Source organism: Leuresthes tenuis, unplaced genomic scaffold (assembly GCF_036924035.1).
Source record: "Leuresthes tenuis unplaced genomic scaffold, fLeuTen1.0.hap1 SCAF_3, whole genome shotgun sequence".
NCBI classification, from domain to species: domain Eukaryota; kingdom Metazoa; phylum Chordata; class Actinopteri; order Atheriniformes; family Atherinopsidae; genus Leuresthes; species Leuresthes tenuis.
Window position 1 is genome coordinate 8,723,161 of NW_027325357.1, and position 68,492 is coordinate 8,791,652.

At 38.7% G+C, this 68,492-nt stretch overlaps 4 protein-coding genes across 6 annotated transcripts; 2 read left to right on the forward strand and 2 right to left on the reverse strand.

Annotated features, from left to right (window-relative positions):
• The first annotated feature begins 2,110 nt into the window (after positions 1–2,110).
• On the forward strand, positions 2,111–6,521 carry spdef (SAM pointed domain containing ets transcription factor). Its single transcript, XM_072381668.1, has 5 exons — positions 2,111–2,589; positions 3,261–3,458; positions 3,648–3,695; positions 3,946–4,080; positions 5,635–6,521. The coding sequence occupies exons 1-5, from the start codon at positions 2,145–2,147 to the stop codon at positions 5,811–5,813; spliced, it is 1,005 nt and encodes a 334-aa protein (XP_072237769.1). The 5' UTR covers positions 2,111–2,144; the 3' UTR covers positions 5,814–6,521.
• A 7,291-nt stretch (positions 6,522–13,812) lies between these two features.
• Positions 13,813–43,462, reverse strand: pacsin1b (protein kinase C and casein kinase substrate in neurons 1b). Of its 3 annotated transcripts, XM_072381670.1 has the most exons (11): positions 34,970–35,073; positions 34,735–34,802; positions 24,597–24,722; positions 21,803–21,959; positions 20,997–21,232; positions 19,983–20,138; positions 19,232–19,407; positions 19,024–19,144; positions 18,746–18,870; positions 18,223–18,419; positions 13,813–16,510 (listed from the first exon to the last, which is right to left on the reverse strand). In XM_072381670.1, the coding sequence occupies exons 3-11, from the start codon at positions 24,654–24,656 to the stop codon at positions 16,401–16,403; spliced, it is 1,338 nt and encodes a 445-aa protein (XP_072237771.1). In that variant the 5' UTR covers positions 24,657–24,722; positions 34,735–34,802; positions 34,970–35,073; the 3' UTR covers positions 13,813–16,400. The 3 variants fall into 3 exon arrangements, with proteins under 3 accessions (XP_072237771.1, XP_072237770.1, XP_072237772.1); XM_072381669.1 differs by lacking the exons at positions 34,735–34,802; positions 34,970–35,073 and adding an exon at positions 43,323–43,462; XM_072381671.1 differs by lacking the exon at positions 34,735–34,802 and having other exon boundaries at positions 34,970–35,042.
• Positions 43,463–45,469: 2,007 nt separating this feature from the next.
• rps10 (ribosomal protein S10) lies at positions 45,470–49,163 on the forward strand. Its single transcript, XM_072381672.1, has 6 exons — positions 45,470–45,553; positions 46,008–46,157; positions 47,467–47,641; positions 48,321–48,398; positions 48,809–48,864; positions 49,079–49,163. Exons 2-6 carry the CDS (start codon positions 46,008–46,010, stop codon positions 49,118–49,120), a joined length of 501 nt encoding a protein of 166 aa, XP_072237773.1. The 5' UTR covers positions 45,470–45,553; the 3' UTR covers positions 49,121–49,163.
• A 1,289-nt stretch (positions 49,164–50,452) lies between these two features.
• On the reverse strand, positions 50,453–59,236 carry nudt3b (nudix (nucleoside diphosphate linked moiety X)-type motif 3b). Its single transcript, XM_072381673.1, has 5 exons — positions 58,947–59,236; positions 57,543–57,653; positions 54,796–54,840; positions 54,620–54,704; positions 50,453–54,305 (listed from the first exon to the last, which is right to left on the reverse strand). The coding sequence occupies exons 1-5, from the start codon at positions 59,043–59,045 to the stop codon at positions 54,109–54,111; spliced, it is 537 nt and encodes a 178-aa protein (XP_072237774.1). The 5' UTR covers positions 59,046–59,236; the 3' UTR covers positions 50,453–54,108.
• Positions 59,237–68,492: the final 9,256 nt, after the last annotated feature.

Below are 68,492 nucleotides of genomic sequence, written 5' to 3' on the forward strand. Positions count from 1 at the left end.
ATCTCATCCATGTCCTTTTCTGTTTCTACCTCAGATCGCAGCATCCAAGTTAAACAAAAACAGACTTTTTAGTTGGTTTTATCACTACTCATTAACTATAATTCAAACACTAAGTTGACATTTTGTCAGATAACTGTTCAGCAACAATGATGAATTAGATCTAAGGTTAATGGTAAGCTAGACTGATTTTTACCACTTTTACCACTTTTTTCAGGACAAGATTCAGATGTGAGGAATCTGTCTTTTATTTTATTTTATTTCTATTTTTTTTAAGGAATTACAAGCTCTTTAAGACAGTTTTTGCTGTTTTAGTCCATTGATAATATAACACTCAAGTCACTCTTTGGTCAATTTCTTTCATGTTTTTGTAGTATTGGCAAATAAGATGACAAATAATCACCTATTGCATGTTAAAAGACCTAGAATGTCGAGAAAAAATTAGCTTCCCAGGGTAGACGCCTGCATAGTGGTGTCAGTAAATGGAGCAAGCTTTAATGCTCCTGAAATGAATATAAGCATCTTGACCAAACTCATTTAGAGATCAGTCAGGGTCTTAATCCCTCTCCCCCTGGGGGTCTGAGTTTGTGTCTTTTTTCCTATGTCCCCTCTTCCTTTTGGAAGAAGGTAATATGGCTAAATTTGCTTTGCTAATGGGTTTAGCGCAAGCTGTTACAGAGCAGAGTTGACACACAGCAGCAGGCTGGGATACCAATGGCTTTTAATCTGACTCCTGATGGAGTGAAAGGGAGGATGGGTTATAGTTTACGAGAAGTTTGGAGATAAAAGGAAGAGTGGGTTGAGGTTTTACAGTGGGGGGTTGAGGCAAAAGACTAGATGGAGAATGTTTTTGGGATGCATGGACGATAACTTAATTTAACTCTGGAGAAGTTTGGTAGCAGGGAAAAATGTAGTTTCTCAGCACTTTTCACCTATTGCGCTAGTCCTCTGGAGCCAAAGTCAAAATATTCATCTCAGACAATATGATAATCTTTTTACATTTGATTCATATAATAGATATGAATCACAGTGCCCCTACATAATTATAAGAAATTTTTTTCGTTATAGGACCAGAATCAGTCCAACATGAGTTAAACATTTAGATTAGTTCTACATCTGTCGAGTCTTCTTTGTGTCTTCATTTTATTTCCAAATGTCCCTTTCAGTTTGTCCTGATAGATGTGATCTATCATTTTGCTAATTTTATGAGACTTTAATTGTTTGTCCTTCTGACAAATCAAGCCATGAATCTCCTTGAACATGTGTTGTGTGAAAGCACACTTCCTTCACCACTGATAACAAGGTGTGTGGCAGCAGTGTGTCTTCCCATATGCCAGCTGTGGCAAGTACACATTATTGGTGCCATATGCAAGATTACACTTGCTGCCTACGTCCATAAATGCTCTTTTTTGATGGCAATCTCTTTTAAAAAAGAAGCCATCTCACTCATAAGTCAAGGCTTCATAAAGCATTATGGTTGTTTTCAAACATGTGGTTTGGGGTAGATTTTGTACATGTTCCTCTGTATTATCTAAATTCTATTTGATTAAAATCTCCAGCTGACAGTGGAGACAGAGGGCTGCAGAGACGGCACCTTGAAAGCCGAGGCAGGCGGCAGAGTGGCCTCAGGTCTCAATACAAGTCACCCACCCCCAAGAAATGGACCATTCTGGGCCACTGACCCACAAATAAGAGACTCAGTCAAATCCATTTTGCCCCATGCCAGTCAACGCTGTGTGTGTTTTAACGCTCTTGAGGGTCATTTCTCCGGTGTCTCCATTAGACTTTAGGGTCCTTATAAAGAGTCAACCAGCAAAGGCTCACCTCAGTGCCTCATATAATGCATGCTTAACCCTGATGGAGTTTCTTACAAAACAGTTGCTGGTTTCGCAGCTAGAGAATTGCAAAAAAGGAACTTGAAGTCAAGGTAATAATGAACTCTTGTCAGCTGCAGATTTAAAATTTAGATTTACATGTTACTAAGAGCTTATGTGACAGGCAGATCTTACTAATGCCATCTTATTCCGAATAAAATAATGCTTTTAGAAGGACATTTTGCAAACTTTTACATGCTTGCAAGGCTCTCAGTTCATGTTCTTGTCACATATTATCAATATTATGTGTCTTCTCTTTATCCTCAGGTAGTTATGTCAAACCCAGTGAGTAGTTTATCAGAGGGTGCAGTGTACGGGTCCCGGATTGGGATGACAGAGGACTCCCTTGCCCTTCTGGAGCGAAGCAGAAGCTCGGGAGAACCCTGGGACATGGGGGACTCTAAACTAAGCATAGAAGCTCTGGAGCGTAGCGTGCCAGGACTTTATCTCTCCTGCTTCGACATGCTCCTCACTGAAGATGCCACGTGGCTGGTGAAAGTTGCAGAGGCGTCCCCTACACTAGCTGGACCCATGAATCGCATGGAGATCCAGGAGGAACCGGAGCAGTGCCCCGTCATTGATAGCCAGGAGCAGGGACTTTCTCCTGGGCTGGAAGGGCAGGAGGAGGAGCGATCTCTGGAACAGGTGCAGAGCATGGTTGTGGGAGAAGTACTTAAGGACATTGAAACAGCCTGCAAACTGCTCAACATCACTCCAGGTAGGCTGCTTTGCATCACATCTGCTACCGCAGTTTGTCATTTTCAGGAGGTGTCTTAGTGTATTTATGCATATAACTGACGAAGGCAAAAAAAAGTGTTGCTCACTGTTTGCAGATAAAGAAATATTGATTCAGAGACTCTTACGCTACTGGAGCTTATTCCTAAAATCAACACAATATTGTGTGAATAGCCCAGGCAAAATGACAGCTCTCCTAAATCATATTGTTTGACGCAAAGCAGTGTTTGCCTGCTCCAGGATCTGTTTAATCCTGACCTTTTGAATGAGATTTCCTGGATTGTACAGTGATAGTTCTCTCCAGCCAGCAGACGTGTACATAGACTAAAGGGCGAGGCATTTCTGCCTCATAAAGCAAACAGAGGAAGTGTTTTTTTATGTATTGTACAGCTTCTAGCTGTTGTAAACCTGTGCGATCCCCAGTCATCTGTTCTCCTGATTAGAACTCCAGCGGCATAAAAGTATGATTGCCTTGTGATTTAGAGACTTTATGATGTGTAACTGGGATACCAATATAAAGACAGTATAAAGCCGAAAAAAAGGACTTAACATCACTAAATATGACTTCAATCTCAATGAAAAAAAAAGGCTTCAAACACAGTAGTTTGTAAGGTGGAAGCTGGAAGTTTTCTCATATTTCACATCTACCAACAGATCCTATAGAGTGGAACACAGGGAATGTCCAGAAGTGGCTGCTGTGGACTGAACACCTGTACAGGTTGCCCCATGCAGGAAAGGCCTTCCAGGATCTAACAGGGAAGGATATGTGTGCTATGAGTGAAGAAGAGTTTCGCCAGCGCTCCCCACAGTGCGGAGACACTCTGCATGCACACCTGGACATATGGAAATCAGGTAAGTGAGTAATATTTATTTAAAAAGCTCATCATGACCAACTCCACCTCCTATGATGACTTTATTACCCAATGTTTGGCAGCTGACAGCTTGTTTATACAAGTTTGGTTAAATTAAAAGGGACCATTTATTTGTTTAAAGAAAAAGCAATTTCCTGTAATTGAATGTCTGCCACTCTTTAATCTCCAGCTGCCTGGATGAAAGAGAGGTGTTCAGTTGGAGACACCAAAACTACAGGTAAGATTGATTTGCTCACGTGTTTGCAGTCTAAAAACATTAACCAGCTTTAATGAAAGCCACTCACACAGTTAGGCAAAATAGGTCCAATCCACAGGTTTTTAATGGCCTTTTTCCATAAACCATTTATTTTACTTTTAAAAAAGAAATCAATTAACTCTACAGACCCATGGTCCCCAAGGTTATTTAATATAAATAAATTACGACACACTTACCTCAAAAAGCTTGCATTTCATGTTTTGCTGTGTAGGCAGCGAGGAGCTGTGGTCCGAGGCCGATTCTTCGTGTTCAGGTCAACCTATTCACCTGTGGCAGTTCCTCAGAGAGCTCCTCCTCAAACCTCACAACTATGGACGATGCATCCGCTGGCTTAATAAAGATAAAGGTACGATATCACCAGGCATCCAACAGAGCAATTAGTTTTTAATAAGGGGATTTCATTGCTCTCTTTTTAGAATGCACGGATTTGAATTAAAGAAGTGACAAACAAGTGGTGCATGTTTGTGTGACAATGTGCAGGTCTTTGATGGACCTGGATTAGTTAAAGGGTCAGTTTTAATTTAAACCCTCAACCTTTTATCCCTATATGTTTGTGCCTAAACAAAGCCAACAGCTCAGTCTCTTAAGAAAACGTCTAACGATAATGTCCACATGTATAAAATGTAGTAGTATCACAATAGAGGAGCAAAACATTGTGAGATGGTTACGTACTTTGCCTGTTTAGGGAATGTGAAGCTAACCTCTAATCAATAGTTTATTCTTATATCCAAATCAACCATGTGTTTTTAAAGGGAAACTCCGGTATTTTTAAACCTAAACCTTATTTCTGGCATGAAATACGTTTATCTACTCACAGAGAACAGTTTGGCGAAAGTTGGCATCCTTCGGAAGATATTTAGATAACTCGCGATCCATACAAACAATGGAGATGAAGACTAGGATCTGAGAAAGGACAAATGAAAACCTTGGACTATAAATACATCGAGGGAGTTAAAGAGTAACAAAGAGCAGATGTGGTAATTAGCAACTGAATCCAGGTGTTTGGGAAGCAGACAGCAAACCCGATAAAGAAATTTGGGCACGGAAATGAAAAACTCAAAGCCACAGAACTCACGATTATGGAAATCAGAACAAGATAACACAGGACCAGAACCAGAACTGAACACATAGACCATGACATACAAAAACTTTCATTTCATAATTGTGGCATTATCACATTTGAGATAGTTTCATGTAGTGAAAGACGTAAGAATGTCACAATTTGCAAAGGGAAACATAGAAATATTTTGTGACATTTTTGGAACCTTGAAAATCTGTAATGTGTGATTTTACAATTTTTGAGAGATATGTGACAACATTTTAACTTGAAATAATCCCACATCTCAGAAAGACTCATGAGTCAAATCAGACAGTAGATATGTGACCAAAGTGATTGCTGAGATTTAAAAATGTGTTGCTTGTTTCTTTAAGTTACAGTCAAACTAACATAAGTTAAGGGTTCATTTGTAATCTTGTAATCATGTAATCTTTACAAGTTCTTCAAACTATCAAACTATCAAAACACATCCGTTGTCTTTTATCACTTTCATGAATTGAAATTCCCATCAAAGATATTTTCATCTCTAAATCTCTCAGTATAGCTTCAGGTGTTGATCAGCTGATTGTTGTTGCTGAAACAGTGCTAATAATAAGCTGATAAACTGATAAAAGAATATTATTCTTCAGCTCTTCATGTGATGCAGAAGTATGTTCTAAATTATTAAAATAAATTTCATGCACCTATGTTTTTCTTTTGTTAATTTTTCATAAAATGTTCCATTCTATTTAGAAATCAATGAGAGTAAATGATGGAATAATCTCCATATTTCTCTTAATTTGACACACATAACATACTTTTTGTCATGTGTTGTTATTAAAACATTGTTGTGATTCCTACCAGGTATTTTTAAAATCGAAGACTCTGCTCATGTGGCGAGACTGTGGGGACTCAGAAAGAATCGACCTGCTATGAACTATGACAAGCTGAGCCGCTCCATTCGTCAGTACTACAAGAAAGGCATCATCCGCAAGCCTGATGTGTCTCAGAGACTGGTGTACCAGTTTGTTCACCCAGTATGAGGCTTCAGCAAAGTGGGAGGAGGAGGTGGAAACTTGCAACGTTAGAATGAGACTTCGTCTCACCATGTCCTCGAACACCAAAGCCTGATTTGAAAAGTGACATGGAGCACGTGCTGACACTTTAACTTCTAGTACTGAAATGACTGGCAGCTGCTGCATGGAGATTTTTCTGTGCAGGGGTGTGAGGAAGAGACAAAACTGTGCGGCTATGGAGGCATTTTTACTGCTAAAGATTAGAACAAACACGGATGAAAAACAACAAACTGCCTTGCTGTTTGCAGAAATCTGCCTTGTTTTGCATAATATGACTGTGAAACTCAAAAAGGTACTTTGATTGATTTTCCAGACAAGCCCCAGCCCGTCTCCGATCACCTACAGCTACTCCCGTTTTGCCTTTTTGTTTCACTGATATTAACTCCACCGCTGTGTTGCTGAACCCGTTCAGCCACAGGACCCAGCCTTCTTTGTGCTGTCTCTCGTCTATGAGATACAGAGGACATTTGATTAATTTTGGATCCAAAGGTGAGATCCGCAAACCCCTCTGTGGCTGTGCTGATAATGCCTTTTTTGTCTTCTAATGTGTAGCTTGGTAAAGAGGGATACGTTCCCTCATAGCGCTATATTTAATCCTGCCAGCTCTTGTGTAAATGGCTGTATACTACATTTTAAGTTGTTGGTGTCTGAGATACAAAGTGCTGGGGAAAAAAATGTATAGAAAGTACTGTAAATGAATAATCAGTAAATGCACACCCAATATGTGATTGAATAAAATTTTAACATAACATGCTCTCCGGAGGATTAATTCAAATTACTTACTGTCATATTTTGTGTAGCGCCACTCTGAAGTTGTAATGTTTTTTGAGTGAAATGCCTCAACAGTTGCTGGGTTGCTTGCCTGTTACACTCAAGATAGTTTCACTGATGATCCAAGTTGCAATTGCTCAGTTCAATAAATAATAAGATTTAGTTTAAGATCAAATCTGGGATGTTCAACCTCGGCTACGCTTCGTATCGATGCCAGCATGCAAGCATGCTAATCTAGCTGTTTTCTGTAGCCTCAAAGAGCTCCATTAGCATCAAGAGAAACAGGATTTAAAAGCAGAATCTTTTTGAAGTATGCAGTTACATGGTTGTGTATTCTAATGAGTATTTTCTTTCTTTGGGTTTCTCCATTTTTTGTTTCTCATCTCATTGGCTTCTTGTGTGGAAATATCTAAATAATTGCCCAAGTGAGAACACACCATCCAAGCTTCAATCAAGACTCAATAAACCATCTTTGAACAGTGTGTCTGTGCTGTCACTGAGAGTTTGAAAAGCAGGTAGAATTAACGTCATTTAAGAAAATGGTTGCCACTATGCAATTGAATTTCAAAGCGTGTTCTTTTCTGGTTCATGTCTTTACATGTATTTTTATTGTTTCCCACCACAGCTTTCTATCAAACCTTCTAAAAGGGTGTAACACGTTTCTTATTTTTTCGTTTTATAGCTGTATTCACAGAATAAAGGCAGGGGCTTTTTACCTGAGATCAGGTAAAAAGCCTCTGCCTTTAGGATTTGGGAATTTCATTCAGTGACTAAGAGGAGAACTTAGAACTTAGACCTGATCAATAGTTCAAGTGGTTTACATTTCCCAATTTCTGATTTTGCTCTTTCGTGTTTATCTTTCATACAGTTCAGTCTCTGCATTCAGGTCATGATATTCAAAAAGCCACGTCTCATTTTACCATTTTCAGAAACTGACAAAAAAAGTTGCTGTTCAGTAAAAAGTCCCACTTTTTACGGCCTCCTCTCTCCATCTTGAGTTTGTTCAGTACAACTTGTATTCCACAGCTAACCTGCTTTGGACAGACCAGATGTTAGTGGACTAAGTTTTGTTCTGAATATAAAACATATAATAAATGGACCAGTGCGATACAACAAACCAGTTTGTCTGACTTACTCCTTTCAAATGATAATTTGGAAAAATATAAATGTGTAGAGATGCAGAACACTGTCTCCATAATTTGAAATGACCTTACTAGCCTGTTGGCTGGGAACATATTTGCTTTTGGTGGTTAGCACTGATGGCTCACAGTAAGAGGGTTTAAATCCCGTCTGGGACTTATCCCTGTGTGTGCGTGGATACTCCGGCTTCTGACTACCTTCCATGTTAGGTTAACTGGTGATTCTAAATTGGCCTTTGGAGTGAGTGTGCATGGTTGTTTGTCTCTGTGTGACCCTGTGATGGACTGGTGACCCATCCAAGGTGTATCATGCCTCTTACCCAATGGCAGCTGGGACAGGCCCCAGTCCCTCTGTGACACTAAGCAGGTGATTAAGCAGGTATAGAAAATATATGGATGAATATATTTGCTTTTTAATGACACGTTCAAGTGAGTATTTTGCTTCATCATGGGTGTAACTGTTCACATACAGTATCTATGACTGTAGCTGTTACCAGAGGATTCCACTCAGAGTCACACCAGATGACTCAGGCCGAAAATAAAACACGCCATCGGCACCGTCCTGACTTTGTTTTTCCAGTATTTTCCTTAGTACACAAATTTCTCTAAAATGGTACTGAATGGTACCCTTGTTTGCTATTTTGACCAGCGTATTTGAAATTGTGCTGTGGCAAACATACCTTGTAAAACTGCAGATAATTGTGGATTTTCTCTATAAGCTTCTCTTCAAAACCACCATTTTTAAAAGTTTTTTATGCTACGATCATATATTCAGTCAAATTTGGCCCTACACTGCCCCTACTGGTCACATATTACAGTTTGCAAACACATAGCTTTAATTAATTAATTTCTTTAGGTCTTTTGGCACAAGTAGCCTTTTTCTAAAGTTGTGGGGGCAGTGATAAAGGGGATGGCATGCAGCAAAGGGCCCAAGAAGGGACACAAACCCAGTCTGACTGTGTCAAGGAGCTCCAAACCCCCACAAAAATGTCAAGCACCCTGAGGAGGTTCAGGCCCAGGAATATGCAAAACAAAAAGTAAGTCAGTGTACTTCAAAACAAATCAAAAGCCCAGACTTCTCTAGTGTTGGTTTAAAGTGTTATACAAGCAGTGTTGGTCATCTTACTTTAGAAAAGTCATTAGTTACAATTACAAATTACTTCTCCCAAAAAGTAATTGAGTTAGTAACTCAGTTACTTCATTGTAAGAGTAATTAGTTACTCAGCAAAGTAACTGTGACTTTTTTTTGACGTTCTATAACATCTTTAACGTCAAACATGTTTATATTAACTGACTGAAGAATAAAAACACTATATTCAGTATTTTAGAACGTTTGGTATTTATTTGAACTCCATAGCAGCAGCAGCAACAAGTGTCATGTTAGCATGTGTTGATGTGAGGTGCTTTATAAGATTTGAGTTGCTTGAGGCAGACATGGATAAAGTCTTTTTGTCCTGGGAATAGCGTGCACGTTACATGAACATCATTGCCTTTAATTAAAATGAGGAGAAGTAGTGCTTCCAGTTTGAGGACGCTACTTTTGAATTTCTCTGGCTCGTCGCCATTGTCTGTTGTCTTGTTGTGTTTGGCAGTCAGATCGTGCAGTGAGACACATTCTCAGTAACGGCAACGGCGTTGCAACGATGGGAAAAAAAATAACTGAAAAAAAATTATGCCGTTAGCTGTTATACTCTAACTCCGTTATTACCAACACTGTATACCAGACCTGCCATCACAAGACACAACTTTGCACATCACCAACATCAGGTCTATATCAACTGTATATTTAGATCAATAAAATTTTGTTTATTTTCCTCAGAATCCACTGTCTTTGACAGTGTTTTTTCACTTCACTTCACTTCACTTCACTTCAAGACAGTATAAACAATAGAAAGTACAATGCAGAGGACATAGGCTTGGCACCAGGACATGAGCCAAACTACTCCCTGTGCAAAGGCAGTTTGGTGCTGTTATCTGCTGTCAACATCTATGTTTAAATGCTGATATCTTTGGCTGTGGGTTGTATTATCACCACACATTGAAGTCATCTCTGCTCACAAACATATTTTCTTTGACCGTCCATAAGTACAACACAACAGCAGCAGGGTCCAGCGAGCCAGGTGAGATGCAGATATTAGTGTTAGTGTTTCAGTACTGAAGTGGACTAACTAAAATGGTGCTTTGATGTGTCACAGTAGACATATGAGCTGAACATAGATAAACTCACGTCTCACGTCTTTTCGTATCTACTTGGGGACAGTCTGATAAATATGTGAACTAATCAGAGCTACGGGGCGTTCCTTTAGGTTTGCACTACTTTTGAAAAGACAGTGTTGCAACTGTTGTGTGAGCTTTTCACCAAAATGTAGTGATCAATTTGATTTTAAAGCTCGTGGTATGCTAGACTGTTCTTTGTTATCAGACTGCTTAGCACACGTGTGGCCACTCTCCAAAATCCGCGATAAAGGTTAAAATATTTCAATGTACTAAAGATATATACCAGAGGGGAGAAAAGAAAACACAATTCGAGTTTCACACATCAATCAGAAATTACAGTGACTACCATAAGAATAAATGGACTTTCAGCTGACTCGCATACAAACACACAAAAAAGTGGAAACAAGGTGTAAAGGGTATTTAACACATGATGTAGTGGGATCTGTGCTCTGCTTCTGAACCAATTCAGTCACAAGGTGGAGGATAGGGACCAAAATAGGGGAGCAGCAACCCAGCATCAATAGTTGTATATCTAATTATTTTATTGAAAGAAAAGAAAAGAACCAGCTGAACTGGAAAACCAAGAACTTCCCAAAAACAAAAGACTAAATTATAGAACAACCTGACAGGGCGCAAAGACTGGAGCGGAGAAGAACTAGAAACAATGGTAAGGTTCTGGCAAAGACAAAGGAAATTATATATGTGGGGAGAATGATTAGTGAATGAGTGCAGCTGAGGATAATGAACACAGGTGAAGGCAGTGGCATTATAAAACTGGACAGGAGGGAAACTTAAGAAGCTATGGGTGAAAATGTGAAATAAGAACAAAACTGAACTGAGGCAATGCTGGATTAACTGATCAAAGTAAAAATTAACAAAGACAAAACAGGAGTATAATCAAAGGATATCGAAGAAAACTGACAACAAATCAATAACCAATAACAAGACCAGAGAACCACCATGACACATTTCTGTTGATGAGCAATGCTTTGATGACATTCTAGTGAAAGACAGCTGCTAATTGTTCACTGGAATTGAAAGATAATTGTTTTTGTGCTGCCAGCACAGTCATTTAATGACATAACATGAGTGTTAACATTTAGATTTAGAATTTCATTGTTATGGTTATTTAGTTCATGTATACTAATTGTGTTTGTTTGAACTTAAGGATGGTCTAGTAGCTGGCTGCCCAAAACCACATTCAGTTACATAATGTTTTACAAGTGAAAAAAAGAAACAAACATTTTTCTTATAATTTCCTGATTATCAGATTATATATCAAGTCAAAGTTAAAGCAAACTTTATTGTCAATCAAGCTTACAACAGTACATTGCAAGCAGACTGAAATTTAATTTATCTAACTCCAAATGTGCACGAGTTAAAATTTGACATACAATGACATATATATATATGACATATATGTCATATGACATTATGTAATATTTGTGACATATATGTCATATATATATATTATCTGATTATTCTGATAACATGCTCAATCGTACTAACCAGGACTCATGTAGGTGGGTGATTCTTACACTGGTTAAGAGGTCAGGTGGTGTAAAATCACAGCAACAGGTTTTTTTTATTGCATTTTTTGGTAGCTTCCCCAATTTGCTCCCCATTTTAAACTATAATCAGGTGACCAATTCTGCTGGAAATGTCGTGGCAATTAGTACTTTGGATTGTCAGCAAATATAATATTTACCCTGTGTCTCTGAACAACTGTCAGGGAAAAAGCTGAATAAACAAGAGCCAACCACAGAATTTACTTAGAGAAGTTAATAACAGGTTTGCTTTTCCTTGTGCTTTTTATTGCAGGATTTCCCTAGTCATGTGAGGTCCGTATCAGAAACAAAAGCAAAAAGAGTTGTATTAAACAAGTTTCACTCTCAGCTATTTTGTATGAGCATATAAATAAATGTTTATTCAATCTGTGAATCTGTGTTTGGAGATGAGGCTCTCTTACTGACAGCAGTTCTGTTCATTGAACTAAAAAGCATCAGTTTGAGAAAAACTCTGGCTAACTCCAAGAATGAAGATGATGGTGAAACCTCTACAAAAATGTCTGATCACTGATGACCTCTATTGGCAGCATCTGTTACTGACTTTACAGTGGAGATTCAGCACTGACCTGGAAATGTCTCTTCATGAAGCTCAGATAGCAAATCATTGTTAAATACTATAATAAGAAGTTATTTTAGTTGTTCTCTGGAAAAAATGCTAAGATTTGTCAATATGAACACCAAAATCTGAAATCTAGGAAAATTGATGATACCTTATTTTATTTTTTTTAGTTTAAAACATGTAATATTTAACTGTAGAACTCCCATTTTGAAATGAGAGCTACTCCACCAGTTCACACTAGCCATGCGGGTATCCACCTCCTGTCAGCTTTTGTTGAACTGTATTAGTTTATATTGAGTTGGCAAGGTGTGGATTTAACCCCACAGTCACTTTATGTAATATTTGTGATTTCTCAACAGTGTATTTTGATGTTCTGCAGTCTCTGTCAGTGTTTCAACAGTTACACTTACCAGAAACAGCTAATCCTTGTTTTGGTATGTCATTGTCAACACATGTCATTAGACACAAGTCGTTAAAGACGTTATACAAATTACCAGTTGGGGTTTATTTTGCTCTCTTTTTCTCATGAAGCTCCAGCAATCCATACACCAATAATTTACCATCTTTGGAAGTGATTTTAAGATATACTGATGTTAAAATACTGATCTTCACCTGCTAAACCACTACAGTGCTAATTATGCCTCAAAGTAGCTAAATTTGTAAAAAATGTTCCTGGCAGGTAAATCTATCGATTGTACTACATAGTAAATCATGTGCTCAGTACCTGGTTCAGTATAACTTCACATGAGTGAATGCGGGATGAGTCAAGAATTCCTTCGATTTGTCATGTTTCTATGACTTTGCATGATTAGTCCACACCGTCTGTGCAATCAAGTAATTCTAATTCATGCTCAGGTCAAACAGACACTAATGTAATCCCTTTAAATGTATTTGCTTTTATAATGTATTTTTACACCGTTTAGATAAAAACATATATATTGTATATATCTGTGAGAAAAAGCAATGGTCAATGGCATTTTCTAATCCTACTGAAAACTCAAAAGGGGGTTCACAACACATTCAACTGTTCTCACAGTGACTGTTCGTACCTGCAACACTTCTCTCTGTCACTTTCACTCTCACACGCTGATGAAACACCAGGGGAAACATTTTTAACACATTGACTGTCTGGGAATCAAACCCCATAGCTTTTTGTTGATGGGTATCAACTCCGCTTCCTGAGCCATATCTTCAGCCATAAGTTCATATCTGGACCCTTATTTGATGACTAAGTATGTGAACACTAATCACATAAAGTGTTACATCACTTGTTAATAGTGGACACAATAAATATCCAGCATTAACCTCTAAAGTCCTTAAGAGTTAAGCATTTGGTAATTAATATTTGTTAATTACGAAACACTTTATGTACTTATATTCATAATTATGGACGCTAATATTTCTTCCTCTGCCAACCCTGACTGGTTGTGTGGTGAATGACCAAGGAGGGGAAGACTAAATGAAAAATAATGGCAACCAAGTGCTTCTGGTATTTCGTTATCAATCTCTCAGAATTTTCTTTTAAAGGTATTTCATGCAAACTGGTTGAATGGAGTGAATTTAGTTGAGGAGAGCATGGGTATAATTTTGAGGTACTTTATCCTGGATCTTTTAGCTCACAGCTAAAACTCTATATGCAGTTTTTCAGTTTATAGAACAAAATAAAAATAAAATATACTCAACAATAATCAAATATTTAATATTCTGTCACTTCCTGAAGCAATTATTTCAACACAACTGGTATTTTTCTTATACTTTTACTGCACAGGGCTTCTCATTTCTGAATCACACCACATGATACATTTAAAATGTGCAGCAGGCGTCTCTTTGTGTGGGCACTGATGACTGTTTTTGAATTTTACCCCACATTTTCATTTTTGTGTCTTCAGTTTTTTGATGACATCTTTTATTTGTTGTCTATGTAGATGAACAGGCACTACAGTTTGGAAATTACAGCACTATGCTAAAAAAAAAAGGATAGAGGACGCCTTTGCAGCATGGGCAACAGACAGAAGAAATAGGAGCGTTTCAGCATTCTTAAATATAATTTCCTGGCCTTGAGGAGCTTCACAGTTGATGTAAACAGCCTTGTTCTGTTTAAAAACCAAAGTCTTTACATCTAATGATCTTCAATCAGTCAAATAAGGTTTGCGTCACGTTGGTGTAAACTGATCTGGATGAGCCAGAGTCAGGTTCTGTGGAGGCGAACTCCTTCATTGAGTTGAAGGTGATGGTCAAGAGTCTCTCCAGTGGCAAGTTAGCAATGTTGTTAAGGCCATATATACATATCTTACCACTCTGAATCAAGTCTTAACAGAAGCCACACACGAATGCAAAGACACATACAGAGGCATCAACGCAACAGGAGACATTTCCCTTGTGTGTAAAAAATAATTTTGCTCTTGCAGCAGAAAATTCGATCATCTCATCAATATTTCAAAGACATATCCTCTTTCTGCTTTTCTAATTTGAGCTTTCTCTGTCTGCATCAGTAAGAGAACACCAGCGTGCCTGCCTGACAAAAGTGGAATTTTCACCAGCACGTGCAGTCAAACCAATCCCCGCCTGCACTGCAACATGCACGCTGTTTGTAAAGCTTCAATTAAAGTTTCTTACTGAAGGAAAAATAGTTAAACAGAAAGACACTAAATTTAATAAAGCCTATATTCATCCTGATAATGTAGGAGCTCTATTCAAATTAATATTCAGCCAATAATTGGTGGGAACAAATCAAGGCCATGCGCTGGATCAGTTCAGTAAAGTGTGTGGGAGCGTCAGCATGCATATAATCACAGAGATTAGAGCTGAGAGTCACAGACATTCACCCAGAGTAAACAAGTCTCATTAACTGCAGAGATAAATAAATTAAAACTCGGGTTGTGAAATGAAGCTAATCTCCATACGAAAGAGCTGCGAGGTAATATTTCCCGGCAGGTTTAGCTTTTGGCCTCTGCATCATCAACACATGAACAGAAGAGGCAAATAAACAGAGGCTGATAGATATAACAGGCACGTTGTTGTAGACGGCTGGGCCAGCGGAGGTTAATGTAAACAATCCTTGCACTGTTTGGTAGAGTATACATTTCCATTTCAAAGATGAGCTCTGCTGAGGGCGACTGTGTGTTTTTTTGAGGGTGAGCTGTCTTTTATCTTGTGTCAAAATGCTAATACAGTAACATGTGGTGGAGCAGAGCAGGCAAAAACAAACAGTGCATTACAGGAACAGTTCAGCACTCTGGTAAAAGTATGCTTTTCTTGTTCTTTCATACAGTTTGATGGGAAGATTGATGCAAACACCACAAAGAGGTTTTAGAGAGGATTTCGTGCTCAAACGCACTTTGATTCAAGCTACCAAACTGAATGTCATGAAACCCGGTGGAGAGTTTTGCTGGATTCTAGAAAGATTTGCAAGATCATTATAATGCGAGGATTGTGCTATGTCCAAACTATCTGTTTGTGGTTTAAACACAAACAGGAGTTAAGGTGTAAAGATAATATCTGTTCTGAGTGGTTGTGCTTGGTTCAACTGGCTTTGATAGCTTCTTCATCCAATCGCCTGGTAACTGTCTAAAGCCACTCCCTCATCCCCAGAAGGCTCTGTGGAATAATCATCTGTTGGGTCAGCCAGGGAGAGCTAGTGAAGAAGGAACCCACCAAATTTAGGTTCTGCAGATGTTAATTATGATTAATTTGCTGACAGCATCTTTGTCAAGTGTCTGCAGATGTTTTAAGAATGAATAAGACCACCTCTTGATGTTGAGCTAAACTAACCATCTGCAGGCAGTACCTTTGCGTATTCGTGCAGACATGAAAGTGGTTCAAACCTTCCCATCCAACTCTATTGATGAAAGCAAATATATTTCCAAAAATGTCTAACTATTCCTTTCAGGCTAAACATGTGGAGTAAATACTATGGAAGAAAACACTGTAGTCAATGAGGAAACAAACTGTACAAGCATCCAGGCTGTAAAAAAACTGACTAAAATATGTACATGAAATGCAGAATGCATGGCTCATTCTCGCTGTCCAGGCACAGCTGATGATACCATAACATTCAGATGAGAGAGCACACTGTGTGGCAGGTTAGCATCAAAACAGATATCAAACACAGCAACACACAGAGAAGACAGAGTCTGGTGGATCTTGAACAGTGCTCTCCATGATGAAGATGAAGACAGCTCACTGTAACTGACATGAAGAGGAAGCCTTGCTTTGAAGTCTCTGGCAATGCGCAGTTATGACCGGATGGTTCAGTCTGGGTTTCCACCTCCGACGAGGCAAGCATCCTCTGCTGGAACACTTAGATCAGCTCCACGTAATTGGCTGGGTAAAGACCCAGCCGACCGCTGTCTAGACGACCTTTACACCAGCCCTGTTCGTCCTCCTCTTCCAGCATCGTAAGCTCATCACCTTTAATGATAAACAGACAGAAATATCCAGCAGGAGGATATACTGTGAAACACACCTAACACTGATAATACAGCTGTTTAAGTAAAACTCTGGTTTATTTTGTGTATTTGCCCTTCAAGTGTGTATTATTGCTATACTAAATTCACATTCTGCACCTCTGCCGTAGGAATTCAGGGAAATGTAGAGCTGCAGATAACAGACTTCTCCTCATATTTTCACATCTGTCCAACTTTTTGTTAAACTTTCTTCAAGCCCTGTCCTCTCTGGTTATGCTGATTGAGAGACTTCTGCTTTGTTTCTTTTTTTTCTGCACCATTTTGGTAATACTTCCATTCAGTGGTGTTGCTGTTGCATCGGTGACCAGAATATAAACAATCCTGACAGAAATCAGATGATCAGTTCCAGACAACAGAGTCTGATGGAAGGAGATACAAGCCGCATCTGTCCGCTGTCTTCATTGACATTGCTGGATGAGCTAATGGTGAAGGATTCAAGAGGACATCAGTGACTGTGCTGTTATATCTCTTAAGACAAGGAATTACTCTGAATCTTATTAGTTTCAGATGGTCCAGGCAAATGGGGATAAATCCAATGAATGTGGCATCTGTCACCAGAATATGCCATCATTCATTACTGTGAAGGAACTTTTACATCCACACTGTATACAGGGATTTTCACATGCCATCCTGGCTGTCTTTGACTCCTTCCTCCTTCCTCCTTTCGCCCATGTAAACACAGCAGCACATGAGTGTGTGGAAATTAGGCCCAAACAGAGTTAACAAAAAGGCAGCTTCAGGAGACTAATTTCTGTCTTTAACTCAGAATAAAAAATTTAAAAAAAAAGTTTAAAATAGATTATGTAAAAATTATGTTATTTAGAAAGTTGCAGCACATCCTCTTTTTGCTTTATGCAGTTTGCATTCTTTTATCGTACTTTTTCAACCAAATCTACACACTGTTAATGTGACTCATAGGTCACATGATGCAAAACTCACACTTGCTTACCCTTTTCATACTAACATGCAAGAGAGTTGAGTTATGTTGTTCATAATAAATATAAACTATGACTTTGTTACATGACAAAACCAAGTATATCTTACAATAGAAATTAATTTTCCAAATCTTTATTGTCAGACATGCTTTGGCAAATGAACTTCAGCAATCCTTCATTTACATACATGTTTATTTCCAGCCATATAACAGTTAGTTTTAGCAAACTAATTCAGTTGTTATTGAAATTGTTGAAATCAGTGAATTAAATCAGTTTCAGCTTCTCTGCTAGCCTGCTGAGTTAGCTTCCACACAGTCTTAATGCATGTTGTTGGAGCTGAGTGAACACAAGACTTAAAATATTATGAAATTAAATGAAATCAAAAGTCAATAAATATATTTAAAAAAAATTATATTGTTATAGAAAAATAACAACTTCAGTTATTTGATACCCACTACTTTGTAGAGTTTTTTCATAATTCAAAGCAACAATGGAAGCAGAATATGTCTACAAAAGAAACCCAGATGGTTTAATATCATCAAAAATTTGTATTTGGTGTTTTTTATTTTTGTGTGTGATTTGGATGCTCAATATTTGTGATTACACAAGCACAAGCACGTCTTTCATTCTCTTTACCTTGGCGCTCACGCATAAAACAAAAGCTTGTGGAGTACTACATTGATATCATGCCGCATATCAACAGTCCGCTGTTACATGTCACCTGCTCTGAAGCTCAGCTCGTCCTGCTCTTGGCCTTCGTAGTCGTACAACGCTTTGACTCTCACACCTTTGACCATATCTTCATCAAAGGGGTTCGGCCCCCCGTTGGTGTCACTGGCTGAGTTCGGGGCCGACTGGTCCTCGTCCGACCACTCCGTGGAGCCTGTGTGCGCCTGTGTCTTCTCATAGCTGCCCACACTGAACACACAATGAAGCACATTAGCCATCCATCTTTCTATGAATTGATACTTTCTCTGCTGGCACTTTAACAGCAACCGTGCAGGGAAAGTATCACATGGGACTACGACACTAATGTGTACTACTGTACTATACATAGTACATGCGACTACTATATATTTACAATCATTTGCACTGATGTTAGTGGTACATGTCTAGCAGTAGTTGTGATTAAAGTTTGTGGTATGAGAGAAAAATCTGGACACAGCAGAAATGTAAAGCAGCACAGGAAGGTAAAACTCTATAGGTTACAAAGGTTGTAAAGACATTACATTGATCATATTTACCTTCCGCTGTCTCCAGCTTGAGCATGGTCTGCAGCTGAGGTGATGTTAGTCAGCATGACTCCATCGTTAAGTCTCTTTGACTTTTCTCTCTTGGAGATGCTGTGACTAAGGTCTGGGTTGTACTCCTGCAAAAACAACAAGACAAAACATGTTTAAACTTGGATTCATAATTTCCTCAAATGTGAGGATATTCCTTTAATCGTGGGAAAATGTATGGTAAAATTTGTCCAGTCTCCCGTGAAAATCTATATCTTTACTGAGTTTTACTAATTCATTACCTCAAACTGTGGCCAGTTCATGTACATGCCAGGACCTTGGATGTTTCGGAACAACTTCAGATCCTCTTGTGGGCTGGCTGATGTGATGATGTTTTCAAGTTCTCTGTATACCATAGCATATCTGTGGACAGACAGGAATAATTGACTGTATGTGTAATGATTGGTTGAACGCTGCCTCATCATGTTAACAGCTTCAAACATGCCAAACCTTTGGTTCTCTGTGAGGTTGATGTGGTGTTTGACACCCAACAGCACATCCCTGAGGAAGCTCAGCCTCTTCTCTTCAAACTGCTGGCATTGCTCAAACACTTGCTCCATGTTTTCCATGTACTGAGGAGTGCACTTTTTCAGCTCATCCAGAGCCTTCTCATACTTCTCTCTTGCCTGTGTTAGCACACACAAACAAAACACTGAGCAAAATACTGTCGTATTTTCCAGAATCTCAAGAGGACCAAAACTGACAGTCAAGCATCAAAAAGCTGTTTTCTGGTTAGAATATTATTTTTCTGTGCATATAAGTGCACTGTGAGGCTATGTTCCTTCACTACCAATCAAAACAAGAACTATAATTTATTTTCAGTCAATCCAACATGTACTATCCTGCAGCCAGAAATGATTCACAAAAACTTGACTTCAGTTTGAGTTGAATTTCTAATAATGTAAGTTTAAGAAAATGAATGAGCCTTTTTAAAAGAAGAAGATTTTTGCTGAATTCTTTAATGAGAAGTTTTCCTTTCTGTGGTCAAATCTGAATCATATTGACCTAACATGTATGTGACAAATGGGCTCTCTGATAGCAGAAGAATTGGAGTTCAAGAGTGTGATGCTTCATGCTGTAAAAGAGTCCAATGAAAGGAAAATTTCCCCCTACATTTTCCATTGGCTTGACTGTAGGAAATAACATTTGCATATTAATGATCTCACAGAGCCAATAGAGCTGCAGTGGTTGATGTTCTTACCTTCTGTGAGTCCTGTTTGCACTTTTCCACTTTCTCCTGGTGTTTCTTCTGCTGGTCAGCTGTCACAGAGGGATCTGCCTTACTGTTAGCCTCTCTGCTGGTGGCCATCTTCTCTTCTTTACAGGCCATGTGGTACAACTTCTTGGCAGCCTCGAGCTGAGCAGGACGAATGACATAAAGCACTTGATCAGGGGGTCTTTAAAACGAAGCTGGATTTGTGCCTTTGTGAGGCAATTTCAGGTTTAATTCTTAGTGTCATATAGGTAGTTGATCTTTTATAGGACAAAGAATGGCTTTGAGTTTGTATTACAGCTTCGGATTTGGCTGATACTGTGAGTGACATTTGGAGCCGGTGAACTCTTAATCTGAAGTGAAAGTTGTCTGTGAAAACGACTAGTATTCTTTGTCTTTTAATAAGAATACCAATATAGTGAAAATATGGGCACCATTAGACATATTAGGGAGCTTTGAAATTGAAATACAACATCAGATGGGGTAGATATTGTGGTGGTGTCCAAACAACCCCAAAGTGAAAGCTGCCTGTGGATCCAAGTAGTTTCCTTTTAATATGAAAATGACTGTCCAGGAAAATACACTCTACATTTGCCTTAAATTTGAATTGCAACACTAGATTTGGTCAATATGATATACTGTATGTGATGTGACGTGCTCTTGGAACTCTGGAAACAAAGACTTTCGATTCAACGTCAGTCTGAGAGTACAGCCAGGATAGCGTCGATATGAGATTTCAAAGGGCTTTCACTTTGTGAAAAATATATTATGCTGTTGTTTATAAAAATAAGTAATTTGAAATGATGATGAAAGATTCAACAAGTCAGTTTTGCCAGACATATCACCTCAGTGACTTAAATATCGACTGTCTCCTCAACTAAACATGGAACAGTAACATGTTTTCTCAGAAACAATACCATGATTATCATTCAAAACTTTTTAGACATATTTTAGGTAAATAGACGCTTTTAAAATTAGCGTTCAACAGTATTGGGTTCTCACCTCTTTCAGCTTCTTGGCCCAGGGTTTCTGAGCCTTCTTAAAGCCATCTTCTGCCTCTTTGGTCTCCTTGAATCCTCCCATCATCTGCTTGTGGTACGAGTCTTTCTGCCAGCTCTTCACCTTCTCAAAGTCCACATTGATCAGGTTGTTCTTCATATCCAGGTGAAGGTCGCTGACCTTTTCTGCCTCTGTCATCACCGCCATCCAAGCACGCTCCACTGTGCCATACTGGGGCCCTGGTGGCAGTGAAGTCAGAATGAGGTACTAAAGCTTTGTTTCAAGACATAAAACATACATACTGATATGTGGGGATGTTTTAAGCACTTTAAACTGTTGACTTCTTATACATCATGAAATAAATTCTGCAGCTTTACATCAAGCTCACACCTAAAACTGTCAATACATTGAAACGGTCTGGGTTTATATAAGGGCAGAAAATACAACAACAGACTGAATCCAACAAAGAACTCTGCAACACGGTCAAAATACCTGCTTGTACATTGAAAATCAAGACTACATTTCGCACCAGGCTTCTGTTTAAGCAGTAGCCAGCTGAGTCAGTGATCAGCTGGCAGCAATGCAGCAGCTCTACTTTGATGATGTGACTGACTGATGAAGTGGCTGTATGCTGGAAGCAAACACCACTGCGGCCCGGCTCATTCCTGAACACACTGCCAGACCGAAGAAATACGATGACGACAACACACAACAGATGAAAACGCATGTATTCTTAAGCTTCTTCATTTCCCTACAGTGCCAGACACTTTGACACAGCACTGTGCGTTCTTAAAAATAAAACTGCTTACCTTTGTCTATCAGCTGCCTCCATCTCTTGGACCAGTCAGTCAGTTGCTGTGAGTAGGCTCTCTCGATTTTGGCACGCTCCTGGATGCAGTTCATCATGTCATTACAGAGCCGATGACCGTCGTCAATCCGTTTCACTGTTCGTTTGTAGTACCCAACCTCAAAACAAACATAGCACCATTGCATTACATTCACTGCAATGTGTCAGGTAGACACATTACTACCTGATAAGTACACATAATCAATTTTACTGTTACTTTCTATTAGCTACGGCACAAGGTATGGTGGCAATAATAAGCCTTAATTTGCAGATATGTTTGACGGTCTAACCAAAACATCGCTTGTTTTGGTTAGACCGTCAAATTTGTGTTCATTTTCATGCTGGTTTTTAAAGATCCATGTAAAGAATAACATTACGTATTGGATACTTGTGCCTGCTCAAGTCAAACTAGCTGCATTTAAAGAGACAATGTTTGAGACGTTTATGGGATCTTTTCAATTATAATGTGCTGTAAGGGTCCCGCGTGTATGATTTAGTGATATCTAGTGAACGGAGCTGTATTTGGATATAAATGGCTCATTGTAAAATGAAGAAAATGCGATGACTGATACTTATTTTAAGGCAGCTGTACACATATAAAAACATAGTTGTGATAAGTATATGGCATGCCCCCCTAAATGTTAGAGAATGGTACTTGTGTAACCTTTTCTAAAGCTAAAACAAAAGGATTTTCCTCACATCGACCAGAAGCATTATTAAGAGCTTCATCAGTAAATATGTTAAACGTGTATCTCTGTCATTCAGATGCCTCCTTTGTGTCCTGTTTCTGCAGGAAACATATCTGCAAATTAAGGCTTATTGTTGCCACCATACCTTGTGCCGTAACTACAAATGTCATCGTCCCTTTCTCCTTTTATTCACTGTCACATCTCTCACTATTGAGTATAATGAAAAATTAATTGTAAAAATTTACAAACTATCATAACAAAAAAAATATGCTTTTGGCTATAGTCAGCAGTGCACCTTTTATTAATTTGCTGAAACTGTCACATTGCTTTGTACTTATACTCTTACAAAGATCACAGTGTGAGATGTTAATTCTGTATCCTTGCAGCCTGCAGGTGATGCACTGAAAAGGCAGGAGGGAACAGCAGGGAAGAGACGGCTGCTGCTGTGTGAGGAGTTATGTAATGAAATAGGGGGTGGGTTAATGTCATATAATTTACAACTCTCCATGGACGCAGGAGCAGCAACCTCCCAGAGAGCTTATAGTTTTGCCCAGAGACAGCAGTACAGTGTACAGGAAGAGGCTAAAACCCCATGTTACTGCAGTCATTACACACCTTTTACAATGAATGCAAAGGAATGCGTCTTGGTTGAGAGCGTAACAGATATTTACCCATAACTCACCCTGAAAATGACATTTAACAAACCTCAAATTTGGACTAAATGAAAGCAGGCGAAGGAGAAATTGTATTCAACACCAAGCCTCCGCTTCCGCAACAGTCAGCCGAGTCAGCGATCGGCTGGCAGCAATGCAGCAGCTCTACTGTAATGCAGTGACTGAGTGATGAGGTGACTGTGTGCTGGAAACAAGCTGCTCCTGCTGCTTTTTGAACATGCTGCCAGACTGAAGAAACGCGATGAGGAAAAAAGAAAGTAACTGTCACCTTCACAATACTGAGCCTTATGCTAGATACTGAGACTTCACTGTATTTTGGTCACTATGTGACAGATATTCATTTTCAGTCTGGTGTCATACCTCTTTCTGTTTAAGGTATTTTTATGTCAGACTCTGGTGTCATACCAGATCCTGACCTGCATAAGCCCATCCCACCTTTCCCAGATTCACAAAAGTTGACCCTCCGGTGTGTCAACTCATTACTGTTCTACAGCCAGACAATCAGCAATGTCAATCAGCCATGACATTAAGACCTCTAGTCTAATATCGAGTCGGTCCTCCCATTCTGCCAGAAGAACTCTGACCAGTCAGAGCGTGAGTAAAGAACACCTGAGGGTGTCTTGGAGTGTTTGGTACCAGGATCTTAGCAATAAATCCTTTGGGCCCTGAGGGTTGGGGTCTTTGTAGATTAGGCTTGCCTCCCACAAATGCCATTAGATCTCATCAGATTGGTATTTGGAGGCTTTGTCAGGTTTTTTGAGTCCTTCTTAAGCTATTTTTAGGCATCCACTACAAGGGAAGTCTCTTTTGAATGGGAGTGCTTTTGTCATGTTGGGGTGGGATAGGGGCGTGACTAGTCTGCTAAACTTTTTAAGCAAGTGCCAATGCAACATCAGTGTGAATTACAGGATGCAGTTTTTCCCAGCAGAACATCCTTTTTTAATGAATGCAAAGACTGCTAGGACACAACAGTTACACAAAATGAGTCAAGAGTGTTACTGCAGCGTCATTAGTTTTCAAATCTTGTACTTATTTTACATACAAATTTCTTAACAGTCACAAAAGAGAAGATATGGCTTGCTTACTCAACTCATTCCTAAATAATGGCAACAAGGCGGAGTAGTTTGTCAGTATATAGAAAAATTGTGTAGGTGTCATTATCTGATGTGTGGCTATGGAGCATCCAGAGATCAGTAAGCCAGCCCTCTTGATAAATCTCTTGCTATGCATGCTGTCAAGTACATGCCTGATTTGTGTGTATATGTGCCCACATGCATCTGATAAATGAGGCCACACGTATTTCTTCTTCCCAGGTTCACTGCGAGTTTATCCCAAGGCAATGTCACTTCCCAGTTAAGTTTAATCTGTCTGAAGCTGTTTGCTGCTGTCTCACCTCCCAGAAGCTGTCTGTGGTCTCCTCCTGGCTGGCAGACTCATCGTAGGCACCAGACATGGTCCCAGATTTGGCAGGGTGGCTTCAGGCTGTGGGGGGCTGCAGCAAAGTGACACTCCTCATGCACTGTCAGAGAGGACATGAACAGAGGAATATAAACACTGAGACTGTCAATTGTGTTGAGAGCAGGAAACTCTCAAGTTGCATAAAAACACATCAAAATTCCCACTAATCTTATAAATCTTATTAGAAGCTGCCAGTAAGGTTGCTAAATAAACAGTGTCTACAGTTACATTCAGTAACAGTTTCTACATAAACACAATGCTGTAATAACACTGTAAACTAAAAAATAAGTTAAAGCATGCTTTAGTTCCAGCCTGTCACTGCAGCTGATGTGATCACAATATTACAACCTTAGTCTAAGTGTTGGTTCGAGCTCTTAAGTCACTAATCTACAAGTTAATGCTAAATTCTGTCACCAGTAAAAACATAGTCAACATGAACTATAGAAGATACATCACAGAAACACTTAATAACACTGAGACTGGTTCTCTGTGGCCAATAAAATGACTGCTTGGTCTTTATAATATCTTGAATAAATATGAATATTATTCAAGCTCTTATGATTATCATGACCTCGATGACTGAGAATCTGTTTGGTCTATAAATTATGCCTATTTATCCCAAAATCCAAGACAGTTCAATGAACTATCATTGAAAATCACAGAGAAGCTGAAAACTCAAAGCTGATGACCTGGAAACAACAAATGAAGACTTTTTAAAAAAGAAATAAGATTAAGAAATTGGAACATGCTGCTCTAAACTAATATTCAATTCTCAACTATTTCATTACTAAATGTCAACCCAAAGGGAAAATTGCTCGTCACAATATCCCAAGTTGAAAAAGCTATAGAAAATTAAACAAATGACAGACATTTGATTCATTTTCAGAATATTAAAGAACTGCATTAACATGTAGAGCTTTCCAGAGAATATCCGTAATGATGAGTATTAGCACAGTTCAAACCAAAGCAAACACAACCAGTGGCTGTTTGTTTTGTGAAATCAAAATCTGGCTTCCAGAATGTCTTACTTTACACAATACTTCCCAAAAACTGATATCAGGTGAGCAGAAGTACTTTGAAGCCCAGAATCCCTTCGTAACCAGAGTGTTTCAGGCTATCTCACTTGCTGCTCCCCTGGGACGACACGGTCAATAGATGTAATAACTGGCTATTCATTTTCAAACGTATAGACTTAGCCAACTTTTACAGAACAGAGATTCCTAATTGGAGAGTAATTTTTGCCCATTCTGCTCAACTAACATTATCCTAATAGCTGTGACAAGATTGCTATTGATGGCTCAAGAGCTGAAATTCACAAATTAGGGCATGAAATTATAGAGTAGAGCTGGAGAGGCTTCAGATCTGTCTGTCCATCTAAAAGAGGGCAGTGATCTGTCTCTAATCATCTGGAAACACTCAGGGTAATAACTGACACAGGCAGACTAATAACACTGACATTATCTTGGAGCTGCCGCAGCTTGACGCTCACCTCCATCAACTCAGGTTCATTTCAAAGCCGACACTGCAATTTCAAAATGAACTACGCTGTTAAACGGCCCCATGACATGCAGAAATTTGGGTTGGTTCTCACTGAAGGCTAATTAGTTGCTTCTAATGCCATAAAGATGTCACGGTTTTATAAAACCTACTCACAGATACTCAAATAAGTTTCATCCCTTTATGTCTAAATAAATAACAAAAATATCAATTTCAGTAAAACATTTGTCAGATTTTGATGATCAATTCATCATCATCATTCATGATCATTCATGATGAGAATACAGTTAAACCCCCGATTAAATCAAATTTGCTCGTTCGGCTCTCTTATTATCTGTCTTGCTCAGTCATTTGCTACTTCAAATACAGAACAATATTTAGCCCACTTGATAGTGGCAGCTATATATTTAGAGTTTGTCACTATTTGGAAAACAAAATAAAATGCTTCTGATTCTTCTTGCACTGGGGGCATTAAGTGATTTTGTGTCCAGTGATAACCTGTTGATGCAGAGTAGTTGGAGATGCCTGATCAGGTCAGTGGAGCTGACCAATCTGAGCTTACTAGGATCTTTTTAGAGGAGAATGGCCATCTTAAATTCTGGCTTCTGGTGAGAGGAAACAGCTGAAACACAGCTCAAAAAATAACACATGGACTACTGTATATACTGTATAGATAATCTATTCCTGTTCATACATAATCATACATATTCTCCCATACTTACATTCTTTTATTATAGTCTGTTTATATCCCTTCATATTTATAACCTGCTTATAGTACATTCATAGCCTGTACATACTTTTACTTATAGTTTTAGCATATTCGCAACAACTTTACTGTACATTTGTAATATATATATTTATATTTTTGCTGAAGTACTTCTGGATGGATGCAAACAACATTTCATTGCTTTGTACTTGTGACATGTGCAATGACAATAAAGTTGAATTCTATTCTATTCTATTCTAAAAGAAAACAGGCTAAAAGCCGGCGTGAACCATGTTTGGTAGATATTTCAGTGACTTTACTGAGTCAGCCTGAACCTGAGCCATCTCTACACTCTGTTCAGGTATGTAATGCTCAAAGTGACTACTTGTTAGGCCAATACTTAACTTTTACTATCAAGTGATCTATTTATGTTGATTCTTATCATACTTGCCATGGAAATGAAAAAAGGCAAAGAAAGATTTCTTCCTTTTCTTGATGCTTTAAAAAGGTTAAAGGTTAAAGGAAAATTCCCAAATGAATAACCCGGGTCTTAGACTTTTTAATCATGGCAGGTTTGTTTCATAATGACTTTGCATTCATCAATGTCAAAGAACTAATTTGACAAGAATCATATAAATGTATGTTTCTGTAATAGGTAACAGATAAAATAGCTGCACAGCAGAACCTATGCATGCAGTTATGTGACAAAACATTCTGCTCTTGTTTCAGATACTGAGAAGCACAAATCACAGGTGTTACACAACTCATGCAGATCTTTACATAAACACACTCAAAAGAAAAGATGGTATCCAAGAAGTACAAACCCCAACTGAAAACACAGAAACAATGCGTCAACGAGAATGGACATCAAGATAAAATGCAAAGTGAATATGCAAATGAATTGGAAGACAAACATGAGACAACAAATCAACGACATGGGTTTTGTGACAGAGCTATCATTTGTACAGTGAGATGCCATCTGCGGAGACAACAGGTTTCACAAAGCCACCGCAGGAATATTGAATATCAATAAAAAGAAGACAGCGAGCATTTGAGAAGGGGTTGTTCTGTAATATTGTGTTGACAGATTTAATTCCTGCAGCAGGCCTTCATTAAATAACAAAAGATGCAGAGATGACAAACTTTGTATGGTAAATCAATACCTCGCCAATTTGTAGTGTTGTCATGCCTGTAGCTAAATGTGAGACTAAAAGCTTTGCAAAAAGAGTGGAAACAAGGGGAAAACAGCTCCCATGGCTCTATAGAGAGGGAAAAATCCACCTGTTAACACACCTAAAGCTCTTGTCTTGGTTCTTGTTTTTGTGTCATATTTTCGCTGTTTGTTAAAGGACAAACAAACCTGATTCAATGTGAATATCTGGATATTTGATGGTTTTTTAAGGCGGAACCTGCTTAGTTTTCTCTCTGGATCTAGATGTGAGATTTAGAGACATCTACTGGCCCAGCTGCAGATTGCAACTCACTTAACAGATCCCTATTTCCTCTATCATCTCTATCAAGGTAAAACTCTTAAATCCTCTAAATTCCAAAAATGCCCGATATTAGTCACGTACGCCTGAGTGTACACCTTTATCAAAAGTCATAAACTTGAGTGTTCAGCTAAAACAAACTGGACCAAAGATCTAATAATGAGGCTGTTGATACAGCAGGCTACTTTCTGTATTACACTCAGCATTTATTTGCATACATCTTATATGTAGCTTGTTGTGTTATACAGTACATAAAGGTAGACGTTATTTTTGGTTCATCCAGTGTTTCTCCACATACCCAGCACTGTCATTAGTCCTGAGCTAGGTCCATTTGCAGCATTTGTTTCGAGGCAGAGAAGTGATGTAATCTGCGATCCAATAGGCTAAAGAGGGCAGTCATTTGGTTATTTAAATAGTTTCCTCTTGTGCGTGTGAGACACATACTGAGTAGTGACCAGTCATTTACAGATAAGGTAAATATCTCCTTCTACGCAAACAATAACAAAACATTCATTTTTTTAATGTAATTCTACACAGTGGAAACATAGTTGTGAATACTACAAGCCATTTGGCAAATAGATCCCTCTAAATGTTACACATCACGACTTTGATGCATGATAATAGTGTGCAGAAACATTTAGTAAAGTCTAAAGAAAATTCACAAAAAATATAAGCTGTGAAGCATCCAAATAACATTCAAGCACTTAGCTCATAGGTCTCTTTCACTTTGGAAAATTGAGGGCATCAGCTCATTAAAAGACTGGATTAGTGCCTCATGATGTTGATAATAATAAAACAGAAATCCAAAGGCCAGATATATTAATGAGAAGTTTGATGCAGAAGACAGATATGGAACAATAGAAAGAGAAGCAGCAGTGATGTGTTTTGATGGGAGGTCAGGGGGAGGGGCGGGAGCTGCACGGGTATTTGGGTCAACCACAGACCAGAGGATGGAGCGACACTTATCACAATGAAGGGCAGACGTGAAATTTGGAAGTAAGTTGGCACACATAGCAATCCGAAAGCAATTAAAAATCTTGTTGAGAAGTTTCCTTAGCAGTCTCACCAAACAGATCGAGTCAAAACAAATGCTTCAGCAGCAACGCAGCATGGAGAGTAAGCTGCAGGAGTGGGACTTTATCATGCTTGGTTAAGCCATTAGCTACATGCTGAGAGAGGGGCTTTTGTTCAGGGTAGCCTTTGCTTGGCTTATTTCGATGGCAGATCCCTGTATATGAAATCAATCACCGGTTACTTTCTTCCACTTTTATCAAAGCCGACATGTAGACATAAGAATGATACAGAAATAATTAAGTGAAACTAACTGTAATTTTAAATTATAGTACTGCTGAGGTTTACATTGTAGACAAACAATGAAATACCTGCCCAAACAAACACCAACAAATTCAATCAGTAGCAGTATCCTACAAGGTTTAGTTGTACTTTTGTACTGCTTTGACGTGCTATTTATTCTTTCCCCTCTTTCAAAAGCAGTTTCCATCCAACCTCCACAACCTCACAAACAAGCAAAAGCATCTTAAGTCCCCATCCATCTAAAGCAAGTGCTCAGGCCATGGAAGAGGAGCACAACTCCATGTGCTATGATCCAGTAGCATCAAAACATCCAAAAGAGTAAAACCCCAAGACAAAGGCTGCAGAGGAAACACAGCCCCCCACAAAAGCAACAAAAGCCTACCTCCAGTCCTTTATGAACAGCAGCTAAGGCTACAGCTAAGGGAAAAGAGACACGTGGGCTCCTCCAGTAGGCAGCCTCATCGCCTCCCCTGCTGTCTGTTGATGTTTCCTCGGCGCTGCCTGTTGTCCTGATGGTGCATCAGCGTGCAGAGCAGAGGAAGAGGAACCAGTCACCCTAACCTGTGATCTAGGATTTTCCTGCCTGGAGCGCTTTGCAAAGTTTAAATGTCTTTCTCAGTGACTGACGGATAATCCTGTGCTGTGCTTTCATGGCTCAGACAGAGCAGCAGGCCAGAGAGGAGGCAGAGAAAAGGGGGTGGGGTAGGTGAGCTGTGGCTCATGAGTGGCACCCGAGATGCTTTGGTGTGGATATGTGAGGTGTTTAGTGATCAGAGTTTGGATGGAGCATTAAGCTTTCAAGTTTAATTTTGTGGGATAATTTCTAAGGAAAATTATTCACCAGAACACGGACATCAAAATGCCTCTTCGTAACTAACTGAATAAACATGACTTCTTTTTATGCAGGGACGCAGACAATAAATTCCTCTCCTTTACCTAATATATGCATAACATCTAGCTTATCTTGAAATATAACTGTGAAGACAACATGCTTCCTCCCCCGCTGCATTAATTTGTTCAGATATCTGTACAAAATAAAATGCTGAAACAAAATGAAAGTATGAGCCTGGTAAATCTGCACAGATTGAGCATGAAAATTAATTTAATAGGTACTCCTGTGCACCCCCAGTAAGATTGTAATAATTTATGTGATCTGACTGCTACTGACCTTTGAAAAATATCAGTGAAGGTGTTATAACTTATGTATTCACAAGTGTGCGAGAGTCCAGTGAGATTCTGATTAGAGTAGTCAAATGATATGTGCATGGCTATCTACAAACAGCCACGTCTGCACAAGAACAGCTGTGACTCAAAAGAACTTGGCTTGTTCTTATCACCTGGTTTCGAATAAATCAAGTTGCATAATTTCAGTAGCAGGTGGCTGTATGCTTTATATTGTGCATGGCTGTAATAAACAGAGTATCGATCACTAACCACAAAAAAAATTGGAGGAAGGAAAACAGGAACAGGCCAACAGAATTATTTTCAACTCCTGTAATTACTAATTTATACTAGCAAGGATCGGCCATGTTTCTTCTCGAAAAGCAGAAAAACATGATTGTTCACATGATCAGTTCACCAGGGTGGAGTCACGTTAGAGTAGGAGTTTCCATCTGCCCTTATGTGTGTCAACTCTTGAAAAAAAAAACTTCAAGTGAGCATAGAAACCTATTTGGAAATGAAGTTTTTTTCAGAAGTTGCCCTTTCTATCCACATTTTTCTAATGTTCAAATTCAGAGCATGTGTAGAAGAAACTGACCAATGACAAAGTATAAAGACCAACAGTTTGTTATACATACATTTACATATTTCAGACTGTCCTTAAATGGTATCAAAAAGTTACAATAGGTTAGATGTCTCTCTGCAAAGCTTTGTATCTCTGACACCTACAATGTATCTGAGTGGAGTACCTGGAATATTTCAAGGATGAGGACTGCATTCTAAAGCGTCCCTAGTAGCATAAATAGCATCCCACTCCCTCCGTGCCATAAAAAGATCCCTTAACAAATGTAAGATTACTAAAACGTTGGGTGGAGCACATGAAGGGTGGAGGCGACCCTGAGATAGCTGTACAACACGTAAGCTGTCTGGAATTTTTATGGTGACCAGAGAGTACGCCTGAGTGGATCAACATGGAAGCCATAAAATGATGAATAATTAACTTATGATGAAATTCAAAGCAAATGTTCAGCTGTAAAACTGACCTCCATTTAAGAGTTTGATCCCCAACCAACTGAAAATAAAACTGATACCCTCATTAAGCACCTCAAAGCCTCAGTAACTGACACTTGTCTGCCATTTTTGAGGACATTCCACTGCCATTATTAACTCATTCAAACACTAGTACTTGCTAGTTACAAGCCCAGTAATAACTGAGAGAGACCGCTGTTAGGGTCTCAGCTGCAGAGTGATCACTCTGCCAACCAGACCAGCATGAATCACAGCCTGACAAGACCGAGAGCAGTGAGGGCAGCTGTGAATCTCTGCTGTTCTCTGAGGAGAACTGTGATCTGAACAGGACAGGTGGAGACAGGACAGGCAGACCGCTTAATTCCCATGCCATCTCCTCGATCCTAATTTGCTAACAGCTCAAGATTGTTTCCACATTAAACATCACATATAGGCCACCCAATACGATCTTCTGTTGATAACTTGTCTAATTTCTTTTCGGTTCCTTTCACTGACTCTTCCTTTAAACTGTGTGGAGTTCCCGTGGTGACGCCTGCCACCCGCTCTGAAACGTGTTGATTCAAACTGTCTCTGGCTGCACTGCATCCCTTTCCTACATCCTCTTCATTCCAGGAATAAGACAAGAAATACAGAAGAAATAAATCGAGAAAACTGTGCACTAACAGACAAGATGATTCATGAGTATAGTCTCTCAAACACGGTGGAAGAGGCTACAAAGCTGTTGGAGTATATGAACACTTCAGAATTCCTCTTTTCTCTCAGAAGAAACTGGCTCAGTCAGCTTTTCTCATGGAATTTGAAATTTGAAATAACGGATAGCACCCAATTGTTTGAACCTGAAGTGCAGTAAATTACACAGGCCCTGAGGTGGAAAATACAAGAACTAAACCAAAAATACAACAAAATGTCAGAAGTTCTTATAGTAGTAGTTTACAATAAACCAGTAGTTTAATATCAGTTTTTATTTTGGGACTGCTGTTCGTCCTTTGGTTTTGTTGCTGTTGTTTGGTCAGGTTTTATGTTTAAGAGCCACCACAAGAAATGCAACCACACAGATGTATACTGCCACCTTTTTACCGTGAATAGTAGCTGTAAGTTTTGTTTGAAATCCCAGTTAATTGGACAGAGATTAATCAATAATTCATACTGTCTACAGCATCCCCATACACAGACACGCACCCTCTCCGCAGAGCTTCCCTCTGAGCACACACACTTCCTGTACAATGCCACATTATTCAAATGCAGCTCTTTCCCTCTCCCTCAGGACAAACTTGCTGCTGCTGCCCTCATCACATTCAAGTCCTATATATAGAGCCATGTTAATCAATAATTCACAGGGCTGTGTAAACAGATAGAGGAAACGACCAAAATGACTCGTGCAGAAACTCTTAAAGGGTTAATGCAATCTCACGTCACTTGGGTTATGACACAAAGAGATAAATTATGATACAGTCGCAAAGTGATAAGTTTTTGTGTATTATCTATCTCACACCTCAAGGACAGATGGTTATTTGCATCTATGAGACATGTAAAAAACTGTGTCACTAGAGATTGAACAGTTTAAATTAACTACGAAACTCTAGCCCTGCAAAGTACCTTTGATTCTCTGATGTCTTAGCTGAAAAGATGAATGTTTGAAGGTAAATCAAATGTGAATGAAGACAGATAATATATATATATATAGCTCTCACTTCCCTCAGTAGCTGAGTTTTTACTGAGGACGCCCCAACAAGAGGCACTTAAGCCTTATCTATTATCACAATGCTGATGTTGTGCTTTTCTCTGGTACAAATGTGCTTATTTGTATGAATGGACAGCGAGAGCAAAAATCCCACAATAACATGGTGAAAACAGTGCTGATACTCCACAAAAGTAAACACCAAAAAAAAAAAAAACGTAAGCAGCTCAAAATTATCAGTCAAAACAAGGTAAGGTGACAGCATAAACTCCTAAAGTAGACTGAAAATAAGTGCTCCATGGCCCTCTTTTTAGCATCTTAGCCCTGAAACTGTACAGTCATTGTCTAACTGACCAGAGGGAGCAAAAGGTGATCTCTAGCTTGAAGGCGAAAGATCCACAAAAGAAATGAGGCCTCAGGGGATCAACAACTTGCAGGTTATATTGGCTGCAAAACCTTTACAATGGTCATCTTGGAACCTCTCTCAAAGGTTCAAAAATGGCCAAGGTTCAAAGATTTGTAATCAGTGAGCATTGCCTGTAAAAAGAAGTCATGGCAGAGAGGAGGAGCAGTCGCTGATACATATAACATAAAATGGTAATAACAAGACTAGTTCTAATGTCTGTAACACACTGAACCATCTTTCTAGGCAACATGGGATTCACTTCCGAGAGTGTCACATGTTTGATGCTAGTACTGATACTGGCAAGTACAACTTTAAACTACCAAAACTATCAAAAACTCATGTGTGAACAACAAGAAGCATCCCGCATTAAAAGGACCGTCCCAACATGCTTAACACATTTTTCTTCAACTAAGAAAGCTTAAATGAAAATAATATCATCTCATTTCCTCCATTTTAGATAGCTGATCAAGTGACTGTTGCTGCAGCTAACATTAGTTTGCAGGCTACTGACAGTTCAACCAAATCCCTTCACACGAGCTGCACAGGCAGGGAAAATGATGAGTGATAAAAGGGTGTCTAAATGCCACCGTGCTGTCACAAAATCTGTTGTGAAAAGGCAGTAGAATGGCCACTTTTTCAGTAGGTTTACCTGCGTAGTCTATTGTGGTCTAGAATAAAAACAAGATGTTCAAAAAAAGTAGTTTTATGATGTGGGGCTAAAATGATTTACAATTGATGAGTTACATGAGTTCACATTATCTGGACAAGAAAGACTCTAAACACAAAGTTTACCCTGTCTGGTTAGCAGCTGCGTTGACGCTGAAATCTTGTTGTACTGCACCTGTTCCCTCACAGAATATCTGGTGAAGAATCAAAAACCAAATCAATTTAAGCAACATCAACATGGCGATGGTATCAATAAATTCTTATCAGTCACAAATGCAAAATCCCTCATGAAGAAACGAGAGATTGAAAACAACAGTGGCAACAACAAGCACATCATTTAAGAGCAGAACAGCTGCCAAACCTGGTGTGTCCTCTTTGTAGCCGCTCAGTCCTCTACAGCGTCACCCTGAGTAGTTTCCTCTGCTCACCTGCAACTATGACACACCCTGCAGTCAAGCATGCCTCTACATGCACACACACAGCAAGAAGGAACTTTGACATATCCTTGAGAAGACACTTTAGACCATCAATAATTAACTAGCTGTGGGGAGGAAGGAGAGTGGGCATTGCCTGGTCATTCCTTAAAGAGTGCTTCGCAGTCAGATAGAAGTGAGTAAGAAAGTTATTCATCATGGAGATTAAGATGAGAAGGAAGGACGGATAGAGGAGCCTGTCAGGTGGTCAGATAAAGCCCATTCTGTTGAGGACAGACAGGGGTGAGTAGACATCGGGGTATCAGTTCAGCCTCGCTGCATCAAAACAATCAATACAGATGCTCTGATGTGGAGGTTAAACAGTGTCTTTTAAAATTATACAGGAAAATTTAAAGACAGAATATAAACACGCTCAAAACAGCAGAAATAATGACAGGATGGCTCAGGGCAGTGTCCTCACAACATGAGTCAGGCACAGCAGTGGACAAACACCTGCAGAGACACTGATTAGGATTCTTCCCTCAAACCCTCCAAGTGATGGAAGAGTCCCAGAGAACCAGTCTATCCACACAGACAGATGCTCTCTTCCCTGATATGTGCCATCTGTGCGTCATCTAATCACGTTCCTCCCGGCGGGGCTCACTCCGTTTGACCCCAGTGTTATATCTTATTACTGCGGGAAGTAATTTATGACTAACATGCAGACAAACAGGACAGAAAGCGCTGCAGGTCTGCTCTTTTACCCCCCACACAGAAAATCCAATCTCAGAAATGTGCTTTTTTTTTGTTACCTGATGCAATTTCACAAAATCCTTTTTTATTGTTATGGTAGAGCAAATGTAATAAACAACAATGGACCAGGGTCACACATTGTGAAAATATGCCAGAATTTCTTTGGAAAGCAACAAGTCCTTGAGGGTGAATTTATTTAAAATCTCACTAAAATAACAGTGTTAAAACTTCTATGTTAATTTTCACAACTATAACCAGATGAAAAGCAATAATAGGTGGGTTATTGGGGTGCTACGAAGATCCTTGCATCATATCTGACAGATATGAGACTGTGGTGCTAGACTAAGATCTCGAAACTGATGAGCTTTTAAGAAAAGAAAATGGTTGATACCTACGGTAACACCAGTAGCTTAAGCTGCAGAACTCCATTACAGATGCAAATAAAAGGAAATGTGATGGAAATCAATAAAATTTGGTATATGAGAGGGATTCACATTAATCTTGTAGGCTTTATTTAGTCTCTATTCTGGACTTTAACCACATGAACATGCATGTAGATGTGAAACACTATTGAGAGTTCAAGTTGGAGTCTATTTCTTTAACTTTAACTTTCTTGAACTTTGGGGTTTCAAGAATTCAAACAAATCTCCTGGGGCAAGAGTGGCGGACCTCAATGCTCTGCATCCTTGCTTGTTTATAATCAATCACCTTTCTTTGCTCTGTGAGGAGAGGCAGCGTGGACAGGAAGTTTATTGGAGCCTCTGATTCAGCTGCTGGAGTCAAATTGTGCACACGCTCTGAAGCCTGAATGAGCCAAGCTGACGCTGGGCAGGGCTCTCAGTGGGAGAAAATGGAAGTGACTCATTCAGAGACAGTGCAGCTGCTAAAAGCTATGAGAGGTTCATATGCCCACATGCGTACACAATAAAAGCCTCTGTTTTTGCTCTCATGAATGAAAACTCTGCAGTCTGTTAGAGGTGAGATTCACTCAAAGAAAACACGTGTTTGCACTGAAGTGAGTGAAAACTATGCAGGCAGCAGTAAAATCAGCAAAGTGAAAACTCTGAATCATTAAAGTCACAATGATGTACTGAACATCAGTTCTAGATATGGCTCATTTCTTTTTGGACACAGAATCAACATCTATAGCATTTTTATTGAGTTTGCATGTTCTCTCTGGGTATTCTGGCTTCCTTTCACTGACCAAAAACATGCATGTTAGGTTAACTGCTGATTCTAGGAGTGAGTGTGAGCATGCATGGTTGTTTGTCTTGTTTGTGTCTGTTTATGACCCATCCAAGTTGTGTTCAGTGACACCTGGGACGCGTGGAAAATGGATGAATGTCTAACAAAGAGTCAACAAGTCAGAGTTAAAGTCAGCAGAGAGAAAATACAACAATTTTTATAATAAGGTGTTTCTAAAAAAAAATTATTTCACCGAAAATAACCAAGCACATCAATCAATGATGAAAATAATCTCTAAGCTTCGTAACTGACAGGTTTATAACAGTTTCCATGAGTCAAGCTTGAAAGTTCATTCTTGGTCATGGAAATTACTCTCTTCTCAAAGATAATAACAGTGTAGTCAGACCTTAAGTTCATTTCATCAGCTAATCTTGAGCTTTGATAGTTGCAAGACTTTCCTCAACAATCCTCCTGACTTCAAATCTGGGGTCAGGTGCAAAGAAACACCTGAAGTGTTTTTCTTTTTAGCTGAAGGACTTACTGAAGGGTGCTACAAAGCAGCAGGAAGTAGATGAGCTACAGAGAGAAAGTGCTGTATGAACGTGTGCGAACGCCTTATTGAAGAAATGTTGAACCAGGTTAAGGTACTATACTAGTACATACCATTTACTAGCAGAAAAAAATGTGCTTTTCTTCATTTACTGCCATAAACATGGTTAGTTGTGGTTAAGAGTCAGTGGTACCATACATTTATCTTTTATTTAGGTTGCTATGGTCATTTGTTAAAGTATTTAGTTTAAAGTATTTTAAGGAAAGTTTATTCTCTTTTCTTCTTTAAATAACCCTCACCTTGGACCTAAAGGAAACTTTATGTTTTTTAAAAACAATGCTCTAAAACTTAACTTTTTTAACTAAACTCTAAAGAGAGGACATGAAGAAGATCAGTTCCATTAAAAGATGGCGAACTAATTCACTGATGAAGCTCATGAAACAGGATAAAAATAAAAACCTTTTTTATGCTTGTGTGACTTGCAAAAATGATTGCTTCTCAACTATAATCCCTTCTTTCTTTTCTGTACATCATATCATTGTAAGATTGATATTTTTGATTATTTTTGCGAGAGAAAGGTCATGAAAAAAGCTTTAACCAACGCTCAAGGAAACCAAGTGCGACTGAGGCCATTTTCCAGTTATATATACAAACAATATAAAGACAATGTAACTGTATCCCTACAAAAACACAGTCACTATGGCAACATCAAGCCCTCTTCCTTGTTTGCTTTAAAACCCTTCACTGACACTAAAACTCTAATATGCTGGAGCCTCAGAGGAGCAGAGGAAACCTGCAGCCAGTAGTCTTTAACAGCCTCTCCTTGTTCCTCTTAAATTGTGAGATGGCTTTTGTAATGTACCATCGCCAACAGAGATACCCCAGAGACATCTGCTCAGTGAAGCTCTCACCAGCACTCATACAAGGCTGACTTACTTTTAACTGGCAAAAAAGTATATTACTGTGTAAGCTTTGCAACAATGATTTTTGACAAGTGCCCCTTAAAAAGAAGGGGGATTTACTTGTGGTGTCCTCCTCACACATCAGGGATTTTAGTATGGAACAAAAAATGAAAAATTCTTCGCACATTACTTGATTAAAAGAAGTTTCTCAGACTTAAAAGGCAGTATAATGTGACTAGCACCAGGTTCATTTTTAAATGGGAAGGTTGCATGTTAGTTTTGTAATTCAAGTAATCCTTGTTACTTTGTCATATAAGCAATCTGTTATTTTTGACAATTTACCATTGCAACCTGTGTTTGTTGTGTTGCCATGAAAACAAAAAAGAGAGAAAGAACGACAATATCTGACTTGTTCTATTTCTCTTCTGCTCAGCACATTGAGAGTAACGGCGGGGAGGATAGTGTTAATGTTGTGGCTGTTATTATTGGCTCATATCATTTTTAAGTTGTGGGCAAAAAGGACAAGAGCAACGCATATTGTGCCTAGTTATACCTCCACAGAGATTTCTGTCACAGCTCAAAAAAACACACGTTTACATGTTAAAGCATTGTGCTGCAACTTGGGGACAGTCTAAGAAATATCTGAGGTCTGGGCTGCTCTTGGTTGTAGGTGGCTGTGCTTTAGCTTTGTGGGAAAAGTTTGCAGTGAGTGGTGCAGTGAAAAAAAAAGTGTTGAATAATGAAGATTGTCCAGAACAGCTGTGTTCACCTGTGCTTCTTTGTTATTTGTAAAATTGGCTGTTGTCAGCTCCTCCCAACTAATGTTAACTTTTAATCAATCAGTATTTAATCATCTCCAAAGCCTATGACTTGCACTGTTAGCACATTTTTCCATCTGCATTTAAGAAATGTCCATCTACGGGAGCTGAGAGCAACTCATATAGATGCTTCTGTGAAGGTAAAAAACTGACCTAAAGCTACCACAAATTATTGAACATGTTGCACTTATGTAATGAGGCAGATGTTACCAACAACATTAGAGTCGCCATCTTTCTGTAAGATCATTAATAAAATCCCTGCATCTTGTTCAGTACTATTCATTGGACCTGACATGCTTGGTTTATTTGTGAATATAATGATAAATAAAATGTTATGAAGGGGTTATTACGCTTGTTATTCCTCCTATTAGCCTTCAGAGCCTCAGATTATACAACATAGAATAAACTATGTCATGAGATAAAGGCAGTCCATTCAAAAGTAAATGTTATCACTGATGAAAAACTGTTTTCAGTTTCAGTTTTAGAAACTTTAAAAACACGATTGTTTAGAAGAGCATGCAACTGCTACTATTATCAAGCTCCTTTGTCGTGAATTAAACTGGTTGTGAAATTGTATGTTTGTCAGGCTTGGATGCTGACTAACACCACTAACTACACACCAGCACACTGTTACAGAACTGTTGAAGTCCTGCATCAAAAACCTTTACAACCACCATCTGACCACATGTCTCCACTTCGCTGTTGATTCAGTTTTGTGATAAAAGAACACAAAGAAATAAAAAACACATTTTCCTGGCAAAAGCGGACAGCAGTATGAGGGATAAGGGGTCAAAAGTGTCATTCTAAAGTTAAACTATGAAACAGGATGAGTTACAGTAACACCTAACAAACATTATGACGCTGATTATCAGCTCAATGATAACAGTGGTGGAGCTCTGGATATGTGGGCCTTCCTGTAAAATTGGTGAAGTTCGATAACTTATAAGGAAACTTAACCTGCCCTAAAGCAGGTAGGTTTACAGTAGGAGTTGCGATGGTGATGCACATCGGTAAGAAGAACACCAGCTTCGTGATACTGAAAGTCCAGAGCTGTAACTTACGTTGCCTAGCTATGCCACTCATCCTTTGTCATAGTACAGGCTCCTGGACAGAAATGTCGGAGAATACAAACCCTGGGCCTTTAAGCAAATGAAGCCTGCCTCTCTCCCATGATCCCCTGTGAGGATCCGATCTCAGGCTCCAATTACCTTGTAGGCAAAGGCAAAGACAAGGCCCTGCTCACCCAACAGCCTGCAGACCTGAGTCACTGCACGCTTACATTCATAGGACTAACAATACGCTGAGATGTTTCATATCACATACAGTCATTTGTTAAATCTGCATCAAACACACAGATTCTCCCTGTAGCAGAATTCTTTAATGAGAGCATCAGAGACAAAATTAAAAATTTACCTGCACTGATGCAAAGCCTGACATTGAAGCTTAGCATGCCTGAAACTGTATCCTAGATTATGAAACCCAAAGGGACTAATAGAAAAAATGTAAGCAATTTTAATTGCTTGCTTTCAATCATCTAATATCAGTTGGGGCCATGAGCACCAGATGTGAGATGCCAATAAAAACAGCACGTTAACTGTCTTTCCCCACGGGGAATACCATATCCATAATGATTCATACAGAGAAAGGGATGGATAGAAAAGACAACTTAGGGTTTAGTCTAATTAATCACATTAGCAGTGACGCTTCATCTGTCTTCACTTCTATAAAGACTGGGAGGAGGTGAACTGAGCACTACAAATCAAGTGAGTGTCCCTCATTTGTCACATATGAATTAATCCAATTAGGCACTTAGGTTAAATCACTTCAACGTGTATAAAAGGGCACACACACCCACTCAGACTTGAGTTTAAATATAAATGGCTTTCAGCTGTGGCATTCTAATTCAAATATATATATATATATATATATATATTCCTCAAGTGATCCTGATGGGGAAAAAAACACAAAACTCTTTGCTTGCTGTTTATCTTGAGCCCACATTAAAGCAGAGTGGAGTATTTGGACAGTTAATGAGCAGTTGATGATCAAAAATGTGAAAATGTCTTTATAACAAACAGCAAAGGAGACATGTTTTAACTACTCTGGTATAGTATGACTCACTGAGAGAGGAGAATTATTATTTGATCATTTTTACTGTTGCTGATAAGGTTAAGTTAGTAGACTACTGGATAAATTAATTACAGTTTCTTTTTTTTTTTAGATCATCTAGAAATGTCTTTGAATTGAGTATTTTGTCCATTTTACAGGGTTAAACAAAAACTGGCAGAACAAAGAAGGCATCAAATCATTTTTTTTAAAAGTAGGATCTAATAATCCTTTGCAATTCCAGGCTTGACAAACACTTTGCGTGATTAACAAGTTATCAACACGGTTGTAAATTGCCTCATCACACAACCAAGAAATTAAGCACTTACAAAGACCATTAACTTTTCTCCAGCTGTGAATAATAAAAGGAATAAAAGGAGCATTTTGTACTTCAAAGGTAGAGACATAAAATGTACACTCTCAGGTTGATAAGCAGCTCTCTCAAGCGTAATAAACGTGGAAAATTGCAATACTTACGAGTGCTCTGTTGGTGGAAGCCTTCAGATAAGTGCAGTGTTTAAAGGAGCAGTCCAGCAAATTAACACTGCACCTCCACCCTGCTGAAAGACTTGAAATGACTGAGAGACTCAACTCTGTTTCTGTTCTAAACTTTCTCAACATGGAAGGTGTCTACTCTCCCTGGTTACGGGACAGGCTTTGTGCTGCAAACTTGAAAATGGCTCTTGCCAAAGAAATGTATCTTGATTGTGTAAAATGGCCTTTTAATAAAGTAGTATTTTACTTTAAAACAAAATCCAATTCATCTTTACTTATTTAGCACCAAATCACAGATGTCCCCCTTAAGGCTCTTCAAAGATACAGTCCAATTCAAGCCAATTACAATCCAATTCATGAATCAAAATCCACATTAGTCCAATTCATACAGAGCCAATTAAAAAAAGTTGCCAAGAAAAGGAAACATTGTAACTTCTCTTTAATTCAATCCTCCGTCCAGAGAATACAAAAGACGACAGTGGAGAGGAAAATTCCACTTTTCTTTTTCAAATGGATCCAACTTTTACTGTAAAGTTTCCACTTTTCCATTAATCACATGTCCAAAGAGGCATTGACTAGATCATAAACCAAAAGAAATACACCACTTCCTATCGAAAAAGTAAGATGTCTGGACTGAGTGAGACAGAAATTAACTTAGAAACATACATGGAAGTGTTTTAAGCCTTTTTAAGGAGGCTCTGTGCTCAACATTTTGAGTCAATTGTTATTTCCGTAGATATTGCGATATATTTTGGGGGTCATTTTCAGAACTCTTCAGCTTTTCTTTTCTTTCTTTTTTTTTTTAATCTTGGTAATTTTCTGAACAAGAGCCCTCCATACTCCATAGCAGCCAGCTGCGTATTTTACACGATGTCTGAACAACAGTCCAGATCAGAGTTCAGAACCGTGGACAGAGCTCACTCAGAGGTGAGAGGCTGCACCCAGATGGAGGTCAGCAGCTCTGACCTGATCCACCATCAGATGCTCTCCAACGATAAATCAAACATATAATTGGTGTGGAGGAAGCACAGTTTCCCCCTTGAGACAAGCTTTTTACTTCAAAAGTCCCTCCCTGCTTTCGGCTCAGCCTGCAGAGGTTGCTGCTGCAACTCCAGTCATCACTGCCTGTTCTGCACAGAAACTCCCACAACTGAAGTTAAATGTATTTTCTTAAGACCAGCTGTAAATTGGCTGATCATTGCGAGAAATGAGCGTCGTAAAGCAGGAGCATGAAGTGACAATGGTTCAAGTTTTAGCAAAACACGGATGATAACGCGAACAGCAAACACCCCCGTCTTAAATATAAACTTTTACTTCTGTGAACTTCATTCAGTCTCAGTAAGGATGGTGCTGCTGCTGGTGGTGCCTCCTCTCACCGACAGCAGATGTAATGGTTCAGCAATATTTGCTATAAATTAAGCCACTCCATCAACAAGCCTAAGATAGCACATCACAGCTGGCACGCAAACATAAAAAATAAAGACTAACATACCTGGACGACATATAAATCCTGCTCCTTTTATTGTGTTAATGTGTTTTCATGGTGCTCAGCAGCAGGGACTGCCTCTGTTGTGCCGCTGGTTAACGTTTCGCTGAATGGAGCCGCCAGATGGGGGATGGTGCACGAGCTGGAACCAAGCTCGCCAAAACAAACACAATTTCTGGAAAGCGCTTTCAAAATAAAAGCTAAACCGGAGGTAGAATTCGCTTTGACCGAGTAATAATGCATATCATTTAATCATTTGGGAAAATATACATATTTTAATTTACTTGTAAATATTCACATTTCACCATCTAAAATATAACGTGTTCACACAAATATGCATTTGATTATAAACTCATATACTGATATTGAATACCCAGGAATAAAATGAGAAATAAGGACAAAAGAGAATGCATTGAGTTCAGTTAACAAATTAAATATAAATAGGTATCAAAGAAAAAAGAAAAACAGAAGACGATATAGGCCAGCCATGCATGGAACTTTTAAAGTATATAGCACTATGAATGATCAATTATCTTGAAAGACAACATGAGGAGAAAAATTCATTAGAATTAGAGATGCTGTTATATAAGCCCAACATCGGCATCGGCCGATATTCACCTTGTTGACTGCAATCAGCCTATAGGAAAAAAGGGTTACATGAACCAATGGCAGCAGTTCATGTTTACTTAATGTTGGACAGACTTTGCCCTAAGAATTAGTCTGCAGCTGCAGGTACAGCAGTTACACAATAGGTGGCAGCCTAATTTGAGAGCAGGCAGTTTATTTTTCACAATGACATTTTCTTCGTCAAAATCAAGTACTGAAGTCATTGAGTCAGTAATAGTTTAACAGACAAAAAACAGGCTTGTGAAAATGTTCTTCTTCACACAGAGGATTTTTCTCATGCAAAATGTTATAGTAAAGGTTGGTTGAATGAAAGAATTTGTGCTCTTCCAAAGATAGCGTGATAAAGGTCTGAAACTCAGAGTTCTCTTATTTTGTAATTATGCATATCTTATGGTTTGACTGACATTAAAAGAAGGAAAAAAATGGCAAAAATATCAGTATTGACCCCTAATTTCACAGTGCATCCCTAATAAGAACATCTGAAAATATGCACTGTATAATGTACATTGATTAAAACTTAACCATTTATCAAAAATGTCAAAGAATTTTCTGTCCATCATCGAAGAACATTGTCCAAAATCTAATAGCAAATGTATTAAGTCAATAAATAATTGCCAATCTGGTACCACTTCAGTATAATTTGGTTGTCTGAACAACTAGTCTCTTTATCAGATCAGCTGACACCCCAATTACAAAAATAAACAGAAACTATTTGTTAAAAAAAAGATTTCCCATTTTTGTCGAGTTATCATTATTTTCTCATTTTTAATTTCATAACTTTTGAATCAAGTTCCCATGCATGCACTGTCATCGTTTGTCTTATCCAGTGCAGATATATTTAATTAAAATTAAAGAAATAATTCTGCAATATGAAAATAATAATTTGGAAGATTTTTTTATTTTTTATTTGTTAAAACAACAAAGCAGAGTTATGATACAAGACAAATGTATTTAATAGCTGAACATTCTGGCTTTGTCAAACGTACCTACAAATATTTTCCCTAAAACAGTTATGGAATCACCTTGTCATCTGCATTTCTATAACATATACCTGTACAAATCTAAATATGCCAATACGTCAGATAAAGGAGAGCACTTGCAGAGCTTAGTGAGCTGTTACACCTGACAGGGCTGCACGGTGGTGTGGTGGTTAGCACCGTGGTTATTTGGTTTCTCTACCAAAGTGTCCTTAGGAGTGAGAGAGAGCGTATGTGTGTGGTTGTTTGTCTCGTATGTCTCTGTGTAGCCCTGTGATGGACTGGCGACCTGTCCAGGGTGTACCCCGCCTCTTGCCCGATAACCGCTGGGATAGGCTTCAGCCCCCCCGCGACCCGACCGACGAATAAGCGGGTAAAATGAATGAATGGATGGATAAAACTTGGAAAAAGATGATCTATCTATCTATCTATCTATAAATCTATAATGTTGTTTTATGCACGTCTATCCATCATAAATGCACCATTTTGCACACAGTTCTTTCCTGTATATTTGGTGGAACTCGCCGCACCAGTAGGGGGCGACTTGTTCCGGCACGCATGCGCCAAGAGCACAACCCTTCCTGATCAACGACAATCGTTCCTTCCGGCTCCGGTCCCTTATCAAGTGGAAAGGTAAAGTGAGACCCAGCGTCAAAATCTAAATATATCTTTAACATCTTATGATCTCTAACATAGAACTATTTAATTTTCGGTTGCAGTTAGGGCAATATTGGAAAACGTAAACATATTTCAGCTTTAGACACTTTACAACGGTGGATATTAAGGTTAGAAGTGGGAAAGAAACCCCGGCTCTGGTACCCACGGATGGCTGCCATTTTTCTCCTTTGACGCGGGCAACATTTGTCAATTTTAATGTGAAATACTGGTGTTTAAAATTAATGTAAATCCCGCATGATCATGAATGTGAACATCAAAAGCAGTTCATTAGTTCATATAAACGATGTGTTGTTAGCTTAGTATTGCTGAATTTCATGAACGTAATTTAGCAGACTAGGCAGCTAGCATGCTAACATGAAGGCTACTCTTAGCTGTCATTAATTGACGCGCAAACTGTCGCTGTACGCAGATGCTGATGCCCAAGAAAAACCGCATTGCTATCTACGAGCTCCTCTTTAAAGAGGGAGTCATGGTGGCCAAGAAAGATGTCCATCTGGCCAAGCATCCCGAGCTTGCTGACAAGAATGTGCCCAACCTTCATGTGATGAAAGCAATGCAGGTGAGAGGCAACAGGATGTGAACTGAACACAAGTTTTTAAAGTGGTCCAAACACACTTATTTTGTGTATGCTGCACATCTGGCTGGCACAGATGCAACCCAGGTTGATAATCAATTATGTCTTAAAAGTATTCGGTATGTAATGAAAGATGTGTCCTCTGTAGCTGCTTTAACTATTTAAAGTAGTGATTGATTTGACATTTGAGTACATATTAGCTGCCACCTGCCTCTAAAGTCCAGCTAAACATAACGAGATTACTATCAACATACTGAAGTTATATTTGTATGCTTAATTCTAGTCTTTATGCTTTCAATAGTCCAGGTGCTTAGGGTAATTTCACAGCAAATCAGAAATGCTCTGTAAATTAACATCATACATGATTGGAATTAGGATTCTGTGACGGATGTGATTTATAAAATGGATGTTAATGTGCAAATGTCCCTCTGAAAGTCTGAATAACTCGACATTACCCATTTCAAAGTTGGATACAAGTTAGTGATGGATCTCGAGCTGCACTGCACAGGCCCAGTCTTAAAAGCACAAGTAACTCTTGCAACAGTTCTGAGTTGTCTGAATACTTGGAAGTTTTAAGCTAATTTTTCCTTGTGTGGCATTTTTTTTGTGCACGTTGTTGTGCTTATTGTTACAGCTAAGGCCTCAGTTAAACCAATGTGCAGACACTTAAAAGCCCTTTGTGATCCATCCATCCATTTTCTATACCCGCTTAATCCAAATCAGGGTCGCGGGGGGACTGGATTCTATCCCAGCTGTCATTGGGCGGGAGGTGGGGTACACCCAGGACAGGTCGCCAGTCGATCACAGAGACACACAGAGAGAAGCGAGACACACAACCATGCACGCTCACACTCACTCTTAGGGACAATTTAGAGTCAACAATTAACCTAACGTGCATATTTTCTCTTTAGACCGCTTGGAAGATGATTCAATACAATCGATTGGTGTATTCTTTTTTTCTGAAATAAAGTTTTCACAAATTAATGCACTTTCCATTATTTGCTTTTTTTTTTTTTAAATGTGTTAATGGAATTCAGGGTTTTTTGGTTTTTTTTGTTTTTGCTATTTCTCTTCATATTTTCTGCATCACTTGATTAAAAACCGAAAAGGTTTTTTACATGATGGGAAAGATTGGTTTGAGTGGCCTCTGGTACAAAAAACTATTTCCAAAGCAGTTGTCTAAAGTTAATTATACAAAGCTATAAAATATATTTACTGTGTCATGTACGCAAACATCCAGTAGATTTATCATAAATTTTTTGGTGTCGTAACTGTTTTTTTTTTTTTCTTTTAGTCTCTGAAGTCCTGTGGGTATGTCAAGGAGCAATTTGCCTGGCGTCATTTCTATTGGTACCTCACCAACGAGGGTATCCAGTACCTGAGAGACTTCCTCCACCTTCCCCCTGAGATTGTGCCCGCCACCCTGCGCCGCCAGACCCGCCCTGAGACCGCAAGGCCAAGGCCCAAGGGTAAGACACCATTTCACAATTTACATGCATGATCTGCTTAATGCTGGTGGTTGAAGGAACGTTGCACAAATGCACTTGTAATTACAATGCTGCAGCTATGTTAATATCGTGTGTTTTTGTTTTTAAGCTCTTGGCAAAATTAATAAATTTGACTTTTAAGCCCAGTTTTTTTTCTGAGCACAAACCCATCGAACATTAGCTGTTGTAAAGCTGCAAAGTGGAAACATTTCAAAGAGTTTAAAAAACAAAGGATTCAGACATGAATCAGTTTGTGTAACTCTGATGGTTGATAGGAACTTTTTGTGATGGAATTTCATTAGTTTCTTACTGTGAAGTAGTGTTCATGTAGTTTTGCATTTCTATAGACATGTTGACAATCATTTGTTAAACTAACTGTAAGCAAAGTGCTTGATAGCCCTAAAAATTTCATTTTATTGCGTCACGTTGGAAAAGTTTTAATACAATCATTTCATAATCTACATTTAATCATCTGCCTTTCAAAAGCACGTCTCGAGCATTTCACTTAACTTTAAATACTTATTGTTTAAAGGACGGTTTATGTTGTATGGTTATAACTTATGAGTGCTAAGGGCTGAGTTTCAGTTGTACACAGATCACCGTAACTGATCACAGCAATTAAAAAATTGTATGCGGTTACCTTCTGGGATTGTTTTTGCAGGAATGGAGGGTGAGAGACCGGCCCGCCTTACCCGTGGGGAGGCTGACAGAGATGCGTACAGGCGATCTGCTGCACCACGTATGTATAGTTTTAACGATGCCAGACACAGTATGAACACTTTTGTGTATGTTGTTTGTTACCGTTAAGTTTAATGAGCTGCACAAAGGAATTAAATGAGCAGCTAGAAATGGTCACATGTCCCCAATTACGCTAATTATTGAGGGTGATATAACATGTAAATGCAACAAAAAATGCAACTGTGTGACCCACTGCCAAAACATGCTTAATTTAAAGGAACGTTACAATCTAAACAAGTTTTCCTGGGAAGGAAATCTTAAATTTTTTTTCTAGTTTTGAGTACCTTGTCACAAAATGTCAAACTCATTTAGATGTTTCTTTGGATATTGGATATTAATCAATAGGCTGACAGAAGGGAGGCTTCTGTGTGACTAAACATTGACTTGTTGATTTAATGACTTCTCCTTCAGCTGGTGCTGACAAGAAAGCAGAGGCCGGTGCCGGAGCTGCCACAGAGTTCCAGTTCGTAAGTACTTTCAGTTTTGTTTTGCCTTTACACCAATGAGAAGAAGTGTCTGCAGCAGCTTAACGATAACAGTCCTCACTGAGACATTGTAAGGTGTTGGGTGTAGTTCTACATGTCTGATGTCAGGAAGCTCATATTAGCTTGTTTGGTGCTGATGTAAAATGTCATTTTTCAGTAGTTGACTGATGCATTGACAAAATTCTCTCTGTTACAGCGGGGTGGCTTCGGACGCGGCAGAGGACAGCAGCCTCAGTAAATTTCACTGTTTGTTTCTGTACAATAAAGAAAAACAAAATCCACTTCAAGGCTGCTGTCAGCTTTTTTTCTTCTTTTTGAGCACCAGTAACGTCAAGATCGGATAAAGATGAAAAAAAAAATCCGACGAGTGAGATTATACGTGAAAATAAGTTGTTCTTGAACATGTTGAAGGAGAACGTCTTGTATTGACGTCTCGCAGTTTTGAAGAAACTCGGGTAGACATTTAGAAATGTTGATAACAGTTCAAGTGGAATTAATCCAGTTGAACCAATGTGACGAGAACCTGAAGCTGCAACAGTTCAGCCATCATTTTATCGTCTGACTTGTGCTTTTATTTTTCCTATCAAGGGGTCTCCTGGTTAGATACTATTTCCTTCCATCTTCACTAATGTTAACATTAACACTAGTAGTAGGAGCAACTAATAAAGTAAGTTTTGTTCTCCATATCCATTCAGAGTAACTTGCCTCCATATTTTCACCCTCATACATCCTATGAATCCGTCACTGTATACCACATTCTGGGATGAGACCCATCAGAGGGAACACAAGAAATGTTTCATGGCTGCAAGCAGATGTGAAACATGGCTCAGAGAACAGCAAATGTTCATGAGGCCTTAAATGTCCTGTTACATAATTCAGCAGTCTGAAGTGGGGAAATATTGCCACCACACACTTATCACGCTTAACAGTGTGTGGTCTGATGTTCCACAAAGGAAATTACACATTCATATTACTTTTAATATTCATAATTGCTTCATAAGGAAAATCTTAGAGTTGGCTTTAAATTTTGTGGTCACTTCTATAATGGCGACTGGCATTATCAATGCATGATATAGATGGGGGCTGTCGCAGTAACAAAGCTTTACTGTACAGTTATGGAGCCAAAATCATTAAGGGCATTTTTACCGTGACCTTGACAGAAAACGCATGAATAGAATACTGAAATCAGCTGTTTAACTATTTTGTCTATAACTGAATTGAACTCAATAGCAGGAGTTAATTGTAACTTAAACATACTAAAATCTGCAATCACGTGTGATTTTGACACACTGTCATCTCATCATTTTATCATCCATTTTATCTATAGCACTAGTTTAGATTTAAGAAACAAATTTATATTGCATATTTATAACTATGGTTATATTAATCCTTTTATTGATGGGAAGGTCAGCTGTGGATGTAAAAAACTAAGTCTTCTTTTAGTCATCTTTAATGAAGTTAAAAAGCAATGCCTCCAAAGCAACCCTTTTATCTACACTAATGTATTACTCAGTTTGATACAGGAATAATCAACACACTTTTTGAAATGTGAAATCAAAGACGCCAGTCCTAATGTGAAATACTGGTGTTTATTTGTTGGCACATTTATATTACAATCTTCAGTCTTCTCGCACTGGTTTTATTCCACAGTCCCGAATGACAAAAGAGGAGAAAAAAAAATATTCCAGTGACGCAAAAACCTTGGAGGACACATTTACATCAAATATGTAACTTCAAGGCTGAGGTCAACAGCTCGAAGTGCACACGTGTACGGTTTGAAATTCAATGGAAAGCATCTTAGGGGGTTAATCTAATCTTTGTATTTTTTTCATTCAGCTCATGAAAGAAAACAGTCCTCAGCTGCTGAGTGATGTGCTTTTAATACTAATGCTATGGCCACAAGATGGGGCCAGGTGACTGTCATGGAAAAACATAATTAAACCATCAACTTTGGTACTGGGAGTGATTTTATCTGAGGCTTCAGCTGTTTAAAGCACATCCTTCATCTTGCCTCAGTTAAGAAGCTTCTTTCACACTATAGAGCCAATTCTGATGGCAGAGATTTCCAGGAAAAGGGGGGGTACATCAGATCGTGTCATCTTTACTCCACATAAAAGCCAATGTGAATCTTGGAAACATCGTCTTCAGTTCAGCACTCAAACCTGAGCTGCTATTTACGACAGGAACTGCCTGAATTTAAGTAAGACATGTTCAGTACTCCTTAATGACCAAAGAGCTTCCTCTGGCTAGAAGGGTTCTGCATTAGCTTTATACAAGACATTAACTTGTGAATTACAGCTGATTAAAGAACAGAAAAGAAGTACAGTTGATGAACAAGTGGTTATTAATGATGAAAATCACTGGCTGTTGTTTGTGAAAATCCTCCTCACATTCATTTTGACAGTACCTGCCACCCACATGAAACCAAACACAGGTTCATCCTATTGACAACTAACTGCACATTTACAAGGAGGCTAAAAGATCTAATCAACTAAATCTGGTGCCAGGTTGGGCATCATAAAGCAAGACTTTGGCCACCACACCTTTCAAATGCACAGCAGTAAAACCATGTCAAAGTCTCAGGCAGGAGGAGACCTTTGACCCCTCACACAAGCATAAAGGAAACATCAGAATTATCACCGTCAACATTAGGAGTCCATCTGAAGCTGTATTTACAGAGACAGCGACGCCCTCTATAAAACACTGATGGAAGGGGTCTCCTCTACCAACACTGGAAAAAAGCCATCCTGCTCCTTTTACAGTTCGTTCAACTTGCTTTTAGTTGTCATCATAATTTCCTGAGAGGGATTCCACATGTTTTCTGTTCATATCTATGGGCAAATATGTTGAACCACTTCTGTGTTTAACTGCAAACTCTTGATTTTTACCAAAGATAAGAACGTCATCTGCGGCTACAGATTTGCTTCGGATACGAAACTAACCTCTTAGAGTACATCAAATTAAATTTGAGTGAAATTTCTAACCGTTACGAATACAAGGTGCTCAAAGTTTCTTATCTGGCACAAGGTTAATGCTTACGTTGAAAGTGGAAATAATCAGCATATGGAAGGAGTTTCTTTGAGGTAAGCTCAGACCCATCACCAGACCATGCAGCTCCTCGACTTTCTGATGGCGCTAAGCGTCTTTTAGCTACTTGTTCCGGTCTTCCAGGCTGCAGCCTGTAGCTCAGATTTTGGCTGAAGCGACCTTCCTACCGCTAAGACAAGACAGACAGGTCAAGCAGCCAAGTGAAAGGTTCAAAATTAGCCATAGCCAGAGTTAAAGAGGTCAAATAATGCCAATTAATAACGAATTCATTTGGTAGACTCACACAAGTCCAAAAAGGTGCTTGTCTGAAACATCAGCTCTTCTAAAGCAGCAACAGAAGGAAGCGTTACTTCAGGTTTCAATATGAACAGAAAAACAGTTTGTATTTATGAGTAACAAACCCTCTACAGGAGAATAAACTGGTTGACTTGCTAATTTCTTAAAGTAGTGGTTTGGAAATTTATACAGTTACACATCACTTTACAGATTTTTTTTAGCACTCTCAATGAAAAAGGCTCTTTAATCTCACCCACAACCAGATTCCTTGTTCTTTGCCTCAAGTGTGCTGAAGTATGCTATCTCAAGAGAAAATTCTCAACAGCTCCAAAGCCAACAAAAGAAGTTAAATCAGTTTCCCAGCCTCGGCTGAAATGACACGTAGCACTCATCGATGTGTAAGAGGTGTTTGTCATTTGTACGCTCCCCTTTGATCTATACAGAAATAAACAATTTACAATAAAAACCTCTTACATGCTATCTACAGCGCCTCCAGTTTCACAGTATTGAGCCAGCTGCCCCACGACACGTCAAGGCCAAGTGACGCAGCTCAGCTAAAGAGACTTTTGCCAGACGTTAGAGAGAGAGACAGACAGAGAGAGAGAGAGAAAAAAGAAAGGAATAGTATCCAAAAGCATTTTACATGTTAAAAACAAGGTCTCAAACTGTACAAGGCTTGTTTGTTCTGCATCTTGCCAAAGACAGCATTATAGATCCATTACTTTCAACATCAAGCAGGTGTTCCAAGTGTTTTGGGGATGCAGATTAAATACTAAAGGAAGGGTTTAAAAGAAGAAGAAGAAGAAAAAAAAGACCGTAATGAAAAGTGCCCCGCTAAAGTCATCTGTGCTATGTTGTGAACACAATGTAAACAATTGCTTTTAACCAAACTGAATGTGAGGAGTAAAATATGGACATAGGTTTTAATAACTTAAGTGATATGTGCTGCATTGTGAAAGTCCATGATTCTTAATTCTACTACTTTTACCCTCTCAGTATGTGGAGGAAGACTTTGTAGTCACAAGAAAGCGTTTTAAAAAAAAAAAAACAAAAAGGGATAAAAAGGAGGTAAACACACCACAGAGAAAGGTGGATCATTTTTACATTGTATGTTGACATTCTTTCACCCTCTATACAGTATACTGTATATGGTCTGTTTGAGAGTGAAACCTGTAGTGCTTGGCTGGCTTCCCAAATAAGAGAGAAACACTTGAAAGTCTACTGAAATTGGGAAAAAAAACTACTCAGGGCCATGTCGTTTTGATTAAAAAGACATCAACAATTACAGTAAGGAGAAAAATGAAGAATAGCTAAAGACCTTACCACAAGTCTGTTGCACAGTTTGAGTCAGGTCACTCGAGTGAGCGAGACACAACGTAACAGTGCTCATGCAAGACACTTCCAACAATTCTGTTCATTCAGATACAGACAATATTTCCTATCCTTACATCAGGGGAGGGAGTCAACTAATGGGCACATTCATTCACAGAAGATAACCAAAATAATGGAGGAGACATTAAAAAGACCACCAAAAGCCTTCAGCTTAAGCACTAAGTATACACTTTTACATTACAACAGTAAAAAGTAGCTCTTGCATTCAATAAACACCACGCTAAGGTCGCGTAAAGGACTGGGATCGAAGGGAAACTTCATGCAGTTGTCAGTAAAAAGAAGAAGGAAAAAAGAAATTACATTTACATTTACAAAGTGTTTCAGACTATTCACCCAACACTTGTCATCAAGTCTGTGCCACAGTTCTGGCACAAAGGAGTTGGCAAGGCAAACCATGTCATAGAGACAAAGAAAAAAAAAGAAAAGAAAGGAGAGGAGAAAGAGAAGTGACACAAGTAAGAGCGCAAGTGGTGGCGAAAGCTCCTGGGGGTGTCAGAGTTATGGTTTTAGTTATCTGATACCCGAGACAGAGCTCTGATTGATGCTGTAGGTAGGGGAGAGATCCCCACCTATCGTGGTCACCAATGGTGTTCCGTTACTGGTCAGGCAACTCTCCTGGAGAGCCTCGAAGTAGGTGGCCTGCACAGGCTTGTGACACTGCAACACTTGTATGGCATCGTCTATTTTAAACCATTCCCTTTTTCTCCCTGTTGACAGAAGCAGAAACCATTGTAGAAACAGTTGACAGATGAGACACAACACAAGGAAAAAAGCATTAGTTCAAATACGTCTGGAGTCATTATCAGTGCTTTATGGAGAGCCGACGTGAAACTCACAAGGACAGGAACTAAGCTCTCACAGCTATTACACAAAAAAAAATCCTTGAATTGTGATATCACTAAGGCGTGTGTGTGTGTGTGTGTGTATGTCAGGGGAATAAAGGCCAAAGTCAAGCATGTGACTGCTTGAAAGATTTGTCCAAACAATCCCCATTTTGACAAGTAAACAAGCAGTGCTTTACCAATGTTGACTGAGTCCTCCCAGTCCTCCAGCACCTCTGTTACAATAAGAACATACACGTAGGTTCTGTGTTTTCTCTCCTGGTTCTGCAGAAGAAAGTACATTTTTAACCCTCAATCACACTAATAATCAGTATGTTGACTTTTAAAGAAAGTTTACAGAAAACAGACATCTCACCTCAAAAATTCCAACTAAGCGACCTAAAGTCCCCTTCACACCAGCCTGTAAAATAAATGGAAAGGTTTTTTTTAAGAATTGCCCAAAATATACAGCCACAACAGACCATTTGGGGCTGCTGTTATGAAATAAAGACACAAAGAAGTGACAAGAAACAAAAACACTGTAGTACAATGTGTTGCAGTCTAATAGCCCAAAAATAAGCACTTTATCTTTGAACTTCAGGGTGTTTTGCTGAAATGGATCCTGAGGAGTTCTGATGTAATTTCTATGGTAATTTTGAAACTCTAGTACGCGTTTGTGCAGCACTGGATTATATTACATCATAAGATTGTGTTTATCCTTTGCAAACTCACTTCATCTAATTCCTGCGTTGTTGTTGAGTCCTTCAAATAACACGAGCGCAACAAATACAAAGACTGCTGTCATGTCAAGATTCTCCAATTACCGTCACATTATACTGCAGTGATGTTAATTTAGCAAATAGTTACAATTTCAGTTAGTTGAAAATCATGTTTTGAACTGAAATGACTCTCAGAGAAATATGTAAAAAGTAAGTTTCATAATTTAACTTGCTAAAACTCTTGTGTAAATGCTTTGTCAGATCAATCATCAAAACAAACATCTTAACTTTTAATTAGATTAAAATGGACATAATGGAGTCTACTCTTTGTAGTTAGTTTTAGTTTCAGCAATCAAGAAATTGCTAAAATAGTTGGAAGATCATTTTCTGGTGACTGACTAATCAACTGAGTGTTACAGTTCTGAATTATACAGGTATGTAACACATAAAGCAGCCTTGTTCATCTGTCGTTACTTGCAGACTGTCACACTCCCAGCCCCCTTTACAAAATCCTTTAAGTGTCACTAAAGATCGTGTAAAAAAGGTCAAAAACAGCAGGAGAATCCCATCGCTGTCAGCTTTTGTTACTTCCCTCACTGTCCTAATACTAAAGCCATGTAAATGTCACCTTTTTTCTTCAGAGACGACAACATGAACATTACCCCGTGCTCGATACCTTTGAGTGTATTCTAATACCGGAAATTGTATCCAGGATCTCAACTCCCAGGTGAATGGTTAGTCAGGTTTAAATAAAGAGCCAGGCCACTTGCTGACATCTTTGAAGCTTCTTCTTCAGGTTCCAGTTTCAGTCTATAAATAAATGTTGACTCCACACACTGCACCGTGGACCGAGAGCTGCACTCCTCAAGCCTTCAGCTAGATCATATGGAAAAGAACAGGCCCACCACTAGAAACCACTACTCATGCCAGGGGATTAAGTAATAGGCCAAAAGTCAATCTGTATGTTTTTATGACATGGAAAATGTTTCCCAGCTCAGGCATTCGTGTAACTAAAGACTAATGGGCATCATCCTGGGAGAGGGTGAATGGCACTGAAGTTGAATTACAAGTTATGCAATGCTGTCTTGTGTCTTCATGCTGCAAGGTTGGGGTGTGTCACTGGCACTGTGATAAGCTGTAGGAAGCAGGTAAATGGACAAGAAACTCACTGGAACGTCTGACCTGCTCCCGAGTCCTAACTGTTCTCCATGGCAAGCCTCCAAACCAATAAGCATAAGCAATTGCTCACTGCTCATATGGTAATCAGAATAAGCTGACCAGGATTAGTATATGTCCTGTTACACCACCGTCCAATAAGAGGCTTAGAAAGCCAGAGTATGTGGTGATGTATTGAGCACCACTCAAAGTCACCACAGAGTTTCTGACTGCAGCCTTTCAGCACTTTAACAAACCTCAGTAATGATGCGACATTGCTTTTGACCCTGTAGAAATGTGCTGGCAAGCCTCAGTGTCCTGCAGCCACCAAAGCTACCAAACAGCAGGAGCCAGGATAAGAGATGATATCAGCATCCATCAGTGCGATGGATGGCACACAGAGCTTTATATGGTCAAACACCCGCCAACAGCTGACAACTGGGCGAGATTCAGTGTCTTCAGCACCCTTGGTCCATTCCGGTCAAAATCTCTAAGAGATGAACAGCATGCACACTGGAGGAACCACCTGATTTAAGGGATGGATGTAGGAAGTATTAGCAGGACGCTGATTTTTTTTAGTGAGCTTTAAAATTGTTTAATAATTGCTACCTATCCTCCCCCAAGACTCACCAACAAAAACACAATGTTTCGTCCTCCAAGATGCTGCCGTCATAAAAATGGAACAGAAACAAAATGGTCAGAAGCTGATTAACATTGAGTCAATTGTTCCTCATTTGGCGCATTTGTGGGACTCGTTAGTGCTGTAGTGTGAACCGCTGGTCTACCAGTGTTCAATCTTGTCTGTGACCCTTTTGACACCTTAACACTGCCTTGAAACATGATGCTATGATACAGATTACACGTTGCTAGGCTCTCTCTCTCTGTCCATGCAAACATGATGACTGCATTGACAGAATGGATTTTGAGAGCAAGGTATTAGTCCCAGTGTTAAATACGGACACATTTAACGGAAATGTAATACAATACTCCTCTGAGTCTACACTTGCACTAATTTGCCACGCTGCAAATGGAAATCCATTCTAAGAACAATATTCCTGGCTTCGGACTACGTGAAGAAAGGCACGTTTTACATCTGTGTGTCAGAGATGATGATGTTAAGTTTGCCTTTGCCTATACAATCTGCATGGGGATCGCTTATGAAACCATTTGCTGGAGGGCAAATAAGAAAGTGGCTTTAGAAAAAAACATGACAATAACAGTACAAATGAAACACTGTTACAGAACTAACCTCTTCACAAACTTCTCGAGCTGCAGCCACATTGGGCTCCTCCTCAGGCTCCATCCCCCCTCCAGGAACTATCCACTTGTCAGGATGTCGACTGCTGCTCACGAGCAGCACCTGCAATGTATCCCAAACAAGACTAACTAGTCATTACAACCAAACTTTAATGTTGTTTATTAGTCGTCCTAACGTTATACAAGATGTACATCTTGCACAGCAGATTTTATAAATCGGTCATCTATACCACAGATATGTCGGCACTCCCAAGTCATCCAGCTGGATACTGTGTGAATCTGGTTAGGTTTAATCACTTCATGTCAGACAGGAACTCTCAGTTTTCCCCCCATTAGCTGCAAGTCTACCTTCACCTATCGAGAGTTCAGGGTGTTAACAATCAGTTGTGCAACAGCTGAAAATGCAGATCAGGTAAACTACAGTCTCTGAAAAAAAGTTTCCATCTGTGTGTTTGCGATCCTGATGAACCCATGTTGTTAACCATTTGGCCTCTACTTTGACGAGGATGAGGAACTGATTTAGTCTAATTTCGTCTGCTCCCCTGGTAGAATATTTATTTTATAAAGACACCTTTGTGCTTGCTGTTGACTGAAAAATCACATTCCCAAATCGCCTCACCCACCGCTGGCTAGTTTGAGTGTGCATTTCATTGGTGACAACTCGAAGATAGCGCACAATGACAGCTATGTTGACTTGCGACGTGATGAAATGGGCACACATTAGACTGACACCTCACATCTAAACAATTACATGCAAACTAATGGACATAAACGTTAACATGACCACAGGCTTATCACTACCAGGACTGTATTTCGGTTTAAGCTACCACAGCTAATACCTTCATGAAAGTCCAGTATTAGGCTAATACCAGTTGCACTAATGCTAGCACAAGGCTTTACTTAGCCCGTCAATTTATCTGTAATAAAAGGGAACAAATCTGTCACACTTTCACTTCATCTACTAAAATGTTATTTCTGTCCAACTGGTGGCTCACAGAGATAAAGTCACCACTAATAAGAGCTAGTACTATGGGCTGTGGTCGCTGGCCGACAGCCGGCTGCCCTGAGCAACAACACGGCTAGTTAGCAAGCTAACTCTATAGCATTAGCACGCAGCTAACAGGTAGCGCTGGCCATAAAAACCCGGGGCTACCATCTGCACTGCTAAAGTGCCTTACATAACACTTGGATAAGAACGAGTGAAAAATTACCGTTAATGAATTGTCTCATAAGACGCCATGGAAATCTGGAATGCGAATGAGTAATCATTTCCAGCTGGCACAAAATCACGACCGTGCTCACAGATATATCGATTTACATACAGTTAAAACACTAAAAGCACCTACGGCTGCTAACGTTAGCTTGGCCCTCCAGACAACAACATCACCGAGCTCACCTCCTCCTCAGACTCGCTCCTGAAGCACAGACAGGCGGCCCGTTTCTTGTAACCATCCCCGTCGTACGTCCGGGTTTGGTTGGACTTGAGCTTCATCATTTTGGGGGCGCAAAAGTTCAAAAGTACAGCTAAGTTTACCACTTGTAAAGATGATGGTTAAAGACGCAAAGTCCTCCTCCGGGGAACCTCGGCGTTTTACTTAAAAGAAATAACTTCTTCTTCGCTTCATTTTCACAAACCTAGGCACATCTACGGCACGGTCGCCATTACAAGGAGCCGTTACGCCCACAACGTAGTGTAACCTTTAATAGTTCGGTTAGCGTAAGGATTTTGCTTATTAAGAGATGAAGAATTGGAGCAGCGGAGACTGAGGGGGAAATGCAACACCACGCTCTGACTGGAGTGAGCCGGTGAGGGAAACCGCCGGTTTAGTCTCTAGCTAGTTTGATAAGGCCACTTGTTTAAGGCAGGTACAAGTTAGTTTTTTGTTTAGAATCTGCAAATTTCTAACTAAACGTTATCAAAGTAAAGTGCTGTGCAGATTACAAAAAGGTACAGCAGGATCATTCACAAGTTTCAGCACTGCAGGTAATGGACAGCGCCAGTTCGGTCCTCAAAACTGACTAAATTAGGAAAATATGGTATATATGTTATATATGGAATAGATATTATTTTACATATATACAACAACAGCATGAAATCAAGTCAGCTTTTATGAATTTTTATTTTGAATTCACCACAGTTTTCCATTGTGCCTTTGATGTGCAGAAATACAATGGTCAGATACAACACAAGACCAAAATGGGAAATAACATTTCAAAAGATAAAAGCACACTTCTAAAACACAAAAAGTAAACCACAAGCATTTTTGAAAACAGAACAACAGATGACAACCTTTCACAAAACTCAACAAAACAGAGAACAGTATATTGTACAATAGCAATTCTGACACTGACAGCAGTGTGATTGCAGAGGATTTAAAAGATTTTTCAAATTGAATCTTTATTTATACAAGTAATGTCAATGGGGCACAGAGTCTCATTCTCAAGAAAGACCTGTTTCAAACATACAATTATATAGGACGCAAACACTCGTTTAATCAACTGTAAACACAACAGCTACTGGTCTTTCATAAAGAGGCAAAACTATACTCAAAATCACTGCTATTAATTCTCTTTCACTCAGCCTGGCTTAAGATCACAATCACCACTACTGATGACGAGGTTGCTACTTTTCATTGAACCGGCTATGGTTGGTTTTCATCCATGAGAATGCATCAATCTTTAAACTGACACTATATAAGCAATTTTGAACTGAATTGAACTGATACATTTAGAATAAGATAAATGCTCACAAACAGTTGTCCTAATGAGATTATGGCAGCATGCATGCACACAGAAGCAACAGGGAATCAAACAGTGTGTGCACAAAGAGGATTGCTTATGTGTGCAGGATGAGGACTGCACAGAAGAAAATTCTTAATCTTTGTCTTTTTCCACAATGAAAGGGCACAAAGCTTGACATCATTTTGTGTACTTGTTCCATTCAGAGAAATATATTTATCCCGACTTGCCAAATCTTTACAAATCATACATTACACATGTCTTCATTCGTAGATTAGCATAGAAAATGCTACGATTATGCCATTTTAGGTCATATCTTTGACTGTATGTTTGAGTAGATTTGCTTTCATCTAAAACAGGTTAATCTTGCTAAAAAATTATTCTTTAAAAGTGCCAGCTATTATACAAAGCAACCAACGTGAAAAACAATGATGATTTTGTACAAGAACCAATTATTTCTGTCTGTTTAAATCATTGTTCAAATGCTTTGCACCATTTTATTTCTTCTTCCATACTTTATTCTATCTGAATATCCTGTTTCTCTTTCTTGTAAAGTCACACTGCCTTTATTGCAGCAACAATCCAATTTCCCAACAGGGATCAAGACTATTTCCTCTTATCTTATTTACTTATATTCTATTCCAGTCTCTCCCCACAAGTGTTGACATTTGAAGGATACCTTCTTCTCACACTTTCCCAGATGACACTCTCTGAAGCTACATCTGCTTTTCAAAATAAAAAACACTTATAGTGTTATAGTGTGATTCATACCACAGACATAAATTAATGATGGTTCTACATGTGACATGTTGTTAAAGCAGCACTGCACAAAATCAGAAAAAGTTGGAGCAGTATGGAAAATGCAAAAGAAAAATTCTTTCATGGATACTTATTACCCCTGTTCCAATTCTTTTTGGAATGTCCTGTAGGCTTGAATTGCAAAAGTAAGAAATAAAAAACTGACAACGCAAAACATTAGATATCTTGGGTTTATACTATCTGCAAATACACAAAATTCTCAGTAAATGTAAAGATTATTTTTTTCACCCTTCCAACGGCTTTCAATTTTGTGATTAATTAAAATTTGGAAAATATTTCAGGCTTTTCCCTTTTTCCCCCCAGTATTATTTTACATGCATATTACTATTTTTTTTTCAAATATGTAACATTTGTTCCTTAACACAGAGACACGGAAAGCTCTAAAGTAGAAAAACTGTTCTAGTAGATAACTGGGACGAAGGTCAACCTAGAAGCTCGATCGCACTGAGCCACAGTAGGAAGCTGTTATTTGGTCCCCCTTGTATTATATTTTAAACTTATCCTCATAAGTTCTATTGTGCTATTCTTTAAGTGCTATTCATTTCAACTACCACCTTAAAAAGGATCAATCTTTGACTCAGTCAGTAACAGTTCCTAAACAGTGGTGCCCAAATGCATAACCTCAAATATTATTGATTAAAAAGAAAAAACAAGTTTGGAATTATGAATTACGATAAGGTTATGATCATTATTATCAAGGCAAAGTTTCATTTGACAAACTCCAGCATGAGTTGACATTTTCACTTTGGGCTCATGAAATCTGTAAGTTCAGCCATTTTCACAAGTAAACACCAGAGAATGTTTGAAGAATTACCTAAGATCTGTTTGTGCAGTTTTCTGCTTACACGTGCACTTCACAGAAGGAGATTCACTGTGTTGAGATACATTTTTGAAAAAAGGAATACTCCTGAGAGATGGTAGGTTGGAGTACACAGGAGTAAAGACAGGATGCAAAAAATATGCAGTCGGAAGTTGGTGTTTTGTTTATGGCAGAGTTTCAGACAGATTCAAGGGCGGCTCAGTGAATGGAAGTGAAGAAATATTAGTTCTTGAATTAGTTATCCAAGGACATCACATAAGATAGCTGTAATGTGTGACATTTGGCTGAACTGACAGCTCATAGATACATTTCTTTTTGATGAATGTTGCAGCTTTTCACAGAGAGACTCAGCATAACAGAGTCAAAAACAACCACAAAGAAGCTAAACAACAATAAAGACGATAAATAAAGATTATCACAATGAAGCCCAAAATTACACTCAGGACACTTTAATCAACCACAATAATTCATAAAGAGACTGTAAAGAGTCAAAACAACCAAAAAACATTCCATAGCAAACAAAAAAAAAGACTTGAAACAGCCACCATGAAATGTAGAACAGCCACTAAAACTCTAAATAGCAATAAAGAGACTTAAATTACCACATGCAGAGTTACTAAAGAGCAAACAAAGAGACAAAAAAAGACACAATGGCTGCTGTCATTGATAAGAAACTAATGAATGGCTTTAGACAGGCCTATTTTTGAAGCGTTTTGTGTATCATCAACATAAGTCAAACAGCAATATTTGGCCTTGCTTACTCCTTGAGTGTCTATTCAAATTGAATAAGCATGAACATCACGAAAACATAAGGGTATTTAGCTAAACTGTGATATAAATGGTAATCTGTAACTCAACAGAATTAGAACAATAAGTAGAAACAACAAATCCTGCTTCCATTTTAGTCATAGTCAACACACTGGTTGGCCTCTTCAGTACTTGTGCCATATTGAAAATTCCCAGAATATGGCCTTAGCTGTGTTTATTCACAGCAAATACAACCAAAAAGGGCGCAAGGGGCTGGTGGGTGGAAGAGGTGAACACATCACTGATAAAGGGTCAAGAAATATTAAAATTATAAGCCCTCTGAAAGAAAGTTTATTGCACAGCATGTTATTGTATCCACCTCCACTATGTTGACTGATAATTTTACATAAATACACCACAATCTGTGGAGAAGAAAATGTGTAATCACATGTATTTCCCCAGGCCAGTGGAGGTAAATGTGCAACATTAACATGCAAAAGCAGTTAAAATAACAACATACAGTTTTTTTAGTTTTTTTTTTTTTTAAAGTAAGGGCCTGTTCAAGGTATTATCACATGTAGGAAACATTTTTGGACACATTCAGCACCACGGCAGTATGCTGGGAGATGACTGTGACAGGCAAATAATACAGGACTTCAAACAGCATAGGACATGTTGCAAAACCTTGTTTCTGTGCAAAAAATATACATTGTACATCTTCAGCCTCCCTTCTACAGTCAGCATAACAATGTGACAAATATATTTGATTTCTGCAGCTGCAAGTAATTGTTATCTTTATTATTTTTTTCAGTTGCGTTCTTGATTGACTACCTGGCTAGTGAATAAAACGGTGTGTAATGACGAAACTTGCCCATTGTGAGTATACAGTGACAAAATGGCTTGTTTTATGTGACATGTTGAACACCAAAAGATTTAAAACCAGGGAAAATAGAACAACTACTCCCACATGAATACACTGTGGGTGGGCTTTGATTGTTTGACAATAAAAACAGTTGCAGATCAAGATTCTTTTGATTATATAATCTTTTTAAAAAAAATGTTTTCTCTAAATGCTTATAGAAAAGAGATTGTGGACATCATATCAAAATACTTTTTTTTTAAAAGCCCTTCAGACATATATTTAATTAAACCCAATGAAAGAAAAACCTAGTGAAATGTAGTTGTAGGCATTTATGTTGTAATCCTGCGACTCATGCTGCAAAGAAAAATCAAAACTTATTGTGTGAGGGTCAGAAATGTTTTCACAGTGTAAAAAATAAATCTCTTCTTTTTCACCCCTGTCTGCCTCTTTTCTTTCAGGCGAACGAGACCGGGTCTTACACAATTAAATGTATATGTGCAGGGTCACTCAGGAGGCTGCACTTTTACTATCTGCTGTTGCTACGGCAACCCATTCTCTTTGCAAGTCTCTGATGTGCCATTCATGCACAGCAGCAGAGCAGCAGTGCCTCCCTTGTCCAAAAGAGGGCGCACACTTCTGTCAATGAATACACTTCAGTAGGAGCCAGGTTTTGATGAAGAGACTCAGCTGTAAGATTTATACAGATCTTTTATTAAGTCTTTGATAGTTTAATTATCTTTAGTTATAAGGCACCCCACCATTCTATTTAGACACTCTTTCCACCCTCTACATCTGAATCCTCTTTTTTTGTGCTACCTGACATTTTTTATGTATTGTTCCAGTCCAAATTCTTATTGGAATCTTCTCTATTCAAACTTAGGTTCTTAACTGTTGCGTGTTGTTAGAGACTGCACTTGCATTTGGCTCAATATGAAAATCTTTTAATTGAAGAAAAGTCAGAGGACATGATTCATGTATGGAGAAATTTCTGATTTCAGCAGACCCACTTTGTGTAAGACTACTGAAGCTCAATAGACAGTGATGGCAGAGAAGCAAATGATAAGGCCGATGATATTCAGATGAAACCCATAAAGATAATCAAAACAGAGGAGAACTGACGGGAGCCAAGGAGCTTTATTCCATTAAATACAGTGGAGACTTAGGATGAATCCGCTAAGTATCTGCTCTTTGCTCCGGTGGGATTCAAAGGTTGTTTAATGGTACATTCAGCTGGATTAAAAAACGCTCACAACGAATACTCTCTGACATTTCAACAGGTGATGAATGAACAAGAATTACTGCCCATGAGATGAGATCTAAATCATTCAAACTTGATGATAGTTTGTTTTTAACAGAAACCTGGCAAATCAGAGGTATACTTTTACTTAGTCTGAAATTAATATGGATTTTTTTTGCCAGTGCACATGAAATTTGTTGAGGAGAAAATAAATATTAACCCTTCCTTTTGCAGATCATTTATAAAAGTCGTGCCCACTAGAATGAGACCCAGTGACTGACAACTCTGGTTGGTTGTTAGTCCCTTAAGAGTAAAAATAATGTGAATTTTGTTAGATATTTTGACCTGATGCTGCTTATAATGATGTAAATTTGGAACATTTAAATTAGATTTCACCAAACTGGCACAATATGCTCTGAGGACAGTTGTAGCCCAGGAGGAAGAGCAGTCCTCTGCCAATCGTAAGGTTGGTGGTTTTACATCTGACTTCCCTCCACCACATGTCGAAGTGTTCTAGGGCAAGACACTGAACCCCACGTTGCCTCCTAAGACTAAGATGTGTTAAACTGGCGTGAATGTGGCTTGTAGTGCAAAAGCGCTTTGAGTGGTCAAGTAGGTTATAAAAGTGCTACATAAGTACAGTCCAGTTACCATTTACCATTGCAAGCTTTTGTACTTTAAATAGATTAATCTACTAGGATGTTTCATTTTGATTTTAAACTATGAAATAAGACTGAGGTTTACACTGTATTTCTTATAAATGCACATGAATAAAGCACAACATTCATAATATCTAATTTTTGCATTTAGCAGATGCTTTTATCCAAAGCGACTTACACTGGTAGGCAGTTAGGGTAAGGGAGTCTTGCCTAAGGACCCCTACTGGAGGTAGTACCTTTCATGCAGTGTCTTTGTAGGTGCTAAGCAGATGCCTGAGTTCTCTGGTTTCCAGGTCTTTGTCTATGTCCCAGTCTGAATCCCAGTATTCAGCTTACCCTCCTCGGAGGTCCCAGCCCTGCAGATCGCCTCTAACTTGACCTTGTGGTGTTCCACCTGCCTGCCCTACCTTCAGGCTGACCTAACGAGCTGCCCTTCCTGTTAGTGTTGTATTGTGTTCCATATACGTTGAAAGTTGAATATTGGCATTCCACAAGAGTTGCTCCATTTACATTTAATAAAAGCAAAGGGTTGCTTTTGACCCAGCAAAGATTAGCTGTCAATATGTCAATAGCTGTTAATACAGAATTTTGCTATTATGCTATTATGAACACAGTCAAATATTCTCAAATATTGGTTGAACCAAAGTATTTGTGCAACTGGTCAGGAGTGCTAATAAACAGCAGAGTACTGTGGATTTCATCAATTTTTTTTGTTTGAGGCAGCCATGTAGGATTTTGAAGCTGAAGATCCAACTTGGGGTGTCACTTTTTTTAAAAGCAGTTTTTATTCTTTATTCTGTCTCGCTGTCTTGCTGTATTTATTGCATACAGGTTTGTTTCAGCTTGCTTGTATTTCTTTTTTGGAAGTAAAGCTGGACTTTAATCATCTTGCCTCGCATACCATGAATTTGGGTCCTCAAACGAGCAAAGACATTATGTTTCAGAAAAGAAGTAAATCATGGAGACTAAATCATTAGTAAATCACAGAATAAAACTAGAACAAACCACTATTTAGGAACTTACACACAACCTTTGTGAGTTTGTATGATTGCTGGTAACTGTACACAGTATGCTCCACATCTTTGTTATTTTTAGAATAGCATAGAGGGGGTGCAAAAATATGATGAACAAAGTTTGTTCTATCCTACATTCAAATAAAGAGCATGATTTAGAAATAGTCACAGCATGACGTTAGCAGTCATATAGCAGATAAGCAGAGCTATCGCAACCAGAGTGTGGCAAAGTAAATGAGCTGGGAAATTTGGTTTTAGTACTGTATCTCATAATAAGCCAATCCCAGAGGAGGCCACACAACCAAAGGCTATGCAGCAGCTGACGTTTGTTTAATAGAAGACTACAAAGATATTGGAAACATTAACCTTTCGACCACCTTGTTTCTCCAGGTAAATATGCACATTAATGACTAAATAGGCAGGAGATTGTGTTGTCTTGCCCAAGGCTAGCATAGATTGTGCTTTGATTCACACATAAGAGAAGCTACTGTGTTTGATTTTCTTGGATTAAATTGCTTTCTCAGGAACTGGATCCTTTGCTGAAAGGTAGCAACAAGTTGACATTATCTAAAATCATTATTCTGATCTCAAAAGGAGAAACCCATGAAGGCTTTATGAGTACTAACCATTTTCTGTCAGCTGGAAAAATCAACTTACATGTGTAGATATATTTGTAATTAAACACTAATAACTGTTTAATAACTTTAACTAATGTAACTAAAATACCTATGTTTAAAATTTAACAAACTGTCTTTGTGTATTTTATAACAGCCATTACTTAGCAGCTTACGTTATATGTGTTAGGATGCAGTTTTCAGGTTTACCTTTGAAGGTATCTCAGAATGTTAAATATCATAGCCACCAGGGGCTGCTATCGTGCCAGTTACAACAAGCTCACATTTCCACCTATTTTGAACAATTTAACATAACAATTATTCAATAACATAAGACTGAAACAATCATGGCAACAGTATACAAATTAAAGACTAAATATGTGAAATGTGAAAACACATTTGGCTCTTCAGAGGAGTGCAAACTCAACATCAGCATCAACTTTAATGCAACATGAGTTACTGTTTACCAGCGGCGTTCTCAGTTATCACAAGGCTGAAACAGTAATATCACAAAACCTCTACACACCACTGATCTTTACTTTCATGGCTACAATAAATTGTCTCTAAAGATGTATTCTCATTCTGTCTGTGTTTTGGGTATTTTTCAGAACAAATATATTGAATTTACCTCTTCTGCACCATAGATCATTTTAACTGTATAAATAAACTGAGAGATCGATGGTTACACCTGTGACAGCTGTCAGCCCATCAGCCAGCACCTCAACAAAATATATCCTCTCTCACACTTGGAGCATATGGTCACAGTCTGACCCAGCTGCCCTGTTTCATCATTGTAAAGTATTGCTTCAAACAAGAGTGACAAAGTGACTCATTTCAGCGTGAGACTGTGAGAATCTCAACATTATTAAATCAAATGTTAGCAGTCTGTCTGTATATACATATATATATATATATATATTCTCAAAATTAAATAACACAGACACTGATGAAAAGATGTGACACAGACATCAGATTTAGTTCCAACTTTTAGATTATTTCTTCAACTGAGTGAGGAGCATGTGTTTCTCCTCCTCCTTCTTATTCTCTTATGCATCATCAACATTATTCATTAGTTAAAATCTTTCCTCACTCCCTGTAATCAAATATAATTTAATGAAATAAATCATTTTTCAGTAAAGTCTTCGGAAAAGAGGCTTCTGACAGTGGCAGTAACTGACTGGGAAACAAATCATGTTAGCTGTCATAAAGTGAAATTTTCACATAAAATGCAGAAGTTTTCATCTTCATGGAATATCATCAATAAAGTGAACATTTTTGTGACCTCAGGATTTACATTTTGATTAATTCCTCTAATGTTCCCATGAAATGTGAGACGTCTGGGGGCAGGCGATTATGCCTGAGTGGCTGGTCTTTTCTGACTGGGATTTTCTCTAGTGACTGGAATTAACATGGCTTAAATTCTCTCCGCCCC

Coding starts and splice junctions, on each gene's coding strand:
- pacsin1b (XM_072381669.1), bottom strand. CDS start 24,656: ATGTCTGGTGCCTACGATGAGTCTGCCAGCCAGGAGGAGACCACAGAC. Junction 21,960..24,596: donor CCACAGACAGCTTCTGGGAG/GTGAGACAGCAG, acceptor GTTTGTTTTGAG/GTTGGGTACTACAAACGAAC. Junction 18,871..19,023: donor TGAACTGGCCACAGTTTGAG/GTAATGAATTAG, acceptor TTGTTTTTGCAG/GAGTACAACCCAGACCTTAG.
- rps10 (XM_072381672.1), top strand. CDS start 46,008: ATGCTGATGCCCAAGAAAAACCGCATTGCTATCTACGAGCTCCTCTTT. Junction 46,158..47,466: donor ATGTGATGAAAGCAATGCAG/GTGAGAGGCAAC, acceptor TTTTTCTTTTAG/TCTCTGAAGTCCTGTGGGTA. Junction 47,642..48,320: donor CGCAAGGCCAAGGCCCAAGG/GTAAGACACCAT, acceptor TTGTTTTTGCAG/GAATGGAGGGTGAGAGACCG.
- nudt3b (XM_072381673.1), bottom strand. CDS start 59,045: ATGATGAAGCTCAAGTCCAACCAAACCCGGACGTACGACGGGGATGGT. Junction 57,654..58,946: donor GGAGCGAGTCTGAGGAGGAG/GTGAGCTCGGTG, acceptor GATACATTGCAG/GTGCTGCTCGTGAGCAGCAG. Junction 54,841..57,542: donor CTCGAGAAGTTTGTGAAGAG/GTTAGTTCTGTA, acceptor TTTATTTTACAG/GCTGGTGTGAAGGGGACTTT.
- spdef (XM_072381668.1), top strand. CDS start 2,145: ATGTCAAACCCAGTGAGTAGTTTATCAGAGGGTGCAGTGTACGGGTCC. Junction 2,590..3,260: donor ACTGCTCAACATCACTCCAG/GTAGGCTGCTTT, acceptor ATCTACCAACAG/ATCCTATAGAGTGGAACACA. Junction 3,696..3,945: donor TGGAGACACCAAAACTACAG/GTAAGATTGATT, acceptor TTTGCTGTGTAG/GCAGCGAGGAGCTGTGGTCC.